Below are 72,089 nucleotides of genomic sequence, written 5' to 3' on the forward strand. Positions count from 1 at the left end.
GTTTCAGTTTATGCTATGCCAAAGGGATTTTGATTATGAATATTTTCAAACTTTCGCTCTGATATTTTTGATAACATGTTCTGAAGCTGTATTTTAAAAACATTATTCTGATTCTGCATTCTGAAAGAAAATATTTTTGTTCTGTATTCTGAACTCTGTAAATGTTCATGTTTACACACTAGTATATATCATCTGCTTACTGAATTGTTGATAACTCACCCCTTATCTCCATATATTTTTCAGATGATTTTGAATAGTCCAGCTAAAGATCAGAATTATGGAGCATCGATGAGATGATTATTTAAGCATAGTGGTTTACTCATAGAAGATTTCTAAGAAATGACGGATTTTTATTGAGAGATTCTGTAGTATTCTGATGACTTTATATTTTAGAGTTTATAAATACATTGATGAATTGTGAGTTTTAAGTTATAGGGAGTAACTCTTCGATCCCTGCGGGACCGGGGCGTTACAAGAAACAATCTTGGGATCATTGTTTGGAGACGGCTACTGATCGATCCAACACTTGCAGTCGCGCATGCACTTGAACTCGAGCTAGCAGTTTGCATGGTGTGTCTATTTCTTGAGGAAACGCTTGAACCAATGGGCGGACAGTTTAGGATGTCTTTTCAACCCATCCTTGTAGTCTATATAGTAAATGCCAAATCTAAGAGTGTAACCTGAAGTCCATTCAAAATTGTCTAACAATGACCACGCAAAGTATCCCTTGACATTAACGCCATCCCTATTAAACCAAAGTCAGCATCATTTATAAGTTGGTAAACTAATCAACTATTAATATTGGAATTCATAGAGCTCAAAAAAGAACAAAAAAGGCTAAAATTCTATAAAGAAACGTTTAAGCACTAATTACTTGATAGCTGCATCAAGATATGCAAGATGGCGGTAGTGATAGTCAATTCTATGGCTGTCCCGGAGGGCTTCCTCGAGCGATAAAGAGGCATTATTAAACTCATCAATCCCTGTGATATTATATATAATATATAGCAGGGTGGATCATTTATGTTGATGGTATCATGATGATCTTAGTTATGGGCTGATATTAATTGAAAACTAATAATAAGCTTGGAATTTTAATTAATTACCATTCTCGGTGATGTAAATGAGTGGATTATGGTATTTTGTCTTTGTGTAGAGCAAAAGATCTTGTATTCCACTCGGATAGACATATAGCCAGTCAGAAGCAGCCTGCAATTAAATTATGTGTATAATTCAATGAAAATGGAGTTCTTTGTGCATGTACAGATAAGCTGATAATCGACTACTTATTATATATATATAATATAATTAATTGTCACGCACCCTTGGACCAATAGGAATCCCATTTCGCTCGGCTGCCACAGCAAAATTAAAAGTCATGACTATGATCGTCGATCCAGTTATATATATTATTATTGCTAGAATATTAATAATTGGGAAATTAATTATAATCATAATCTCGTCGAGTGTCCATGAATGCGTAGTATTTTGTACTTACTTGAGAGATTAACACGTATATCTATCAAGTAGCTTGAAATTCCAGCATTCGGGACGTCAGGTACTGCATGGGCTGCATAATTAGTGGTATAATAGTTTATTCCAATGAAATCAAACGATTCACCGCCATGGATTGCTCTTTTGAGAAATTGGGTAATCGGTTCCCAACCAGAGATCGCATGATATGTGGATAGTCGCCATTTGTTAATGGGTCCATGAACCTGCAATTTCCATCCAAAGCATAATTTATTAAATAATATTTGATTGTAAGAAAAATGTTCTTTAGATCTTTAATCTTTTTTTTTTTTTTTTTCATTCTCAATCACATCCGCTAACTAATACGATATATTTTAAGAGGTTTGTTCATTTAAGTCATGCGATTGGCATATAAGATTTCTTCAAATATTCCAACTCAATATGGTTTGATTGATTTATATGATAATTTAAGATGAATAGTTGCTCAAAACTAATTATAGATACGGGAGTTGAACGATAATATATATGTTCTACGAGGGAAAAAAAAAACTATAAATTAAAGAAATCAAGCAGTACTACTACTACTATATATACTTACCATCCAAACATGAAATCAAGTGCTCGCAGTGCAGAGTGACGATCATACGTCGAATTGGAGTATGGAACTAGCCAGTTTGAGACGAGCGTTATTCCTATGGTACCTTCCTGTATTGCCTGCGCATACTCAGTTTGAGAGTTCTGCATTTTACTTGTACTAAAGATACAATGTATTTTTTTTTTCCAAGTAAAGTTTTATATGTATGGACAATATTTGATATCCAATATGTATCTGTACTTGAGAGATACCCATGTATACGTTATAGATTAATCATTCGTGTGTGGAACCTGATATTTTTGCTTGTACACTTTAACTGCGGCTGCATGTGCAAGAAGCTGGTGGTGTGTCACAATATATGGCTCGGTCGCAGAATTTCCACCTGTACAGTTTAGATTTTGCCAATCCGAACATCGATCCGGCGCTAAAAGACCAAGTGCATATCCACCGACGCTGTAACCCAGTGGCTCATTCAGTGTAATCCAGTGCTTCACCCGGTCACCAAATTCCTTGAAGCAAAGTTCAGCATAGTCCCCAAAATCATCCCTTTGTATAATTATCAAAAAAATAAGAAGTTCTAATTAGTTAGACCATCACCTGTTTAAACATATATTAAATAATAAAATCTATATATATCTACCCATGAGTTTAAACTTTTAAGACAAGTACTTGTGTTTTTACATAATATCAAAGTAAAGGTCCAGAGTTCAAACCTAACCCTATGCTATAAATTATTACAGAATTAGTACTTACACAATCTGAGAACTTAAGAAACCACCATACTCATCTTCTAAGGCTTGGGGTAGATTCCAATGGAAGAGTGTCACAAATGGCTTTAGACCTGCATGCATTCAGTTATGGTAAACGACGTACAGAGTGAATTTTGAGCACTACATAAGATTATTTATTTGATTTTTTAACTTGGCCGGGTTCATAAGAATCTGATGATAAATGATATATATAAGATGGAACTCCAAGAGTACTAGATCATGACCTTTTTCCAGCAGCTCATTGATGAGGTTATTGTAGTAGTTAATTCCTTCTCTGTTCACACCCCCACATAATTTCCCATCTGCCACTCATGAAGAAATTAAGAATAGACCAAAAAAGAAAAAGAACAGAAGTATGATATTTCCAAACCTAGCTTGTAGTTAAAATACTTGAATATTGTCCAGTTTTTACGTCAATCTAGTTCTTCTTTCCCTTATTTTCTGAAATTTTATGGCAGAAATTAAGTACAAATTAATTGAGGCAAATAATCATAAGAATCATACTTGGCAAAAGTCGGGACCATGAGATTGAGAATCTGTATGCATCTAAACCCATATCCTTCATAATCCCAACATCTTCCTGCATGCGTCACAAAACTCAGATCGAAGGTATTACAAAATTTATACGATGAAGATCATTTTCCCTTGAAGTAATTAACCTCTCGCTAGTTTTGCTCAATAACACTAAAATTCAACTTGCTGCATGTACTGGACTTAAAGAGTATTTATATTAGATATTAATTATATAGTGAGTAATAATGGTATAATAAATGATCTTTAATCGTTTCTTATATTAATGGAAGTACCATACCTTGTAGTGATGATATTGATCAACAGCTACATCTCCACTACTGTGATCGGTTATCTTATCTGCAATTTCATGGTCGAATATTTTGTAAAATAGAATGTCATAAAGTGGGGTGTTTGCTCTAACAATTGAGGCCAAAGGACGTCAATTAATTAATTAACTAATTAAATACGTAGCCAACTTAATTGCCGGCTAGAGCATAGAGAGATTTGTGTCTAGTCGGAAGGTTTTGGATCAAAGATTTAGTTACTGATGAAAGAAAACGAGCAATAATAAGGGTCTTGTACACTACTTCAACACAACTAGCATTAAAAATATGATAAGTACTGTTAATTAGGTTTACAAAGACATCTACGTAACAAATTAATAAGGGTATATGTAATATATTACATCTACTCACAACAAGAAAAATAAGTATTTGTGATGAAATATTTACAACGATAATCACGAATAGTTTTCTTGTAGTGCATACTGTGTAATCATTTTTGCAATATGATGTACCATATTGCATACTGTGTAATCATACTGTGTCATCAGTTTGTGATTTTATTTGAGCAATAGAGATCAGACCTGGATATCTATGGGTGAAAGTGTCCCATGTTGATGGTCCTTTACCACCTTCTTTTGCTGCACCTTCGTACTGACATTAATTATAAGAATGTATACATTAATTATATTCGTCCAGATTTTACATCCCGTAACTTCTTGTTTCTATAACAACTTTACAATATTATCCCATGACATTAGAGGAACGAAAATATAGGAAAAAAGGTACAAAAATCTGGGGATACTTACCTGATAAGACGCTGACGCCGTGCCAAAAATGAATCCTCTCGGAAAAGTGCTCCGGTTTAGCGAAGCTGTGTCATAGGTAGGTGGAATAGCAATGCTACTACCACTACTTGTCAATGGGAAAAGAATAACTAAGAGACCTAAAAGGAGATTTCCCATAAGTACTGCTTCAATCTGATTATCCTCGATCGACGGTGGTACTACTGTTAACTGCGCTTTATATATATATAGAACTTAGTCAAATATGCATCGATCATAACATCACTTCCAATGAATTTACGACGTTCTAAATGAAACTTTTGTTCGGTACTTATGCCTCTACATCTGTATTTTATGTTAGATGCTTTAATCCTAACTAAATACAGAGAATGTCAAGAAGAAAAGGCAAATGATCTACCTACCCCATAAGAGTATATTGTTACGTCGCCATCACATCTAAACATGCAATAAATCAGTCGCGGATTGGCTCGCTCGACAGGGTGCAAGCGAGAGAGATACAAAATGGAGAAACACTATAGACTTACCTTCTATGCTGCGAGATTTAATTAGAATAGATAAATGGGGCATTGCATCAATTCGGTGTAGATCACATGTTGCAAGGAATTAATTCAAGGGTGGTTTTCTGCGGGTTAGTGCAGAACGTTTGTAGGGTTGCGTTGTATGCAGTGCTGCTCTGTTTTTTTTTTTTTTGCGCTGCTTGTTAGGCTTGTTTTAGAGGTCTTATTATATAGGCTTGTTAGTATTATTCTAAGTTTGTTTAGTTTGTTTATTTGTTTGAGGTTCGTTGGGCTATATTTGGGAGGTTTTTGATAAATCTTCCAAGAATCTTGATTTTAATCACCGTATTCTTCTGCTATATGTGAGAGGTTTTTAATAGATTTGGGACAGGACTGCTATATGCGTGGCTACCGACCCTTCTAAAAAAAAAAAAAGAGTGTGTGTGAGAGAGAGAGTACGCTTTACATTATATGTGGGTGAAAATATAATTTCTCCGGCCATATGTGTTGTAAATCTACACACGCAATATCGGTCCATCGGAATATATAGTTACGTATTTTTAATGGTGAAAACAAGAACGTGATTAAGTACAAGAGACATGAATCTGGGTTTATGTTGATAATTATACAAAAAAAAAGTTATAATAAGATGAAGCCTTTCTTCCTGGCTTAATCTTTGGGAGCCATTTGTCAGCATGCATGCCGATAATTCCTTAAAAAGGTCGTAACTAATTCGGTAAAAAATTTATTTAAACTCTTAATTATAACAATATATGTTTAATGTGAGATGAAAATATCTAGATTTAGCTGATGGTCTTTAATTGCAGCTGAGTAGCCAAAAGTTGTCTGTTGGAATGACACCCAGAACGCTGAGGTTGCCTAAGCCTGGTGAGAATGAGATGTTTTTAGCTGTCCATGGCTCACCCCATACAGTGGTCTTTCCAAGGGCACGCGAAGATTGTTGCTATAAAGGGTCTCTTCACAAACAATTTTAAAGAGTCAGTGCTAAATGCCCCCATTGCCCCGCTCTTTTGTGTGTATATATATTTAAAAATTTTACGCACAAGAATTTCTACAAAAATAAATTTATAAATTGACATGATTTTATATGATATGTTAGATTGTTTTTATTATAAATTTACAAAAATTAATATGTTATATTGTAAAATAGATCTAATGTATCATATAAAATTATGTCAATTTATAAGTTTATTTTTATTGAATTTTTTTATGAATATAACAAATTTTTTTGTTAAATTTTTTTGTGAGTATAATAATTTTTTTATTTATTTTTTATTTTTTATGAAATGACTTGATATTGTCGCATCATTTAGATTCTATTGGCCAAAGGTCTATAGTTTGATCGACGTCACAAATTCTCAATTTTCAAAATAGAGGTATTGGTGTCAAATCCGTGTCCAAATGTAATAAAAAAAAATAGACTTTGGTATTAATAACACGTGGTACTACCAGACCTAGAAGGGGCATAAAAAGGTTTGATTTGGACGGTAAACGAGATGAAATTATTTATAAATATTAATAAAATAATTTATATGTTTAATATGTTTGAATTAATAAGTTTTACAGAAGTTTAGAAAATGAGATAGAAAGAATGAATAAAAATATTATAAATTTAAAATATTTATAAATATGTTTTACAGAAGTTTTGGTTGTCGGATCCTGATCACAGGTCAGTCCGCTTGTGTATGTCCACCACGCAATGCCGGCCTTAAATATTAAGTTAGTTTGATATAGTACTTTAAACTCTGATTAAGAAATAGTCTTTAATATTTGAGTATTAGGGACGACTGCTATTTTGTAGGCCGGTATTTTGTAGTTACCCTATATATATTCGCTTTTCTTAATCCCGGGCCCTAGGCTTCTTCTCGCCCCAGCCCTGGGCTTCTTCTCTCCCTGGCCCAAGGCCTGATCTTATTCTTCACGCAGCACGTGTGTCGACTTTGCTAATAAACTTCTTCGGCTTTGGGCATAAACTCGGCCCAGCTCGAAGGAGATATGAGCATCTCATGGAGCCTAGCCCGACAAGGGATTTTACATCTTCCCAAATGTTGCTACGAGTTTGATCTGGTAGGAGGTAGGGATCCTTTTCCGTTACTTGGTTTTGATGGAATATATTTAAATGAAAGAAGATAAAACCTTATTGACAAAATAAGATGAAATGTTACAAATAAAAGAATAAGTATTTTCGACCTTTTACTTGAGGACTTGTTATGTATATTGCATGGTAACCATTCGAATAAAGAAAAGCAAGAACGTTTTGAGGTCTAAACTCATCATATCACATGTCAAATGCCTAGGCATTAACAAAATTTGAACCATTCAATAAGCAAAGTAGTTAGGATTTTTAGAAACTCCACATGCATGGTCGAGATCAGAAGTCAATGTAAAAGTCCAAAAGTATTTTGATCATTTAGTTGTAGAGCAATTTATTATTCTGAAAGCGCTGTTTCCGCGAGTACAGAAAGGAAATTACATTATTCAAGAAGTACAATATAATTCATAGAGAAGAAATGCTCAATTTATCAATCTGAGACCACCCAATTTGATAGGCAATTCATAATACGAAAATCTTCATTTCTGTTTCTTGAGGAAATTCTTGAACCAATGTGCTGAAAGTTTAGGATATCTTTTCAATCCATTGTCATAGTCGATAAAGTAGATGCCAAATCGAACTATCACTACAAGAAAAATAAATTTTTGTGACCAATTTATTGTAACCAAAAGATTATTCGCAACCAATTTTAATTACAAATAGTCATTTGACTATTCAATAGCTGCTACTACATGATCATACTTTTCGGGTAAACTAATCAGAATCTTTTGAACAATTCTTTGATCAATCACCTCTTCACCATGGGCACACATCTGATTAACTAATTCAATTAATCTGGAATCATATTCTTTTACTGCTTCAGATTCCTTCATTTTTAAAATTTCAAACTCCCTTCTAAAGCGAAGTTTGATAAGTTTTACCTTAGTATTTCCTTGAAATTCTGCCTGCAGAATCTCCCATGCTGCCTTTGAAGTTTCAGCCCTCATCAATCTTGGAAAGATTGATTCAGACACAGCCTGTTGTAGGATGAACAATGCCTTTGCATCTTTGGTAGTTTCTTGCTTGGATTGAGTTGAATCCGAAACTCCTACTTCTGGAACTGTCACCCCCCTTTCCACTACATCCCACAAATCTTGAGAGATGAAAAAAGTCTTCATTTTGATGCTCCAATAATCATAGTTTTCACCACTGAAAATAGGAACAGATGTTGATGCTCCAAAGGTAGCCATTTTCGATCCTCAGATGAACCTGGTTAGCTCTGATACCAATTGCTGGTTTTAAACAATGGAATCAAAACAAAGGAAAAACAAAAAAATTACTTGAGAAACCTCAACCCTTTTTGTCCACGGATTGATACTATGGTTCTGCTATTCATCTTCCATTGATCATGCTTTTATAAGCTAGCTTACATAGAGACTCTTAGAATTCATTTAAAACAGAAATACAACTTCCAACACAGACTAATAATAAAAAAGCTTAATATAGTAAATTACAAATATGAAGAGTTTCTAGGAAATAAACATCACAATAACTGATCTTCAATACAAACTCCTTAAAGCAAAGCTCTGCGAAGTCCTTGAAGTCGTCCCTGAAAATTACGTACGTACACATGCACGGATATATTAGTGTCCCATTTCTATATATGGAATGCTGCTAATATGGCCGTGAATTAGTCATCACTTACACAATGCGATGACTTAAGAAACCGCCATACTCATGTTCTAAGGCCATGGGAGTTTCCCAGTGGAAAATTGTCACATAGGGCGTAAGACCTTCATTTCAATAATTTTAAGTACCATTAATACATTATCATCAGTGAATTATTAGTATATGATATGTTATTGTGGACGTCCATGACCTTTGGCTAGGAGTTCATTGATGACCTTGTTGTAGTGGTCGATTCCTTTCTGGTTCACACCATCGCTAGTAATCTTTCCGGCTGAAAATAGGACACAAATGAATGGTTGACTTATGATTAGATATATATCGAAAGCTTTAAAATAAATATACAGTTAATGCATATAGTGATCAGAAAATTGCAACAGATCATTGATCATGCAGAAAAGCATGTAATTAATTACTTGGTATTAGTCTGTGGGCCATGCGATTGAGAATCTCTATGCATCTGCATTCATATCCTTCAGAAGCCCAAAGTCCTCCTAAATTTACAAGAAAGCACAAAATACCAGAATTAAGTTTTTTAGCAAAAAAATGTTAGAAAAAAAAAAAACTTTTTTTCTTTTACAATTTTTTTTAGATAAAATTTCTTTAAAATAATTATTTTTATTTTAAGTATTTTGAAATTTGAGTTTTATAATTTAAGTTTTTTTAAGGACTTGACAATACCACCTTATCATAATAGAACAAAAATGGAATGAAAATGCTACCTCATCAATATTTAATTATTTTTTCTTATGTGATATACACACACACATGCATACACCTTTTACTCCTCTTATTATCCAGTAATTAGACGGGGAAAAAAGGATATGCGTACCTTGTAGCGATGATATTGATCATCAGCAACATCTCCATTACTGCCATCTGCTATCTTCTCTGCAATTTCATACAAATCTTATCTGTTAATACATTTGCCTAACAACAAAAGTTTGTTCGAATATTTTTTTATGAGTAGAGGGTACGTAATATATGGGAACGCAAATTCATATTGGCCTTGATAAAATAAAAAAGGAAGGTTGTTAGTATATCTCTTCAGAGATTAAATGTCAATTCCTTCTTTCTTTCGGAAATAGAACGTTTTAAATTATTTTTCATCTTCATGTCATCTGAAACAATTAATACGTACGTAATGTGTGTGTGCATGTGTGTGTGTCATGTGTGTGTATATATATATATATATATGTAGAGAGAGAGAGAGAGAGAGAGAGAGAGAGAGAGAGAGAGAGAGAGACCTGGGTATTTGTGGCTGTAATAATCCCACATACTTAGTCCTTTGCCATCTTCAAACGCTGCACCTTCATACTGGAATTCAAACACATGATATTGAGGCGTGCACGTAAATGCATGAATTATTCTTGAGATCTCAGGGAACTTGAACGTACAAAAACTCAAAATATATATTCTATAAACATGTACCTAGAAAACCTGGGCTTACCTGATAGGCAGCTGATGCTAAACCAAAAGTGAAACCTTTGGGAAAGCTGGTCCTGTTGAGTGAAGAAATGCCGTACCTGGGAGTAATAGCATTAGCATTACTGGTGTTGGCGAAAGAGCCAACAAGAACAAGAAGGCCTATAAGTATGTAACCAGCTTTCATCGCCATAACTGGTTTTGATGTGGTTGTGAGTGTTGCTAACTCGGCTTTTTATAGAGGTGCTAACAGAGACAAGCCATGCAATTGGGCTATTAATTTCTCCGGTTATTTTTTTCTTTAGATCTTGTATTATCTATTTGTATATACAGTACTGAACAAGTTGGGAAGTAAGTAGATGATTAATACAGGAATTGTTTTTTAGTCCCTATTTAGCATTTGCATCGTTAATATATATTGACATCTGCATAGCATTGAACTGTGAGCCCATCAGCTAATTTTGTCTCGGTTTTAGTTTTTTTATGTTAAGTAAGGGTATTCATCCGGATTTCGGACCGGGTATCCGAGTATACCCGGCCCGGAACCCGGATTCCAAATCAGGGCCGGATTCCGGCCCGCATATACCTGGTTATTACCCGGGCCAAAATCCGGATGAATCCGGGTTATTACAACCCGGTAATCCGGGTTTCGTGCTGTATACGGATTTTTTTTTTTTTTTTTTAACATTCAGAAAGCCTATATTATTGATTTTTTTTCCCCAGAAAAAGATAATGCTGATAAGCATACTTTTTTTTGTATCTAAAAGCCTATATACTATTACAATTTTTTCAAGAAAAAATGTTGAAAAACTAATTACATTTTTAACTAAATGCATCTAAAAAAGGAAATTTAATATTTATCATGTAAAATGCATGCAACACATAATGCAATTCACTGCATATTACATTATTCAATATTTGTAAATTACATTACAAAACACAAAATTACAATATATAAAAATTACAGGAACATCGAAAATAGCATCAACTTCATCTGTGTTGAGTGAAGGACTGAAATCTCCTTTCCTAGCAACGCCTACCACAGGGAGAACCTTGAGTAGGTGCTGCATTCATGATCAAGGGACATCACAAAATATGATATTCAGCTATAATTTAAAACAAGATATCAAATGGATTAACTACTCTTTAACATTATTTATGTTTTCGTAAGCATTTATATACATTTTCTTTCTGAGGCTCCTCAGACAAGCCGCTTCATTAATTATTGTCATAATCCGGACATATCAGATCAGGTTTGCCATATAAGTTATAGCATTACCTAGAACACCAACGGATCCTTCCCAAACTGAGATTCCCAGTGACAAATTTTTCTGATTACCCTCAATACCAACAAGCTCTTACAACGTTTTGAGTTCAAATAGGCAGTTCGTTTCAATTCGGGGGGTACTGAACCTCAACAAGAGTAAATAGGGACATAGAAGAGCCATTGACTATAGGAAATACCAAGTTGTATATTTGCACCAAACAATAACATTCACGTGTGGAGAGGAAAATGCACAGCAGATTTTGAGATAACTAAAGTGGTGATCGATCCATTGGCAGACACCCTTGTTCTAGTCTTTAATATGTTTAAGCTTGGAATGTAGTACAACTTGCCTCTTGCAGTACTGTATTATTGTCTTTGATTTTTTTTAAAGAGCAGCAGATCTAAACAGATTTGTTATTTATTTTTCCTTCATGTACATGGAAACAGACCCAATCTTCAAGAGCTTAGAAAAATGTTTATTTATTTTTCCTTTGTTCAACTAAACAGATCTAACCCATAAAAATACTCCTCAAACATTCAAACGTTCTCATCAAAATAAACCCAAAATCAACAAACAGAGAACAAAACATACAGAGATAAGAAAACACACCCACGGATGAAGTCGACGGCACGAGGAACTAACCCATAAAAATACTCCTCAAACATTCAAACATTTTCATCAAAACAAACTCAAAATCAACAAAAAGAGAACCAAAACGTAAAAAAAAAAAAAAAAACCCGTGTTTAAGTAAAGAGAGCAGATCTAGAAAAATAACGGCATATACTCTAATACCCACATAAGATTTGTCCAAAGGCACTACTCATAGATCGAGAGAAGAGAGAGAGAGAGTTACCGAAGTGAGAGAGAGAATAGAGAGTTACCGAAGTGAGAGAGAGAGCAGAGATACTTACCGAAGTGAGAGAGAGAAGAGAGACTTACCGATCGGAAGTTCGGCCAGCGGCGACAGCGAGAGAGAGGGAGACGGCGGCAAAACATGAAGGAGAAGGCTAGGGTTTCAAACTATCATGGTTTGAGGGGGAGAGAGGGGAGAAGTGAGAAATGAGAAATGAGTATCGATGATTCGATACGACGGGTTCGGGGGGGTTTAGTTAGGCGCTGTTTTTTTTTTTATTATAACCGGGTATCGGGTTTAAAATCCGGTACCCGGATGTAATACCGTAACCGGCCCGGGTTGGGCCGGTTAGGAGTGATGCGGGTTCCGGCCCGGATACAATCCGGGCCGAAACCCGTAACCAGAACCCAGTTATCCGGGTTCCGGACCGGGCCGGATAAAAATCCGGCCCGGATGAACAGTCTTAATGTTAAGCTCTATTTCGTAGAACTGTAAGAACACTCCACTCTATTCAACACACACAGCCGTATGATAAAGTCTAAGGAAGACGATGAACAGAAATATTATAAATCTACTGGATTATTCGAGATAACCCAAACCTCCTTAAAGACCACAATAACTTGCAGAATATTCTCGATACTTTTTCTTTCCTTTCTAAAGATGTTTGTAAAACACGGTAAATGGCTTAAATCCTCCTTACCGTATAAGGAGATAAATCTTCATTATATAACGAAATATGTACAGAAGTAAACTCCTATGTAATAGGAAAGAATCAAATAAATAACAATCATATCCCTACAGCTATACAAGCGGATCTTATGCTGACAGAAAAGGAAGGTAGCACGTAACGGGTATGATGCTAACAGAAAAGTAAAGCAGCAGCACGTATCATGGAGAACAGCAGCACATATCATGGAGAACGTAACGGATATGATGCTAACGGAAAAGTAAAGCAGCAGCACGTATCAAGGAACGTATCAAGGAGAATTTGACTATGCTTTATCACCCCCCTGCAAGGTGAGCGTGGTAGAAGGGATAACGCTGAGCTTGCTTCTAAAGAGAACAAATTGCAGCTTGGTAACTCCTTTGGTCAAAGAATCAGCAAGCTGTAGATGTGAAGGAACAAAATCAATTTTCAAAGTGCCATTATCAACAAGTTCACGAACAAAATGGTAGTCAATCGCAATATGTTTGGATCAAGGACGAGTAACCGGATTGATTGCCATAAAAATTGCACTTTGATTGTCGCAGAGAATTTTAGGTGGTGCTAAGAGTGTAACACGAAGGTCCCGAAGCAATTGAATAATCCATGAAATATCAGCAGTAGCAACAGCTAAGGAGCGATATTTTGCTTCTGCACTTGAACGAGCAACAGTGCTTTGTTTCTTAGAGGACCAAGAGATTAAATTAACACCAAGAAAAATAGCATAGCCAGTAGTGGAACGACGTGTATCAGGACATCCAGCCCAGTCTGCATCAGAATAGCCAAGAAGATTACGAGTGGACTGTTTATGAAGTTGAAGACCATGATGAACAGTGCCTTTAACATAGCGCAAAATACGCTTGAGAGCACGAAAATGATCCTCGGTGGGAGCATGCATGAACTGGCAAATGGAATTGACGCTGAAGGAAAAATCAGGCCTGGTGATAGTAAGGTATTGTAGAGCACCGGCAAGAGAACGAAACAGAGTAGGATCGGAGAATGGCGTCCCTTCGGCTGACAGATGCTGGCCAACAACAAAAGGTGTAGAAATAGGCTTGGCATCAATCATTGAAGCACGTTGCAAGAGATCAAGAGCATACTTCGTTTGACTGAGAAAAAGGCCCTTCTCATTAGCTTGAACTTCAACTCCAAGAAAATAATGAAGATCACCCAAATCCTTCATGGAGAACTCGTTGGAAAGCCGAGTAATAAAATTGTGAACCAGAGAAGGAGTACTTCCAGTGATGATCATGTCATCAACATAAAGAAGTAAGTAAACAGTGCCAAGTGAGGAGTGATAGACAAACAACGAAGAATCAGCCTGACTAGAGTGAAAGCCAAGTTTGAGCAAAAAGGAGCTAAATCGATGAAACCAAGCTCGAGGAGCTTGTTTCAAGCCATAAAGAGCACGCTTCAGGCGACAAACATGCTGAGGAAACTGTGGATCAGTGTAGCCAGGTGGTTGTTCCATGTACACCTCTTCGTTGAGAAAGCCATGAAGAAAGGCGTTTTAACATCGAGCTGATGCAATTGCCATCCAGAAGTAACAGCCAAGGATAAAATGATTCTAACTGTAGCAGGAAGCACCACAGGGCTGAAGGTGTCACCAAAATCAAGACTGTGAACCTGAGAAAATCCTTGAGCCACAAGACGTGCCTTATGATGCTCAATAGACCCATCAGAGTGAAGCTTTGTTTTGAAAATCCAGCGACAGCCAACCACATTATGACGCTGAGGACGAGGTACAAGAACCCACGTATCATTTTTCTTCAGTGCATGAATTTCATCATCCATAGCCGAGAGCCATTCCGGATGTTTTGCAGCAGACTTGAAGCCCCGTGGCTCTTTGAGAGCAAGAAGAGCCTGAAAAATCTGAGAAGAAGATGAGATATTCATAGCATGATACAACTGTGGTTTGAATATACCAGCTTTGCCTCTAGTAATCATTGGATGGCTGGAAGTGGTCACTCGAGGAGAGGACAAAACAGGAGAAAGAATGGTAGAATCTGGAACGACGGAATCCAAGAAAGGTTCCTCATCAAGAGGAACCTGCAAACCAGGAGAAGAAGGTGATGACAGATGTGGAATATCACTACAAGGTAGACATGATGAGTTCGAAAAAGATGATGAAGGCAAAGAATCTGAAGAACCAACGTTAGTAGAACTAGAAACACATTCCTGACACTTAGAAAAATGAATATAGTCACTGTTAGATGGCAGATTTTGCACAGAATCACCATTATAAGGAAAGATATGTTCATGAAACTGCACATGTCGAGAAACATAGACACGATGTGTCTTACGGTCTAAGCACCGAAATCCTTTATGAAGGGTACTGTATCCTAAAAAAATACAAGGAGCAGATTTTGGAGACAATTTATTAGGTGAGTAATCTCTTAAATAAGGAAAGCAAAGACACCCAAAAGTACGAAGCATAGAGTAATCGGGTTGCTTACCAAACAGGAGCTCATAAGGTGTTTTTCCAGCAAGAGACGGTGACGGGAGTCGGTTAATGAGAAAGACGGCAGTAGAGAAAGCCTCAACCCATAAGGAGAGCGGCACATGAGCATGAAACATAAGAGTAAGACCCGTTTCTGTGACATGATGATGCTTATGTTCGGCAATGCTGTTTTGACAAGGAGTGTAAGGACATGCCAGACGAAGATCAATGCCACAAGAATGCAGATGAGAGCGGAATTTATTATTGGTAAATTCCGTTCCACCATCACACTGAAATGATTTGATTTTTGCGGAAAATTGTGTCTCAATAAAACGTTGTAAAAGAATGAAAGTATTAAAAAAATCATATTTGTGTTTTAAAGGGAATATCCAACTGAATCTAGTACAATCATCAATGAAAACAACATAGTATCTATATCCAGTAAAAGAAGAAACTGGTGATGGACCCCATAGGTCACAGTGTAAACGATCAAAAGGCATGGCACAACGTTCATCATTTAAAGAAAAAGGTAAACGGTGGCTTTTGCCGAGTCTACAACCAACACAAAATTCAGAATCATTGTTCACCAATTTATTACTACAAGAAATAGATCCTAATTTAGAAAGAGAAGCAACAGTACGATAATGTGGATGACCAAGACGAGCATGCCATAAACGAAAAGATGCTCGTGGTGAAGAAGTAGTGGACATGAAGGCATGATGACGACGATCCAACACGTAAAGACCATTTTCACATCTTCCGACTCCCAGTACCACTCTTGTGACCCGATCCTGTATGGTAAAACCAGAGGAAGAGAAGGTAACACAACAATTATTGTCTTTAGTAAGTTGACTAACAGAAATAAGATTTTTCTTAATTCCAGGAACAACTAAGACATTAGATAAAAGAAGAGGACTAGACGGAACAAGAGAAGAAATGGAACCAGTGTGAGAGATTGTTAAAGACTGACCATTGCCAACCATGACACGTTCATTACCAGAATAGGCAGCCGGTTGATCCACACCCTCGGTGTCACTAGTCATATGAGACGTTGCACCAGAATCAGGAAACCAGTCAGCGTCATTAAAATCTTGAATCGAGCAGGCAGACAATACCTCAGCAAGGTTAGCCGATTGCTTCTTCTTGAGCTTCAGAAAATTCCAGCAACGTTTGGCCAAATGACCCTCTTTGTCGCACAACTGACAGTGAACGGAGGAGTTGGATGATGACTTCAAGTTGGGAAACGGTGTAGGAGAGGCTGAAGACCGATGCTTCACTTTCTTATGACCAACCACTTTGGAAGTCTGCTGCATAAAATAAGCAGAGTTGGAAGATGAATGGGAAACTGACCTTTCAAAGATTTCATGACTCAAAGCTTTTGGAACAATCTCTGTAAAGGATGGTAGAGGAAGCTGTGACATCATGGTGGTAGAAAAGATCTTGTAGTCGGGTCCTAATGCGCGTAGGTACCAGTGGACTTTATCTGTGTCGTCAATGGGACGACCAATAGCAGTCAATTGATCGCAAAGACCTTTGAAGGAGCGAGAAAAATCAGCAATGGACTGAGAGCCACGTTGCATCAGCTGGAGTTCATCCTTGAGTTGCAGCTCTCGAGACTTTGAACGGTGCGAAAATGAGACTTCAAGCGCATGCCAGGCCTCGTGGGAGTGACAGAAACCCAGTACCTCACTCATAGATTCCTCTATAAGAGAGGAATAGAGTAAACTGAGTAGAGTCTGATCGGTATGCAGCCAAGATGTATATGCAGGATTGGACGTTGGGGTGCCATCAGCAGCAGTAATCATGGGAGAAGGAGCCATGATGCTACCGTCCAAAAAATCAAAAAGTTCTTGACTAGATAATAGAGGAACAAACTGATTTCTCCACAATAGATAATTGGAGGAGGTCAGTTTAATGGTGAGCATATGCACCATTGTGTTGAGCGGAAGAGTAGGAGGTGAAGAAGACGAAGCAGCCATGGTCAGAATCGAAGAAAAGACAACCTTGAAACTGATACCATAAAGATGTTTGTAAAACACGGTAAATAGCTGAAATCCTCCTTACCGTATAAAGAGATAAATCTTCATTATATATACGAAATATGTACAGAAGTAAACTCCTATGTAATAGGAAAGAATCAAATAAATAACAATCATATCCCTACAGCTATACAAGCGGATCTTATGCTGACAGAAAAGGAAGGTAGCACGTAACGGGTATGATGCTAACAGAAAAGTAAAGCAGCAGCACATATCATGGAGAACGTAACGGATATGATGCTAACGGAAAAGTAAAGCAGCAGCACGTATCAAGGAACGTATCAAGGAGAATTTGACTCTGCTTTATCACTTTCCACATTCCTCATATACGCACGTCCCTCTGCATTTCCTAACAAACTCTAGGAATTAACTAACGTGCCCTATAGCAACAAAATTGCAGTTCCTAACAAACTTTAGGAATTAACTAACGTGCCCTATAACAACAAAATGTAAAGATGACAATAATTAAAACGCCCCGTCTAATACAGGCCTCAACAACAGTAAACTCTATATAAAAATGACATGACAAATAAAGTACTGCAAAGCTACACTCAAAGAGTTAAACGGCAAGATGCTCCTTCATAAAACAATGCGTTCCTCTCTGGTTAAACGTTGCGCTTCTTCTAGAGCCTCCATGACGTCGTCTCGAGTTCCCAGCTTCTAAGACTCCTTCACTTCAGTTCACATCTCAGTTCCTTCGATCTTCATCAGTTCCCTCTTCATTCCCAATTCTTCCCTAGGGTTCCTGACAATTCCTCTTCTCTTCACGATATTTTTGCTGAAGCTTCCATAACACTTCCCAAGTGTTGTCCTCCTCATGGGCACCGACCCATTTGATTAAAACCTCAATCAAGGCTCGATCTCCATGCTTCTTCATACGTCTTTCTGTTATGGCTTTTGGCTTGGGTTGAATTTCTCCTTGATGGTTGACGAGGGGAAGGGTGGCCAAGGGTTGAATTTGATTTCCAACCTTTCGTTTGAGGCATGAAACGTGGAAGGTTGGGTGAATCTTTGAAGTCGACGACAACCGTAGACGATAAGCTACCTGGCCGAATTTTTGCTCCACCTGGAATGGCCCATAGTAACGAGGGGAGAGCTTGAGGTTCCGTCGTGTAGCAATAGAGCTCTGGCGGTAGGGTTGTAACCTCAGGTACACCCAATCTCCCACCTCAAAGGTTCTTTCTGATCTGTGTTTGTCTGCATGAATTTTCATTCGAACCTTGGATAATTCTAAGTTTTCTTTCAGAATCTGTATGATTTGTTGTCTGGTGCGTAGAGTCTGATCCACTGGGTTGTTCGGTGAGGTTCCAGGAATGTATGTCAATAACTGTGGGGGTGGATAGCCATATAAGGCATCAAAAGGGGTTAGTTTAGTGGCTGTGTGATACGTAGTATTGTACCACCATTTCGAAAGGGGTAACCACTAAGCCCAACTCTGTGGTTTCATCCCGGCATAACACCTCAAATATGCTTCCACGCATTTATTTAGGGCCTCCGTTTGACCATCAATCTGCGGATGATATGTCGAACTGTGATTGAGACTCGTTCCTTGTAATGAGAAAAATGCCATCCAAAAAGTACTAACAAAAACCGGATCACGTTCAGTAACTATAGTCTGAGGAAGTCCATGCAGTTTAAAAACATGGTTCATAAAAAGACTTGCTACCCCAAAAGCTGTGTAGGGGTGTGAGAGAGGGATGAAATGACCGTACTTAGTAAACCTGTCAACCACCACAAGTATCACATTCTGACCTTGGGACTTGGGCAAGCCCTCTATGAAATCCGTAGAGATGTCTGTCCAAGCTTGTTGAGGCACGGGCAAGGGCTGTAGCAGTCCTATTGGTTGGGTTGTTTCGTACTTCACCTTTTGACACATGTCCCACTCTCGGACCAATTTCTTTACATCCTTTTTCATTCCCCTCCAATAGAAATCCCTCTTAGCACGCTGATACGTTTTCAAATACCCTGAATGTCCACTGTAAGGATGATCATGAATATAGTGCAGTACCTTAATCTTGAAAGAGAGTTGGGCACAATGACAATTCTTCTCTTCCTCAGCAGCAACCCTTGCTGCATTTGGTAGTCTGTTACGGCTGCACAGTCCTCCTGTAACTTCTTACATATTTCTTGCACCTCGGGTGAATGTACATAGCTATCCTTCAGTTCCACAACCCAATCACTATTAGGAAAAGAAATCATGGCTAGGGATCCTTCCACTAACTCACTTGCTTCCTCCCTCCTGGACAAGGCATCGACCACAGTGTTTTCCTTTCCCTTTTTGTACATAATCACAAAATCGTATCCCATCAGCTTACTAACCCATTTCTGTTGAGCCACAGTCCCAACTCTCTGTTCCAGTAGGTGTTTCAAAGTCTGCTGGTCTGTTTTAACTACAAATGACTAGCCTAAAATGTAAGGCCTCCATTTCCTTACCGCTGTAACTAAGGCTAATAGTTCATTCTCATATGTGGACAAGAGAAGGGCTTTACCCTTGATTGCCTTACTCAAATATGCAAGAGGCTATCCCGATTGCATTAGAACTGCCCCAATTCCCCTCCCACTTGCATTGCACGCTATAGTGAAGGTTTTAGAAAAATATGGCAGTTTAAGGATTGGGGGACTAGTCACTGCTGCCTTCAATTCCTTAAAAGCCCTCAAGGCTGCATCCGACCACACAAACGCATTCTTTTTTAATAAATCTGTAAGTGGGGCAACAATGATCCCGTAGTTCTTGATGAATTTATGGTAATAATCGGTGAGGCCCAAGAAACCCCTTAAAGACTTCACACTTGTTGGAGCAGGCCATTCTAACATTACTTCCACCTTGTTAGGATCGGACATCACCCCCTTAGCATTTATAACATGCCCTAAATAGTCCACTTCCGACACTCCAAACTCACATTTAGAAAGTTTAGCGAACAACTGATTTCCTCTTAAAATTTCCAGCACCTTTTCCACATGCCCCAAATGCTCATTCCACCCCTTACTATAGACTAGTATGTCATCGAAGAAAAATAGTACAAACTTTCTCAAATAAGGACGAAAGATATGGTTCATCAATCCTTGAAAGGTTGATTGAGCATTCGTCAAACCAAACGGCATAACCAAGGACTCATAGTGCCCTTCATGAGTTCGAAATGCCATTTTAGACACATCCTCCAGGGCTACTCTTATTTGGTGATAACCGGACCTTAAGTCCAATTTAGAGAAAACTACCAACCCAAACAACTCATCCAATAACTCATCAATTACTGGAATTGGAAACTTGTCCTTAATCGTTTCTTGAGGCCCTATAGTCGACGCACATGCGCCAACTCCCATCCACCTTTTGGACCAATAGTACGGGTGAAAAAAAGGGACTGTTACTAGGTCTCACTACCCCTGTTTCCAACAACTCAGTCACGATTTTCTCAATCTCAGCCTTTTGATAATGTGGGTAACAGTAGGGTCTAGCTGTCACAGGCTGAGTTCCCTCCTTAAGTGTAATTTTATGGTCATGTTCCCTTGATGGGGGTAGTCCCTTAGGGACCTCAAAGACCTCTTGAAAAGTGGTCAAGATTTTGTGGATATCCTCCCCCCAATGGTAGTGTTTTTTGCCCTTTTTCACCTCCACTATGTGCAAAAACAGCCATCTCCCTCTCTTGACTGAATTCAGCATGGCCTTATTATTGCCATCAAGTGTGAGCTTTCCCAACCCAATTCCATCTAACTGAATACCCCTTCCCTTATAAATAAATTTCATAGTGAGATTTGAAAAATCCTACATGATAGGTTCCAATACTTCCAGCCATTCAATGCCCAATACCACGTCACAACCTCCCAAGGATAATACATTAAAAGAGGGACTGAAATTAGTACCTTGGACCCGTGTGGTAATCTCCTTGCAATGACCTTCACTTGTGATAACTTGCCCATTAGCTACCTTCGCAGTCACCCTTTGAGAGGTATCCATCACTATTCTAGCCTTTTGTACCAGCGACGGGTCAATGAAGTTGTGTGTAGTTCCCGAATCGACCAAAATCACCACCTGCACCTTTCCAATCAACCCCATTACTCGCATAGTCTTCCGACTTGGTGTGCCCGTAATTGCATTCAAAGAAATCTCAGGTCCACAGTCACAACCTAAGTTGATACGGTCCCTTCTATTTCCAAGGTTTCGGCCACCTCAGTTTCTGTCCCCATATTTGCACCCTCCTCAACAGTTTGGATTAAGTAAATCCTTAGAGATTTACATACATGGTTCGGGTTCCACTTCTCCTCACAATGATAACATAAACCCTTTTTTCGTGTTTCATCCATAGACAATGAAGATACTGCTCTTTGAAAGGTTTTCTGCCCCTTATTACTACCTTCAACTCCAAGAGTGTTCTCGGTAGGGCCATGACCAGGTAGTACTAATCCCCTCTCCATGTTCAACTTAATGGGTTTCCGAGTACTACTTATGTATTCCTCTTGAATCCGAGCTAACCCAAAGGCAACACCTAAATTAAGAGGATTAAACATACATAGGGGTAGTCTGATTTCGTCTTTCAGCCCGCTAAGAAAACAACTTAGCTTATGACGATCAGAGAGTCCACGTAACCTGTTGGATAGAGCCTCAAACTGTGCTTTGTAGCTAGCCACTAATGAAGTTTGCTTAAGACGAGTTAGAGTTTCCATAGGATCGTTGTAAGTTGTTGGGCTGAAACGTAACAGCAAGGCCCGAGTCATCGTGTCCCAACTATTAAACAGGGCCGTGTCAAGAGCGTCTTGGTACCACACCAAGGCTTCCCCCTCCATGTGATAGGAAGCAATTAATAAGCACTGAGCTTGGTTTGTTTGATGATATTCAAAGTATTGGTTTGCTTTAAATATCCACTCAGTTGGATTTTCCCATTTGAAAAGAGGAAAATCTAGTTTGATTCCTCGTGGAAAACCCCCCTTATTTTGGTTTTGCTCAGCATCATTTGTGTTGTGCAGGTCTCTGGCGCCAGTGTTGTTTTGATGTGCTACCAATGTGCGTACCATATCCATCAATTGATCCATTCTAGTATCTGCAGTCAGCTGGTTCCCACGCACTTCACACAGCCCATCCCCCAAAATATCAATCTGGCGTTGAAGACCTTCATTGTTGTTCTGTTTGGAATGTGTTGCTTCAGCCATGGTTTCTGTTCTGTTTGGTTGAATGTGAGTCTGGAATGGTCAGGATTTCATGGGTTGATGTATTTTTGGGTTCTTGTTGGTTTTGTGATTTTGTGATTGCAGAATATTTGGAATGGTAGGATTGGTGCTTGTGATACCAATTGTTAAGCTCTATTTGGTAGAACTGTAAGAACACTCCACTCTATTCAACACACACAGGCGTATGATAAAGTCTAAGGAAGACGATGAACAGAAATATTATAAATCTACTAGGTTATTCGAGGTAACCCAAACCTCCTTACAGACCACAATAACTTGTAGAATAATCTCGATACTTTTTCTTTCCTTTACGCATTCCTCATATACGCACATCCCTCTGCATTTCCTAACAAACTCTAGGAATTAACTAACGTGCCCTATAGCAACAGAATGTAAAGATGACAGTAATTAAAACGCCCCGTCTAATACAGGCCTCAACAACAGTAAACTCTATATAAAAACGACATGACAAATAAAGTACTGCAAAACTACACTCAAAGAGTTAAACGGCAAGATGCTCCTTCATAAAACGGTGCGTTCCTCCCTGGTTAAACGCATCGCTTCTTCCAGAGCCTCCACGACGTCGTTTCGAGTTCCCAACTTCTAAGACCCCTTCACTTCAGTTCACATCTCAGTTCCTTCAATCTTCATCAATTCCCTCTTCATTCCCAATTCTTCTTTAGGGTTCCTAACATTTTACTTATTTGAAATAAGGCCGGTAGATCACTAATTTATTTGTAAATTATTTAGAAGTTTGAAAGATTAAAAATTAGAGAAATGGTAGTTGCAGTCATGAATGTGTAAACGCTATGCAATCATTTTGAAAAAAATGAACAAATACATGACCCACATGAAAATAAAATTAATTTTTTAATAGTAAATCTTATGTTTTTTAAATTGACTTTATAAAATTTATACACTTCACAATTATATATAATATTAAATGGAATGCATCAACATGTGTGTAATATTCAAAATAACTCTCTCGATCTCGAGGGAAGTGATCACATCATCACGAATTTATGCAATTAATTGCCTGTACAAAGTCCGGACGAAGCCTAATCCTTACGAAAATGATTAAGCTTCAGTGTTTGAAAATATATATATTATTTATATATATATATATATATATTATACAATACCTAGATCTGGAGACAATACATGCAGATTAGATATTGCCCATATGCTTATTAATCTAGCTAGCTAGTAGAAATATGTAATTGGTTTGTTTTTACTGGATTGCACTTTTAAACTTCATTGTTAACTCTAGTTTCCTTATTTTCTTTATGGACTATATTTAAGTACATTTTATTATAAATTTCAACTCTAAATTTTCTTTAGAAATTCGGGTTTGGGATTTTGGTTGTAACGTCTACATGCTCTTTTTATTATACATAAGGTATTTATTTGCGGTGAAATTAAGCGCCGGGAAAGACCTTGTTTCTTGTAGTGTCATTGGCCATAAATGAGAGTTCTCATTTATCAATAAAATTAGAGTATCATACTCTTTTTTAAAAAAATAAAAATAAAAATTCTAACTAGTAGAAACGGAGAAATCTTGATGGTTAAATTATAATCAAGAACAAGAAAAGGATAATGAGACAAAACTTGATGGTGAAATTAGGGTTGGTTTTATCTCTATTTTATACATATAATACTTGTTACAAAGATATTTATGTACGGAAAAGTGTATAACAGATGTTTGTTTAGCTTGTAACTTGAGTCATAGATATAATTTCTCTCATAAAACGAAATGATATCTATTTTCTATAAAAAAAAAATTATATATATATATGGCGAGAATTCTGATTGAAAAGTAAATCGGGCAACAAAAGTATTCCAATTTGTGGAAAATCATGTCAGGCCAGTCATCAGGTCGGTTGAATAGTATTAAATAAACAATGTAAGTATTTTCATTTTTTCCAGTATTCGATCTAGTTCGTCCTATGATAAGACCGAATGACTGTAAAAGTTTATAATTTGATTAATTATTCTAAATTTTAAAAAATAAAGTTACGGCTATTAAACAAATTTTGTCAACTATTTAATAAAATATTTTTGACTTTTACTTCTCATGACTTGACGTTTAAATTCATAAAATATTATTATATTATACATATGTAATTGTGAAAATAGTTATAAGTACCGTACGTACTTTCACTTCTCTTGTTAAGGTATGTGTAATTAATGGTTAATCTCCTTTGGATCGATGCCATTCATATTTATTGTATTAATTACATATAACTAATTATTTACCAACCCAAAGGAAAAAGAAAAAACTATTAAAGGGACGTACAATTTTGTTGAACCTCCCGTCTGCATTCCGCCTTTGATAAAACATTTAAAATAAAATCATGTCTGTCTATCCCAAAATATGAGGTAGAAGATGAGGTAGCCATCGCTTTTGTATGTCTCAAAATAATCTGATGTTTGTGTGTTGAGGTGACTTTTATTCTCTTTCCTCTGTTATAAAAATGGCTCTAAATGGAGTCTAATGGGTCAACTCCATTTATATATATAAATATATTTATTTATATATATATTTATATATACACATTAGGTGAAAGAAAAGTACAATGCACGTTTGTTTAGTTTATATATATATATATATTTTTTGTTAAGAACTAATTTTTTATTAATAAGGACATAATAATTTTGGTTAATTAAATAACAATATAATGTTTATGTAATTTATAAATAATTACACGTTGTGATATATTATAAAAGAAGAGTATTAATAGAAATTATAACATAATCCTATAAATAAACATCGCAAGCTAAATAGATTATTGCATATCAAAATATCTATCCCTACAACATCAAAAGTGGTCTTAATTTATAGTTGAATAAATAAATTATTTGATTATGATTAATAATCAACCTAATTGTTTGTTTAATTAAGGAACCATTAAGGATTAATGAAAATTATGGAATAAAATGTACTAACCTGTTTTGAATAAAATGGCATCGGGGAGGTAGTGGAGATAACCGACATGTTTTGGATCCCAATACTTCATCAAATAGAGAAGATGAGCTCAACAGATACGAAATGAACTCCATAATCGAGTCGACCTCAACCGCCTGCACATCCCAGATATATAACCACATTTCACAAATTACTCTATGATAATTCATTTTTTATTTAAAATACTTAATCACCGTTAATTATTTTAAAGCTATGATCTAACTTACTTTGGTTGAAGTCATGCCCTCCTTCAATTCAAATGTTACACCAACTACGATTATTTACAAAGGGAGAATCTTTACTAAGCCAAAATCATGGCAAGCAATTGCAATCCACCATACATTATCCTTAGCACTACAATCAGCATTGTACTCAAGCAATGTATTGACAGTCAAGCAATCTTCAGCTCGAAATGAGTACCAAACAGCAAGATGTAATGGTGTCATTCCATTCTGCATTAATAAGACAACGCAATATAGAGTTTACCATCAGAAATCCAAATCCCACTTTTAATTTGAACTCTTCAAAAAATGGATCATAAGGTAATAAGAAAAAGCACATTTGCTTTGGCTTCAATAATAGCACCATGACCAAGAAGCAACTATGCAGCATCATTGCACCCATTCTTTGCTGCTATGTGCAAAGGAGTTTCTCCATACTGCGAAGCACAGCAATTTGACACTCAGGAATCAACAACAAGATCATTAAGTCGTGAGCATAGGCTTAATAAATCCCAAGCATCATTGTAATGTATGCACTTTTTCCAAAAAACCCAATTACATTACTACTTACCATGCTCTTGGCTTCCAACTCAACCTTATATGTCCCTTGCCGATCAAGAAGAAATTTGACTATCTCGGCCCTGCTATAACCAGCAGAAACGTGAAGTGGCGTCTGTGCCATCCGAAATCAAGCAAACAAAAGGAATGCATTAAATAGAAGAATAAACAACTTCATCTAAGATGCAGGCTCTGGAGTGCATCAACGAACACAATGAAAAGCGGACTTGATTTCTTCAACTCTTTAAAATAGAAGCAGATATACATAAGCAAAAGAAAAATCCAATAACAAAGATAAACGCTTATGCATTTTAATCTGTTTTACTAAAAGCATTATTACCTACAATACATTGTTTCCACTCCAACATTTGCTGAAGTTACTACTCATTTGAAGGTCGTTGTGTGTGACCGAGTTCCTCCACGACGGAGTACCACTACAAGAAATTTGGCATTTTCCAGCGCTCAAAATCGTCACAAATACTTATCAGAATCGCTGCATTTGATTATTTTCGGCGATTTATAAATCACTACAGGTTCGCCGAAATCCTAAAGCCATTTTTGATCAATTGTGGCGATAGGCAAAAATCGTCACAAAAAACTACTATTTCCGGCGATTTTAGTCTGCTGCAAATGTTTAAAAAATCAACAGAAATGGCCTTTCGGTTGACCTTTAAAATCTACTATTTCCGGCGATATATATCGTCACAAAAACTTCATAAATCGACGAAAATAACTTACTATTTGTCGACTTTATTTCGCCGCAAATATATTTCTGTTATGAAAAAATTATTTGCGGCGAGAAAAACTCGCCGGAAAAGATGTTTCAGAAAATAAAATAAAAAAATACACAAAACAGTATAGAGAAAATATTATACACATCCAAGTTTTGCAGGCTTAATAATTTTACCTTACACTATGGATTGCCCTAATATTCTTTTTACATACTTAAAAAAAATCCAAAGATCTATAGTAACTATACTAAGACTATACTAAGAACTGCACCAAAACTAATCCCAAACTTGTTGAAAGGGAAAAAACAGAGTTGAGCAAGATCATTGAACTTAACAACAAAGTACTTTAAAAAAACACATTTACAGGGAGCAGTACCATTGAAGAGTATCACAAGAATGCCAAATAAAATTTTCCAATTAACAACAAATTTAATGTAACTTACTTAACTAGCTTTTTGTAGATTTTATTTTCTTGTCTTGCCAACAATCACATTGCAATAAATCAGTAGATTTAATTCTCTATTCTCTTAACATTTCAACCTCTTATTTTTCATTTTCTATTCCTTTATTTCATCCCTCCATCTCAACCTCAAGAGGTGACATGAGAAGTACCAAGTGAACTTAAATTTCAACCAAAACTAGCTCTAAGCAACCAAAAACTTAATCCACAAAAAAACAGTATGCACATCCAAATTGTATGTTCTTGCTCAAAAAAGATATTGCACAAGTGGGAAGCACAAACCTAAAAACAATACTGATTGTAGATCAAGATATGAACTAAATCTACTGAGGATATATCCTACTTGGAGATAAGGGACCCTGCAAATCTATAGTCTTGTTGACAAGACCTGCATGCACCTCTTTCACTTTGAATCATGCAGAAAAATGCACGAATACATTGTAGTTGTACAAATTGATATTCGCTGGAAGTATTAAGCCTTTTTTTTATGAATAAACATGGTAGTAGCAGCTGGCCAAGGTTAGTACTATATCAAAAGTGATTACAGTGGCATCCTATCTACTATAATACTTGGTATGAGGTTAGACTAGCCTATGACAGGGATTTCCACTAATAGTAAACTCACATTACACATCCAGCTGAGATATAATGTCTAAGGAACCTGGTGACAGAAAGGCGCGCCCCCATTTCCATCAGAGAAGGTACCATGTGTTTTGCGTTGCTCAAAAGAGCACAACTTTTTCCAAGCATACTATGGGCAGCAGCCATGCCAGCCTGCCAAGAAGATACACTATAAGATGCATTCAACCAACCATATAGTTCTTGGAAAGAAAAATACTGCATAGAAAGCTACAGGTTTGGCCACAATCATTCCCAAAGGCTTGGGTGTTCTATGTAGGAAGTACATCCTAGAAGAGGAACAATCTTTGGTCACCTTGTTACATCATATATCATTATAACTCAGAAATTATTGACCACTAGTCGCTACCTTTAATCCATCCTCATGGAAACCATAACCTGACAAAATGCAGAACAAAAACGAAAACAAATTTATAGGCCTGATTTCTTGTAGTGAGGGGAAAAACAAAAACAAAAAAAAAAAAAAACCAACCTCAGCCAGGTCTGAAGAAGATGACTCCAGTTGAAGAGATGAGCTGTCACCATAAACAGAAAAATTGTCCTTTCAAACAATTGTCATGGATACTGGCACAAATTTATATATAACTTTTGCACAACTAGCGATCCAATTCAAAGTTAATTTACAGACCTAATATTAATTTTTCATATACAGCAGTTTAGAACAAAAAAAAAAAATCCCCTAGCATTTGTGGAAGAATGCATTCCTACACTCATCCAGGTTGGCACAAATTTTATAAATAACTTTTGCAAAGTAGCAGTCAAATTCAAAATTAATTCACAAAAACCTAACATAAATTATAATAGACAGCAGTTTAGACATGAATATTCCCTGTGCATTTGTGGAAGAATGCATTCCTCCACCCATCTAGTTTAATCAAACTCCAATGTTAAGTGATGCAAATAAAAGAGAAGATTTTCTAAGGATTTTCTTGGTAAGTTATAACCAATCAGCAGTCATTAATGTCAAATAATTTAAATTAATAACAGTATAGTAATTAAACAAAGTAAACTATTGATCCAAAGTTACAAATTCAGTACCCCTTCATCCATTACCAACTGGGATCAACTGGGATCAGATGTTCATTCCTTTCTTCACCATAAACGTAGTCATTGTAACAAGCAGTTAGTAACTTTCCACTAGGTGAACATACTAAGCCTAGGTTCAGTTCTGAATTGTTGATATCATAGTCTTTAGATCCATCAATTTATAGATAACTGCAGACTAAAAAGGAGTTGCCATATGCTTAAAGACGCATTCCCGCTCATAAATGAACTTACTTCTGAGAGCCAGCAGCCCGGTATTTGTGAACTGGTAATGCATTTATATCTTCATCACTCATCGAAGGAGTTGTGGAAGTATTATCAGAGTCCCGTGCTCTGAGAGTATCATAATCTGAACCAAAATGAACAGAACTTTTCATCCACAGAAAAAATCACATATTGAAATTCAACCTAAACTGGAACACAAACATAGCCTTGCTATGTGCATGTGGACCATCAATTTCCAAGAGGTGACCCCGTTATAAAAATCTAACAAATACATTTCAACAAAAATGAAAATACCTAGGTCATCAAACTCGTGGTCAAGAAGTGCAAGCTGGAGTCTTAGTCCTTGTAATCGTCCTCATATATGTTACCTATAATTCTTTTTCATAAGTAGATAGGGAGAGTGCCCTACCTTTGAGTGCTTGACTGAAAAAAGATATGGGCTGGCCACCTTGCATGAGTACAGCCCCAACCCCTTTGCCCGAAACATCACACTCTATCACGAATGCTTTGCTGAAATCTGGAAGGGCCAGCACTGGTGGGCTGCTTACAGCCTGTTTTAGCCTAAAAAATGCCTCATCTGCAGCATCCCCCCATTTAAAATTATCTTTCTTTAATAAAGCTGTCAATGGGGCAGCCAACACTCCATAATTTTTTATAAACCTTCTATATTACCCTGTCAACCCGAGAAAGCCCCTCAAAGACTTAATAGATTTGGGTTGGCCATTCTACCATGGCCCTTAGTTTTTCAGGGTCAATTCTAACTCTCTGGGCCGAGATTAAATGACCCAAATATCCCACCTCCAAGCATGCAAAACAACATTTAGACTCTTTAGCAAATAATTGGTACTTCCTTAGAGTTTCTAAGGTTAATTGTAAGTGTTGTAGATGCTTCTCCTCATCCTTACTATAGATTAGAATGTCGTCAAAAAACACCAGCACAAACCTCCTTAAAAAAGGTCTAAATACTTCATTCATCAGATTCTGAAAAGTGGATGGGGCGTTGGTCAACCCAAATGGCATAACCAAAAATTCGTAATGGCCTTCGTGGGTTCGGAAGGCTGTATTGTGTACATCATCGGGTTTCACCCTGATCTGATGGTAACCAGATCTCAAATCTAGCTTGGAAAACACCTTAGACCCACTTAATTCATCCAACAACTCCTCCACCACAGGAATGGGAAATACCTCTTGGACCAGAAAATTGGTACTACCATGCAGCAAAAGTGGTTAAGTAAGATGCTTGGGTATGACTTTGTAGTGGAATTCAAGAGGGGAATAGAGAATAGGGTGGCTGATGCTCTTTCTCGACAAATGGAAGAAGATGAAGTTTCTGTGGCCCTGTTGTCCGTGCCAAGCTTAGAGTGGTTGGAAGATATTCGACAAGGCTATATTCGAGGGCATTGGAGTTGCTATCTAAGTGTAAGGAGGGTCAGGCACCTCAACATTATTCTATGAGGAAAGGAGTGTTGTATTATAAAGGGAGGATTTATGTGGCTAAAGATATCTCACTTAAGAATAAACTCCTGGAATTTTTGCATGGAAGCTCATGGGGGGGTCGCTCTGGAATGGATAAAACCATTCACAGGGTAAAAAGGGAGTTCTACTGGCCTAAGATGAAGAATGAATTAAGGGCATTCATCAAAGGATGCCAAACATGTCAGCAGCAGAAGACAGATCATAATTTCCCTAATGGTCTACTATAGCCTCTTCCCATCTCATTACAACCGTGGACTTACATCACCATGTACTTCATCGAAGGGTTGCCTAATTCCAGTGGTTTCAGTACTCTATGGGTGGTGGTTGATCGCCTAACAAATACAGTCACTTTGTACCCTTGGGTCATCCCTACATGGCTAAGTCAGCGGCTTAGCTATTTGTGAAGCATATACTCAAACTGCATGGGTTACCATAGTCAATAGTGTCTAATCGAGACAACACTTTCACGAGTACTTTCTGGAGGGAATTATTTAAGGTGCAAGGGGTTAAATTAGAATTTAGCATAGCTTATCACGTGCAGACTGATGGGTAATCCAAAGCTGTGAACAAAAGCTTAGAGACCTATTTGAGGTGTTTTGTGGGTGATCGACCAAAGGATTGGGTCAAGTGGGTACCCTTGGCAGAATGGTGGTACAACACCACTCAACACACCTCTACCAAGCTCACTCCATTTGAAGCCTTATACGGGTATAAACACCCGAAGTTAACTTCATACATTCCAAGAACCACGCAAGCAGAGGAGGTTGAAACAGAGTTGAAAGACAGAAATCTCATCATCCAACTTCTTCGTTACAATTTAAGCAAGGCTCAAGAGAGAATGATGAAATACGCAAACTTGAAGAGGAAAGATCGAAACTTTACTGTGGGCGACTCGGTATTTTTGAGATTACAACCTTACCGACAGGTTTCAGTAGCCCAACGCCATGATTTGAAGCTTGCTCCTCGTTTTTATGGGCCGTTTCAAGTGGAGGCTAGAGTGGGCAAAATCGCATACAAGCTGAAACTGCCCGACACATCCCACATTCACCCAGTATTCCACATTTCTCAGCTTAAGAAAAGAGTTGGGGAGTAAACCTTGGTATCAACCATCTTACCTCTAGTGAATCAGCGTGGAATTCTTCAACCCGAACCGGTGGAGATCTTGAATCGACGTATTCGACCCTTAAACAATCAGCCAGTGGTGGAAATTTTAGTAAAATGGCAAGGGCAAGGCAAAGATGATGCTACTTGGGAAAATTAGTACAAGTTGAAGGAATCATTTCCACACCTTGCGGGCAAGGTATTTTAAGGGGGAAAATCTGTTATACGGCAGCTCAAAGGCGTGGATGACTACCAGGGAGTCCTAAGCTGCATTTGGGCGACGGCTTGAAGAGGGAGACAAAGGATACGATACATGAAGAGAAGTAAAAGAGGGTTACTTTCGGATGGGCCTTTGGGCCAGGTACACTTCAGTTAGTATTTCCATTAAACAAGAGTTATGATTAATTGTTCAAGAGTAAGCCTTGGCCCATAGTAGTTATTGTGAGCCCATTTATAAGGGACTGTTATTTGTCATTTGCATTACTATGCTACTAGGTAGCTTTATCCTTATCTCAAGTTAGTTACAGATTTACAACATATAGCGTCTATGTATGGAGGTGTCTCCACTTATCAAACAAATCAATACAAACAGAATACATTTCCTTTCATTCTCTAGAGGCTCCCACCCTCGAAGTGAGCTATTTCCTTTATCTCAATTTGGGCTTATAACAGTTTCGGAAAGTGTAAGATGGGTGTTATGGTTAGCAGTGGAGTGGAGGAAAGGAGGCGCGATAAGGCTTTGGAGCGACGCTGAAAGAGGGATTTGAAAACTCGGAGGGAGATTTTGGGGGTTGGCATAAGCCATTAACGAGGCATATCGGGAACTCTATGATGGAGTACGATGAATACGATGAGGCTCTTGGTGCTGGAAGCATTATTTTCCTTTCTTGATGGCCCAGACGGATATAACGGAAAGTTAACTAAAAATCATTAGATTTACTGTAGCTCCATTAAAACAAGAAATTTCCGTTTCATAACCTCTTTATATATATAAAGAGATATAGGGTGAGAATAAGGACTTCCTCAAGTGCTCACTAAATTGCCAAGCCAATTATGGGCTCACATTATGACTATGCTAGTCTACACATAAAAATACAACAAACTCCCACTTGGACAGCAAAGTCATTCACACATAAATTGAATATGAATTTGCATTCAAAGATCACAATCTGGATCAAGTACATTTGCAAGCAACAAGTTATGAGTACACCGATAGGATGCACAACACAAAATAAGTACCTACAATCACGATATCCAGACAAATAACATGAAAGTACAACACACATATCAACACAAAGGTAATTGCCGGATTCACAAATGAAGCCCAACGAGACTACTTCATAGTGTCTCACTTCCAAACACAAAATATCTCATAATTAACATAATATATATATTTATATATATGTATGCACAATGAAATGTAGTAACCAAGTGCTAACAATAAGTACAAAGATACATCTCCTACTAACTTAATAGAATAGAAGACTCTAACAACCACATATGAGGCACATGCTCTCGAAACACTCTTGGAGCCAAACTCTTAGTCAGTCGATCAGCCAACATAAGATTCGTGGGCATGTACTGCACATAAATATTAGATTCCGCTACTTTCTCCCAAACAAAAAAATATTTTATATCAAGATGCTTGGATCGCAAAGAGCTTCTAGTGTTCCGAGAGAAAGAAATGGCTACAGAGTTATCACAAAATATTGTCATTGGCTTCTCAATAGTATTCACAATAACCAACCCTGAGATAAAATCATGTAACCATATAGTTTGACATGTAGCCAGATAACAAACCACATACTCTGCCTCCATAGTTAAAGAGATAACAAGTGTCTCTTTGACAGTTTTCCACAAAATCGCTCATTCTACTATCATAAAAATATATCCTGGAGTAGATCTCCTGTCATCTGAGCATCCTGCATAATTAGTATCGGAATATCCAACAATATCAAGAATATCGGATCGCCAATATGTTAGCATATAATCTTTAGTGCCTTGCAAATACCTCAATACTTTCTTTGTAACTTTCCAGTGACTCAAACCAAGATTGCTCAGGTATCAACCAAAAACACCCACAACATAAGCAATATCTGGTCTTGTACATACTTGAGGATACATCAAACTACCAACAACCGATGCATACGGAATTGCTTGCATCTGAATCCTCTCATCATCATTCTGGGGACATTGAGACTTAGTAAGTGTATCACCTTTCACAATAGGTGATTTTCCAAAAGAACACGATTGCATACTAAACCTACGCAAAACACGATCAATGTAAGTTTTTTGAGATAATCCAAAAATACCATTAGCTCTATCACGGAAAATCTGTATACCTAATACATATGATGCCTCACCAAGATCCTTCATATCAAAATGAGAAGACAACATACACTTAGTCTCAAGCAAAAGCTCAATGTCATTAGTTGCGAGTAATATACCATCCATGCAAAGCACAAGAAAGATTTATTGCTCCCAATAACTTTCAGGTACATGCATTGATTAACTATATTTTCTTTAAAATCACAAGAGGTACTAATCTCATCAAACTTCAAATTACATTGCCTTTACGCCTGTTTAAGCCAATAAATTGACTTATTTGGCTTGCACGCCATATGTTTCTTATTATTCACTTGAAAGCCATCTAGTTGCTTCATATATACTTTTTCAGACAAATGCCATTAAGAAAAGTTGTTTTGACATCCATTTGATGTAACTCTAAGTCAAAATGAGGTACAAGTGTCATGATTATCCGAAATGAGTCATTGGTAGACATTGGTGAGAATGTGTCATTATAGCCAATGCCCTATCTTTGGCTAAAGCCTTTTAACAACGAGTTTAGATTTGTACTTCTCTACTTGGCCACTAGAATCATGTTTGGTTTTGAAGACTCATTTGCAACCTATTGGTTTGCGACAATTCAGTAACTCAACCAAATCTCATACATCATTCTGACACATGGATCTCATCTCATTGTTCATAGCCTCTACCCAATGTGAAGACTGGGGATTATCAATGGCCTCCTGGAAAGAAGCCGGATCAATCTAACACCAAACTTATACTCTTGCAAATAGATCATATAGTCATAAGAGATTGCAGGTCTACGTGACCTATGTGATCTCCTCAAATGAACATCATTAGTTGTCCCTTCAACTATAGTAGGTCCATTGTCAATAACGGGTTCTTGAGTAATGGCAACATGGTGCTCTACAGGCGAATGTAAAATTATAGATGGTGAGATAATAGGTATCAAGATAATGACACGCTTCACCTTGAATGCAATCTCTCATGGAATTGAATGTTCACAATTAATATCCGATTCAATGATTCTAGTTGCACGAGAAGGACAATAGAACCTGGAGCTTTTTGAGCCAATACAATAGCCCACAAAATACCCAATATATATATATATATATATATATTTATATATTTAAATAAATCCCTACCATATCTAACAATTTATCATGATTGGTCCCACGATAGGCGGAAACATAACCAATTAAATCATCGGCTTTTTCACACGAAGATATATATACACACATGTTCATATAAGCAATTGTTATATAGAGGCTCAACATAACATTTTATTTGTTAACACTTGGGCCATTGTGAGACAAGTTTGTCGAAGCTGAAAAGGCTGAAAAGAAGGTCCAGAATTGCCGGTGTGCCCGTTCATGATATGCAGACAATATTTTTGTCTTGATTAAAAAAATTAAAAGCATCCTTTGCAGCCTTTCAGAATATGGCAGCTTTGTATTTTTTAAAACAATATATAAATGTGAAAAAATTCTTTTCATAAGTCATTATTCACTACCCCACACCCTATAAAAATACCTCCACACCCTATGAAAAAAAAAACTATAGATATGGGGTGTGAAAGTGAATAGTTACTGATGCGTAGAATTCTTATTTAATGTGGCAGGTTTTTAGCTTTACAGAAGTAATAAAAGGCTAATAGGAGCCTTTGAAGTTTCCCTAAAATATAATATATGCACCAACATTTAAAAGAAGAAAAGCTAAATGAGACTTTCACATGAACGGCTTGTCCATAAAGTGATTCTAGAAAACAATATATATATATGTGTATATATATATACATATAAACTTTTACTTGCAAAGAGTAAAAGACAACTTCTAACATACTCAAAAGTAAAAGAAGAAAAAATAACCAAAAGAAAGGAGGAGCAAGCTATGTCTGTTCACTTGCCCCATGACAACCATGCAGTGTCGCCCATACCACTCCTTAACGTTGTTTGTGGTTGCGTCTCACTCCAACCACAACCCAACACAGACGTTTGTCTTAAGCGTCACCAGATGTCAAAGTATTTGGTTCTAGGCCACCCCAACTCACAAAATCATTTTTTTTTTACCTTCAACATACTAGCTTCGACTGGAGTTTCTCCATGAATAAGGTAAAGGAGAACACAGACATTGGTGTTTGACCTCCATCTCCCCTCCCGCTATTTTTCTCTTTTGTAAATGACAAGACTCCTTTCCGAAATTTGGTTACTAAAATAAATTTGTACACAACTTCTCGGCTCAACAACAAAATGAATGCACACAATCTCCTAGTTTCAACAACCAATAGAGAAAAAGAAGAAGGTAATGGTAGAGTTCACACAACCATGAAAATGTGACAGGAAGCTTTGATACCAATTTATGAAACATTTAAAATAAGACCATGTTTGTCTATTATCATAGCATCCTTAAACTGAATAGAAGAAAATATACATCCTCCATGGTTAGTAGATGAGCTAGCCATCACTTTTGTGTTTCCTAAAATAATCTGATGTTTGTATGTTGAGGAGACTTAGGCCTCGTTTGTTTTAATAGATGAGATGATATGAGATTAAATGGGTTTAGATTAAAGTTAAAAGTTGAATAAAATATTGTTAGAATATATTTTTTAAATATTATTTTTATTTTGAGATTTTAAAAAAATGAATTGTTTATTTTATTTTGTGTAGAAATTTTAAAAAGTTGTAATGATTAGATAATATAAGATAAGATGGATTGTGAGGAGTTTTGAAAATAAACAAGACCTTACTCTCTTCTCTCTATGACACAAATGGGCGCTCTAAATGGAGTCTAATGAGCCAACTCCATTTATATATATATGGGATGAGAGTAAGGGCTTCTTCAAGTGCTCACTAAATAGCCCAGCCCATTATGGGCTCACATTATGACTATCCTAGTGCACACATAAAAATACAACAACTTTTCCTTTTAATTTGAAACAAACTTTCTATACAAATCCTTGGTACGTACGTAGCATTACCCTTACGAAATATTTAAGATGTAAACTTTGATATTATTTAAAAGCATGTACGTATAATAGAGAAGAAACAATCTTGGGATCATTGTTTGGAGACGGCTAATGATCCAACGTTTGCAGGCGCGCATGCACTTGAACTCGAGCTAGCAGTTTGCATGGTATGTCTATTTCTTGAGGAAACGCTTGAACCAATGGGCGGACAGTTTAGGATGTCTTTTCAACCCATCCTTGTAGTCTATATAGTAAATGCCAAATCTAAGAGTGTAACCTGAAGTCCATTCAAAATTGTCTAACAATGACCACGCAAAGTATCCCTTGACATTAACGCCATCCCTATTAAACCAAAGTCAGCATCATTTATAAGTTGGTCAACTATTAATATTGGAATTCATAGAGCTCAAAAAAGAACAAAAAAAGCTAAAATTCTATAAAGAAACGTTTAAGCACTAATTACTTGATAGCTGCATCAAGATATGCAAGATGGCGGTAGTGATAGTCAATTCTATGGCTGTCCCGGAGGGCTTCCTCGAGCGATAAAGAGGCATTATTAAACTCATCAATCCCTGTGATATTATATATAATATATAGCAGGGTGGATCATTTATGTTGATGGTATCATGATGATCTTAGTTATGGGCTGATATTAATTGAAAACTAATAATAAGCTTGGAATTTTAATTAATTACCATTCTCGGTGATGTAAATGAGTGGATTATGGTATTTTGTCTTTGTGTAGAGCAAAAGATCTTGTATTCCACTCGGATAGACATATAGCCAGTCAGAAGCAGCCTGCAATTAAATTATGTGTATAATTCAATGAAAATGGAGTTCTTTGTGCATGTACAGATAAGCTGATAATCGACTACTTATTATATATATATAATATAATTAATTGTCACGCACCCTTGGACCAATAGGAATCCCATTTCGCTCGGCTGCCACAGCAAAATTAAAAGTCATGACTATGATCGTCGATCCAGTTATATATGTTATTATTGCTAGAATATTAATAATTGGAAAATTAATTATAATCATAATCTCGTCGAGTGTCCATGAATGCGTAGTATTTTGTACTTACTTGAGAGATTAACACGTATATCTATCAAGTAGCTTGAAATTCCAGCATTCGGGACGTCAGGTACTGCATGGGCTGCATAATTAGTGGTATAATAGTTTATTCCAATGAAATCAAACGACCCCTTCACCGCCATGGATTGCTCTTTCGAGAAATTGGGTAATCGGTTCCCAACCAGAGATCGCATGATATGTGGATAGTCACCATTTGTTAATGGGTCCATGAACCTGCAATATCCATCCAAAGCATAATTTATTAAATAATATTTGATTGTAAGAAAAATGTTCTTTAGATCTTTAATCTTTTTTTTTTTTTTTTTTTCATTCTCAATCACATCCGCTAACTAATACGATATATTTTAAGAGGTTTGTTCATTTAAGTCATGCGATTGGCATATAAAATTTCTTCAAATATTCCAACTCAATATGGTTTGATTGATTTATATGATAAATTAAGATGAATAGTTGCTCAAAACTAATTATAGATACGGGAGTTGAACGATAATATATATGTTCTACGAGGGGAAAAAAAAGAAACTATAAATTAAAGAAATCAAGCAGTACTTACCATCCAAACATGAAATCAAGTGCTCGCAGTGCAGAGTGACGATCATACGTCGAATTGGAGTATGGAACTAGCCAGTTTGAGACGAGCGTTATTCCTATGGTACCTTCCTGTATTGCCTGCGCATACTCAGTTTGAGAGTTCTGCATTTTACTTGTACTAAAGATACAATGTATTTTTTTTTTCCAAGTAAAGTTTTATATGTATGGACAATATTTGATATCCAATATGCATCTGTACTTGAGAGATACCCATGTATACGTTATAGAATAATCATTCTTGTGTGGAACCTGATATTTTTGCTTGTACACTTTAACTGCGGCTGCATGTGCAAGAAGCTGGTGGTGTGTCACAATATATGGCTCGGTCGCAGAATTTCCACCTGTACAGTTTAGATTTTGCCAATCCGAACATCGATCCGGCGCTAAAACACCAAGTGCATATCCACCGACGCTGTAACTCAGTGGCTCATTCAGTGTAATCCAGTGCTTCACCCGGTCACCAAATTCCTTGAAGCAAAGTTCAGCATAGTCCCCAAAATCATCCCTTTGTATAATTATCAAAAAAATAAGAAGTTCTAATTAGTTAGACCATCACCTGTTAAAACATATATTAAATAATAAAATCTATATATATCTACCCATCAGTTTAAACTTTTAAGATAAGTACTTGTGTTTTTACATAGTATTAAAGGAAAGGTCATGAGTTCAAACCTAACCCTTCACTATAAATTATTACAGAATTAGTACTTACACAATCTGAGGACTTAAGAAACCACCATACTCATCTTCTAAGGCTTGGGGTAGATCCCAATGGAAGAGTGTCACAAATGGCTTTAGACCTGCATGCATTCAGTTATGGTAAACGACGTACAGAGTGAATTTTGAGCACTACATAAGATTATTTATTTGATTTTTTAACTTGGCCGGGTTCATAAGAATCTGATGATAAATGATATATATAAGATGGAACTCCAAGAGTACTAGATCATGACCTTTTTCCAGCAGCTCATTGATGAGGTTATTGTAGTAGTTAATTCCTTCTCTGTTCACACCCCCACATAATTTCCCATCTGCCACTCATGAAGAAATTAAGAATAGACCAAAAAAGAAAAAGAACAGAAGTATGATATTTCCAAACCTAGCTGGTAGTTAAAATACTTGAATATTGTCCAGTTTTTACGTCAATCTAGTTCTTCTTTCCCTTATTTTCTGAAATTTTATGGCAGAAAGTACAAATTAATTGAGGCAAATAATCATAAGAATCATACTTGGCAAAAGTCGGGACCATGAGATTGAGAATCTGTATGCATCTAAACCCATATCCTTCATAATCCCAACATCTTCCTGCATGCGTCACAAAACTCAGATCGAAGGTATTACAAAATTTATACGATGAAGATCATTTTCCCTTGAAGTAATTAACCTCTCGCTAGTTTTGCTCAATAACACTAAAATTCAACTTGCTGCATGTAATGGACTTAAAGAGTATTTATATTAGATATTAATTATATAGTGAGTAATAATGGTATAATAAATGATCTTTAATTTTTTCTTATATTAATGGAACTACCATACCTTGTAGTGATGATATTGATCAACAGCTACATCTCCATTACTGTGATCGGTTATCTTATCTGCAATTTCATGGTCGAATATTTTGTAAAATAGAATGTCATAAAGTGGGGTGTTTGCTCTAACAATTGAGGCCAAAGGACGTCAATTAATTAATTAACTAATTAAATACGTAGCCAACTTAATTGCCGGCTAGAGCATAGAGAGATTTGTGTCTAGTCGGAAGGTTTTGGATCAAAGATTTAGTTACTGATGAAAGAAAACGAGCAATAATAAGGGTCTTGTACACTACTTCAACACAACTAGCATTAAAAATATGAGAAGTACTGTTAATTAGGTTTACAAAGAGATCTACTTAACAAATTAATAAGGGTATATGTAATATATTACATCTACTCACGACAAGAAAAATAAACATTTGTGACGAAATATTTACAACGATAATCATGAGTAGTTTTCTTGTAGTGCATACAGTGTAATCATTTTTGCAATATGATGTACCATATATCAATTTGTGATTTTATTTTTATGAGATTTGATTGTGCAACAAACATTTCTCTTAAGGTACTGGGGCATACACTTGTGAGCTTTACTCAAGTTTTATATCGTATAATAGTATCATGTATACACAAACAGGTAGTATAACATGTAGATGTATAGATGCAAAACCATTAAGTTGTGTACCAAAAGAACATATTAAACAGAAATTAACTTATAACGACAATATTGTTTGGTAATTACTGATCAATTTCATTTTATTTGAGCAATAGAGATCAGACCTGGATATCTATGGGTGAAAGTGTCCCATGTTGATGGTCCTTTACCACCTTCTTTTGCTGCACCTTCGTACTGACATTAATTATAAGAATGTATACATTAATTATATTCGTCCAGATTTTACATCCCGTAACTTCTTGTTTCTATAACAACTTTACAATATTATCCCATGACATTAGAGGAACGAAAATATAGGAAAGAAGGTACAAAAATCTGGGGATACTTACCTGATAAGACGCTGACGCCGTGCCAAAAATGAATCCTCTCGGAAAAGTGCTCCGGTTTAGCGAAGCTGTGTCATAGGTAGGTGGAATAGCAATGCTACTACCACTACTTGTCAATGGGAAAAGAATAACTAAGAGACCTAAAAGGAGATTTCCCATAAGTACTGCTTCAATCTGATTATCCTCGATCGACGGTGGTACTACTGTTAACTGCGCTTTATATATATATATAGATCTTAGTCAAATATGCATCGATCATAACATCACTTCCAATGAATTTACGACGCTCTAAATGAAACTTTTGTTCGGTACTTATGCCTCTATATCTGTATTTTATGTTAGATGCTTTAATCCTAACTAAATACAGAGAATGTCAAGAAGAAAAGGCAAATGATCTACCTACCCCATAATAGTATATTGTTATGTCGCCATCACATCTAAACATGCAATAAATCAGTCTTGATATTATGTATGAATTGATAAAAAATATGGATTATAAGTATTCTCATGTTTTCAAGGAAGGGAATGCTGTCATGGATTGGCTCGCTCGACGGGGTGCAAGCGAGAGAGATGCGAAATGGAGAAACACTATAGACTTACCTTCCATGCTGCGAGGTTTAATTAGAATAGATAAATGGGGCCTTGCATCAAATCGGTGTAGATCGCATGCTGCAAGGAATTAATTCAAAGGTGGTTTTTTGCGAATTAGTGCAGAACGTTTGAAGGGCTGCGTTGTATGCAGCGCTGCTCTGTTTTTTTTTGTGCATTGCTTGTTAGGCTTGTTTTAGAGGTCTTATTATATAGGCTTGTTAGTATTATTCTAAGTTTGTGGATGAAAGTATAATTTATCCGGCCATATGTGTTGTAAATCAACACACGCAGTATCGGTCCATCGGAATATATAGTTACGTATTTTTAATGGTGAAAACAAGAACGTGATTAAGTATAAGAGACATGAATCTGGATTTATGTTGATAATTATATAAATAAAAAATTATAATAAGATGAAGCCTTTCTTCCTGGCTTAATCTTTGGGAGCCATTTGTCGGCATGCATGCCGCTTATTCCTTAAAAAGGTCGTAACTAATTCGGTAAATGACATGTTTTGGTTGTCGGATCCTGATCACAGGTCAGTCAGCTTGTGTATGTCCGCCACGCAATGCCGGCCTTAAATATTAACTTAGTTTGATATATATATATAATTATAATCTAATTCGATCGGACAATTAAAGATCTAGAATCTCTAGATATATTCGAGAAATACGTTTTAGATAGAGAATTTCTCACATGAATAGTCTAATCGTGTCCACTCAAACAATTTTGCGTGAACATGCAAATTGCAAACTCCTGAGGCTGTATTATTAATAAAGACCATGAACTTTCCCAAAGAGTAGTCGATGATGGAATGACCAATCAAATTAAGGACTAGTTTGAAAAAAGATTTCATCTCAAAATTCTCATCAATTCATCTCATTTCCAAACATCACTTAAATATTAATACTTTTAAATTAATTATTATAACATTTTCGAACTAATCATTACAATTTTCTCATACTTCCAAACAAAAAATAAAAAACAATTCAATTTTTTCAAATTTTTAAACAAAAATAAAATTAAAAAACTATATTCTAACAATATTTTAACTTTATAATATTTTTTATTCAACTTTTTCTCCCATTTTGCAAAAAAATTACTACCATTTACAAAATTTTATCTCACTACTATTCACAAACTATCTTATTATAATTCACAAAATTTTCATATTATCTCACTCCCCAAGGTGTATATAAACCTTAGAATATCACATCATGTGATAAATGTTAACACAACAAAATTTCAAACAATAAAAATCCCATAAGAGAATCTTATATATTGAATAGAGAGCTGATATGTGCAGTATAATTAGGGTGTGCAAGTCTCGCGTACTCTATTTAAGAAAAGTGATCAAGTAAATTTGGGATCCACAAGAAAAAAATTATGTTTTTAATGGTACTTGATCCCATTTTTTCTAAAAAATAATACGGGAGGGCTTGTATATTGTTGGACTGTATCTAGAATTACTTATTGATATATGACCAAATTGTTTTCTTAACAAACACAAGATCATTGAACCATAAAAAATATAGGAAAATATATAAAAACCTTAGATTAATTAAACTAATTCAAGTCTTTTAGGATGGAAGCTCCTTTATTAAATTTATGAGCCTATAATCCACGCAATGCGCAATGCGCAAACCGTTATTTATACTAAATTTTATAAATCTAAATAGTTGATTATATATAATCACTACTACAACTATTAAAAAAATGTATATAAAATATATATAAAATGGAAAATGCCTATATAAAAGAGTTCACTTTACCAATAAATATTTCATGAAGAATGCCTATATAAAATGTATATGGAGAATGCGTGATTGCGCACATTTTTTCCTTACCGGCATACGTTGCACCGAAACCATCAGAGATTTGACACATTAAAGTTGATTTTTTCTTTAATATAGATTTTATTTAGACAAAATGGAAGAGTGTCAAACAATCCAATCTAGAACTTATGTTGGAAAGGAAATTAAAAAGGCACGCAATTTGAAGAGAAAAATATTACCACCCAATGAAGACGATCCAGATGGGAAGTTTGAGAGAATCTAAGATCTGAGAAGAGTCATAAGAAGAAGAAAGAAATTACTAATTACTCACAGAACTTCGGATTGAAGTTTCTGTCACGAACCCAAGGTGAAATCCCATATTCGATATTTTCTTTAGAGAGCGAGAGAGTGCGAGAGAGGGTCTCGTGGAGGGTCGCTCGGTGCGATGCATGGGGGCCAAGTGACACAGAATGCCAAGGTCGTGTTGCGACGCCATGCGCTTCAAATGGCAGATCGTCGTGCCTCATAATCCCTTGTCCTCCATTCTTCTGCTTTCCATCAAAACCTCGTCGAGAGTTCTTCGATTTCTTTTACCCAGGTTCGACCATCTCTCTTTGTTCTGTTTCCTCTATTTTATTTCCGGCGATCATCTCCGCTGTGAAATCTGGGTTTTCGATTCTAATTGCGTTGGCCGTTGGTTGAAAAAGAAGAATTTTCTTTACCGTTAAAGATTCAGATTTTCTTTCAACACTTACCATTGTTGATGGTTTTTTTATGATATCGTTTATGTATGGAGAAAATTGATTTCAGAAGGTAACAATAAAGGCTTTTGTGTTTCTTGTTTTCCTTTAATTGTTTCTTATTTTTTGTTAATGAAGAAAAGTGCTTTCAGAAGGTATCAGTAATTCTTTTTTGCTTCTTGCTTATCCATCCTAATGCTATGGAGAAAGCGACGGTTTCATAGTTGTTTGGGTTTATATTATGCTGTTGGGTTGCATCTTTTGATGGTTTGTTTCAGAATCTTTCATTTTTTAAAGGATGTGATCTTCTTGGTGTTAGTTTTTTCTTGACCGTGGTGTTGGAATCTTATATAGTGGATGTATCGGATGGAAACACAAAGGAAAAGACTCGTTTGTTTGTGGATAGCGTCGTGAAGTTGAATCTGCAGAAGCTTGCATCCGTCGCCGAAGCGATGGCCCATGAAAACGACAGTAACTCTGAGGCCTTTTCACCTTTAAGAAAAATAACACAGATTTCATGAAACCCACAAACACACCGAAAAAAATTGGGCATTCGAGTGGGATTGGCGTGATGATGTATTTGTGTGCAGTGTGGTGCGCATGGAGACTCAGTAAGGAAATGGAAATGAAAAATCACGAAGAAGACAAAGGCATATGATATAGTTGCTTGCACTACCACAGGAAGAGAATCAAAAGAGACCTTATCTTCAGGCATAAGTGGTTTTGAAGCTTTTCCAATCTGCGCCTGAGAATGTGTTTGTGAGACCGCAAAATTATCTTTTTCTGGGATTGTCTGGGGGGAACTGTACTCTGTTTTGTCTGGGAAAAAAAAACCACTTGGTCACTTCTCTATTTTGACTGGGGCATAGCATTCGCCATTTCACATAACCCCTTTGGACTCAGCGCTTGGTCACTTATCTTTTCACTAGGTGCAAGTCTCTCTCACCCCTTAATTTCCTTATTTTATGATATGAATGCTAAGTCAGCAATTGAAAACTTAATTTTTATATAATTAAATAGATATGTACATTAATCCCTCAAATCTAAACTACAATTCTCAATTCAATGACTCGAATTTGCCACTTGAGGACTTGTTATCATGTATGATAACCATTCAAATAAAGAAAAACAAGAAATTCTTTCAGGTCTAAACTCAGCATATCACATATTGTGAAACGCATGCCAAGGCATTAAAAAAATTTGAACCATTCAATAAGCTAAGTAGTTAGGATTTTAAGAAACTCCATATGCATGGTTGGGGTCGGAAGTTAATGTAAAATCCCAAAAGTATTTCGATCATTCAGTAGTAAATTTCAAAATACTTAAAATATAACACCCCGTATTTTAGTGTATTTTAATGAATGAATTATTTTTATTGATTCAGAATTTATTCTCTTGTTTTAAAATTATTGGATTTTTAATTAGACTATTTTTATGATTTTTAGTTTACGAAAATTATTTTTTGAAGTGCTTTCTTTAAATTAATTATTGTTATGTGTTTAAATTTCTTCTCAAATTAAATTAACTTATTGTTGGGTTTAATTATTTATTTTCAATTTAATCACTGGATTATTTTATTTCACTTGCAGTTTTAATGTGAGGATTAGACCTCATTTTTTTTCCCTCTATTTTTATTTTCCTTTTCTTTTTCTTTTCTTCTTTTCTTTTTTTTTTCTTTGCTTTTCTTTTCTCCTCCTGGTCTTCCTCCCCGCGCGCGAGTTCTTCTCTCTCTCTCTCTCTCTCTTTCTCTCTCTCTCGCCGTGCAGTCGTTCCTCACCCAGCCCGCTGCCGTCACGCCGCCGTGCGCGACACCGCCCGGCCGACTAGCTCCCCCACCGGCCGGAGACCTCACCCCTCCAATCTCAGCCTCCCTTGTGCCGCCGTTAGCCACCACGAACCCATTGAAGCCGCGGCGTTCCATGCACCACTGCTCCGCCGTCGCACCACCTCCGGCCACCATCTTCCTACCACTTCATCCCCGACCTCTTAGAAACCCAATGGACCCAACCCCGGCTCCGATCCGTCACCGGTGAAGCACAACCAAGCCCATCTCTGATTTCGGTATTTTGGCCTAAAAACACCCCTTGCGCCGCCACCCACGGCAAACCACCACCACCATTGGCTTCACCGACCTTTCTAGGCCCTACCCTATCAATCTCGGGTCTTCGTTTGCACCCGTTGGAAAGTGGGTATCTGTGACCCACGGCAACAGTGTATTTTTGCACTGTTCCGCAGCTGTTTTTCCACTTCTTGCTCCTCCGTGATCCTCCATAATTTATTATATAGCATTGTAAGTATTTTTCAAAGAATTCTCGTGAATTTAATGTATTTTTGCACTAGCACATTACACTGTATTTAATTGCTGATTGGTTTTGCCGGACTGAGTCTGAGGAGTAAGCGGGGTTCCTATGCTGGATTTGCATAAAAAGAAATGAACTGAAGTTGGTTTGTAAAAATGTGCATGTTGTTTTAAAAAGAAAAAGTGAAAAACAATCTCAGTATATGTTTGGCATTCCCTCATGAGATACGAATGAAAGAGAAAATAAATGTTTGACATGAAATGTGTAGACATGAGCAATATTTGACATGTTTCTGAAATATACAAAAGAGCGAATATGATATCATTGAAATTTTTATGCATGTGATATGAAATGATTTGGATCTGTTTTTGATCAAATAGAAATGATATGAATATGTTTCGCACGTGTTGTGATATGATATGGATATGATAAAACTTTGGCATACTTATCTGTTCTGAATATGGTTCTGAAATGATGATACTGTTCACGTGATATGGTTGGTACCACCATGATATGATATGAGTGCACCCACTTTGGAAACAAAGTGGTCTTTTTTAGGACTGTTCATCCGGGCCGGGTTTTTTCCCGGCCCGGTCCGGTACCGGGTTCCAGTTCCGGGTTTCGGCCCGGATCAAACTCGGGCCGAAACCCGGGTTTGAAAACCCGGACCAACCCGGTCCGGATACGGGTTTGAAACCCGGGTACCGGGTTTTAACCCGGTACCCGGATCTTTATTTTTTTTATAAAGTCCAAAACGACGCCGTTTTGATACCGGCTCATCTTCTTCGTCTCTCTCCTGCTCGCTCTCTCGTTACGCTGCGAAAACCCTAAGCCCCTTGAGCCCGTGACCCCGTGAGCCGTGACCCCGTGACCGTCCGCCGCTCGTCCTCGCCGCATCTCGGTCGCTGCATCTCGATCACCGTCGACCTTTCCCTCTCTCTCTCGGTCGCTGCATCTCGGTCCCGCTTGTTTGGGTACTCTCTCTCTCACTCTCTCTCTCTCTCTCTGTAACTATGATTCTGTGCTTAAGGAATGGATGGGGTAATCACTTGGTTGAGTAGAGTACTGGGTTTGGTTTTAATTGTTAGGGGAATATCCAACTTGATTTTATTTGTTGGGTTTGGTTGTTCTAACTTGTGTAACTATGATTATGTTGCATTGTTTATATAGTTGTTAATAGCTTGTGAACAACCGAAGCTATATTTTTGGATGTGTATTTGGATGTAAGCAAATCTCCTATACCAAGTATAGGAACGTGGAGGTGCCCACAATGCGTGGGGTTGTTTTGGAGGGTTGAAGATAGAACAGATACTATAAATGTCCATTAATTTTCAATACATTGCAACTGAATCCTCTTTGGGTTTACATGTCTGCATACTATCGTGTGGGTTAAAGTTGCACTTTTAAACTAAAACCGATGAAGCATGCGTTACTAATTATAAAGACTTCCCCCCAAATGGCACTAAGCCTATGACTTGGAAACACCACCTAAGTCTAGTATTATTTTTATCTTTCAATCATGCAAACATGTTGGAACTTTTTGTTTGCTGTTTTGTTTAAAATATGTATTTCCTGAAATAATAGGGGTACCCCAATAGCTCCATCATGTCTTATTATAGCTAAGCTCGTTTATCAAAATGGCTTTGGCTAAAAAGTAAGATCCGGTTCCGAGCATGTTGGCTTTGGCAACAAGAAAAATTTCCCCATTTTCAACTACATAGATATCAACTGTCATGCATGCTTTTGTTCATAATAGAGCTAAAGATAAGAAGGCAGCTGGCTGCTTTATTTGATTTGTTAGAACAGATTCAAAGGCACATCTAAAAGCAGGCACAAAAAAAATAAAGATCCCTCACCACATATTCAACCATTAGCACAAAGAACTTCCCCAATCATAACGAAAAGCATCTCAAGGTTACTTCTTCAAAATAAAAGCTGGCTGCTCTTCTAAAAGCAGGCACAAAAAAAATAAAGATCCATCACCACATGTTTTCTAAAAGCTGGCTGCTCTTCTGCCTCCCATTGCATCATTCATCATAATCTTCAACTCCTCAACACTACAGCCATGGACAAGGCCAGTACTTTAATTGCTTAAATAACGAAATAAAGAAATAATCCAATAAATTCTGCAAATTGCTTAAATTGCTTTAATTGCTTTATGTTTCTTCAACCGAAATTGCTTAAATTCTGCAAATTGATTATTAGTGTTTGATTATTTATTATATTGTGTTTGGTGGTTTTTATTACTCAATAACAGATGGAAGAAGATTCTGTGAGTTGTAATGTCGGTACAACCCAAGGGGTTGGTGGTGACTCCTCGTCTATTCCAGTGGATGTAGAGGAGCATGGGAGTATTCCAACCCTTTCATCCACATATACACAACAACCTACCCATTCCATCCCACCTTTACCCAAGCAATCAAAAAAAACACCTAGTAACCAATCGGTGGTTTGGGAACACTTTACTAAAGTGCAACCTCTTGACCATAATAACCCAAAAGCTCAGTGTAATTATTGCACTAAGCTATACAGTTGCCACTACAAGAATGGCACTTCATCTATGTTACACCACCTCCAGAATGCATGTAAAACTTCCCCTCTTAGATTTAAAGGAGTTGGAAAAAGTCAGTCATCTGGTGTTAAGAGGGATGGAGAGGGAAGAGTGTGTAGCCCACAAAGTCTAGTGAAGTATGATGCAGAAAAACTTAGGATTTCAACTGCTAAGTTTTTTATTAGGTGTGAATTACCTTTTAGGCTTGTGGAGAACGAAGGGTTTGTCGAGTATGTGGCTGATTTAGAGTCTCGATTTACTTTGCCATCCCGAATCACTTTAAAAAGGGATTGTATTAAGCTGTATAACGAAGAGAAGATACAGCTAAAAAAATTGTTGGATGGTCAAAGAATCTCTCTAACCACCGATACCTGGACATCGGTGCAAAATATGAACTACATGTGTATTACTGCACATTTTATTGATTGCAACTGGAAATTGCACAAAAAAATATTAAAGTTTTGTCAAATTCCCAACCATAGGGGCGAAACTATTGGGAGGATGTTAGACTTGGGGTTGCATGATTGGGAGATTAATAAGATCTTGACTATCACAGTTGATAACGCCTCTTCTAATGATGTTGCTGTTGATTATATGAGGAGGAGAATAAAGGATAGTGATTGTACCATATTGGGTGGTGAGTTTCTTCACATGCGGTGTGCTGCCCATATATTGAATTTGATTGTTATGGACGGCTTGAGAGAAGTTTATGAGTTTGTAACAAGAATTAGAGATGCCGTTAGATATGTGAAGTCTTCACCGTCGAGGTTTGCCAAGTTCAAGGCTTGTGCGGTAAAGGAAAATATTAGTGGGAGGATGATTTGCTTGGATGTTCCTACTAGATGGAACTCCACATATTTGATGTTGAGTACCGCTGAAAAACACAAACAAGCCTTTGAACACTATTATATGTGTGTGGATAGTGAATTCGTGAACCCCACTGTTGATGATTGGAGAAAAGCACATATTTTTGTAGAGTTGCTGAAAGTATTTTATGATGTTACATTGAACATTTCTGGTTCTTTGTATGTGACGGCTAATGTATACTTCCAAGAACTCTGCACAATTGAAGATACATTAAATGATATGTGCAATAGTCATGATATTATCACTAGCACCATGGGCATAAATATGAAAAGTAAGTATGAAAAATATTGGGGTAGCACAGATAGATTCAACTTGATGATATATGTTGCTTTTGTGCTTGATCCACGATATAAAATGATAGCACTGAAGTTTTGGTTGAATCAGTGCAAAGGGGATGAGTTGGCGGATAGGATAGAGGCTAAGGTTAAACTCTTGTTAAGGCGCTTGATTGAGCAGTATAACAAATTTCGTGTGGATAGTGGGGGGAGTTCTAATGTGGTTCAAGGGAGGCCAAGCACTACTTCTACTTCTACTACTATGTCGACTAAATTTGATATCAGGTTAGAGAAATTTCTTTTGGAGCAAGGGTTTATGGAGTTTAGATCAGAACTAGATCGGTATTTGTCGGAGGGGTGTGCACAGAAATCACCCAGTTTTGATATTTTGGATTGGTGGAGAGTTAATGCCACCAATTATCCTGTCCTTGCTGAGGTAGCACGTGATGTGTTATCCACTTTCATTTCCACTGTTGCCTCGGAGTCCGCATTTAGTACTGGAGGACGCATCTTGGATCCTTTTAGGAGCTCATTGTCTCCAGAGACCGTCGAAGCCCTCATTTGCACTCAAAATTGGTTAAGGACCAAACCTGTCGACATCCAGGAGTTGGAAGAATACGTACAGTCGATGGATCTTGAAGGTAAGTTTGAAACTTGAAATATTTTTTTAATATCTATTTATCTCGATTTATTATCTATCTAACTCATTGTTAATATTTTTTTAGATGATTCTGTAGCTTCATCTTCAACAGAGGCTGCAGTGAGTCTCTCTTCTCATTCATGTTAAAAAAATTCAAGAGTAAGTGTTTTCTTCTTGCATAATCTTACTTTCTTAAATGATTTAAGATGTATTTTGAAACCACTTCTTCTTGGGTGTTGTTGTGGGTTTGGGCTTGGAGGGGCTTGTCATGATAATTTGATGAATTTAATGAAAAGAGGAATTCTCCATTCAGATTTGTGGTGAGTATAATGAAGTTTTCTTGGGTACAACAAAAACAGTCACTGGTGAGTATAATGAAGTTTTCTTGGGTAATCGAACCCCTGTATCAGGTGTCAGGGTCAGCAATAACAACAAAGAGACCCCTGGCCGAACCCCTACCCTTGCTCTGGGCACCTCTTGTAGGTTGTTATCATACCATTTAGGTACTTGCACGGAAAGCTCTCATTTTGGTTTGTATCTTTGCAGGAAATGGAGAAATAGATGCATGGGATGAAATCAGTCAGGCTTTAAATGCAAAGAAGGCTCAGCTCTCTCAGGAGGGTGGTTGGAGTAAGGAAGAGACTTCGGGCAAAATGGACAATGAGAAATGCTGCTGGCATTAGGACACACACATATGCTGTTTCCTGTCAATGAGATTCAGCAATTTTGGTAGAAAGTAAAAGAATATCGTGATTAGTTTTATGTATTTATGGGCTATGGATGGCTAAGGGCTTTGATATAAAAGTGTTCAGTTTTACCGTTAGTCGGAGAGAACTTTGTGGAAACTTCTTTTGCAATGGTCTCCACCTTTCTCAGAGTTAGCCCAGTCCTTGTTTACTTTTAGTTCTATTATTTCTGATTTTTATGTATTAGAGTTTAATTAAAGTAATGTATGTGTTTTTATTTTACATGTATTTGTTTAAAAAAAAAAAAAATCCGGGTTCAACCCGGAATCCGGAATCCGGGTTTCGAAAAACCCGGATTTATCCGGGTTCCGGCCCGGGTCTAACCCAGATAAACCCGGTCCGGGTTCCGGCCCGGGTTTGAAACCCGGGTCCCGGGCCGGGTATACCCGGGTTCCCGGGTTGGAACCCGGATGAACAGGCTTAGTCTTTTTACGTGTTCTTTCCTGTGTGCACACTCGGGGCTCCGAGATTGAAAAAGGGGAAGTTCACCACATGATACTGCCTGGTTTGGCCACCGGGGATAGCACAACCCTACCACGGGGGTTAAACATGGTATATGATATGATATGATATGATAAGATGAATATGTTCAGTTATGTTATGCCAAAGCGTTTTTGAATATGAAATGGATCCTCAAATATGAATTGTTGACTTGAGTATGAAATGTTTGAAAATTCGCTCTAATTTTCTGATAACACGTTTTCTGAGATCTGCATATAAAAATAAAATGTTTTGTTTCTGCATATTGAACTTTCTGAAAAGGGCTCATGTTTACATGCTAGTATATGTTCTCTGGTTACTGAGTTGTTGATAACTCACCCCTTATCTCCACAATATTTTTCAGATGATTTGAATGTTTCAGTTGAGGATCAAGGATATGGAGCATGGGTGAGAAGAGTTAAGAATGATGGTTTAAGCATAGAAGGTTTATTTGGGTATTGATGGTTTTCATTCAGTAAACTTGTTGTGTTCTGATGTTGTGATTTGTCGGGAGATTAACGTTTATATTAAGACTTTGTCTTGTCTTAGAATCGTTATTCTTGAGTAAGTGATGTAAATATATGAGTATTTTGTGCGATAGAGAAAAATTAGAGTATGTACTATGTGGAAAAAAAAATAATTTTTAAGTGACATGAGTTAACTCTCCGGACCCTCGAGTACGGGGCATTACAGTTGGTATCAGAGCCAGGTTTGAGATTCTGCAGACTATAACATGAGGTTTTGGATATCTGTTAGTTTAAGGAGTAATTTCATACTTGGGGTATAGAAATTTGAGGACTACAAGCTAGATGATTATGGAGAAATTCCAGGTTTGAGATTCTGCAAACTATAGTGTGTGAAATTTTGGAGTATAGATAGATTTTAAGAAATCATTTTTTATTTATTTATTTGAGTTGTTTGTGAAGAGGAATGACGGATCGATGAGAATGTGTATTAATTACAGAGAACTTAATCGGGTGACCATAAAGAATAAGTACCCGCTACCCCGTATAGAGGATTTGTTTGATCAGCTCCAGGGTGCTCAAGTATTTTCAAAGATTGATCTTCAATCGGGTTACCATCAATTGAAGATCAGGGCAAAAGACGTAGCTAAGACAGCTTTTAGGACCCGATATGGCCATTATGGGTTTTTGGTCATGCCTTTTGACCTGACTAACGCCCCAACAATATTCATGGATTTGATGAACAAGGTGTTCCATGAATTTTTGGATAAGATTGTAGTGGTTTTATTGATATACTGGTATATTCCAAAAGCAAGACTGAGCATAAGGAACATTTGAAGCTGATACTTTGGACACTCAGACATAAAAAGTTGTTTGCTAAATTGAAGAAGTGTGAATTTTGGCTTGATTCAATCGCATTTCTGGGGCATGTACTTTTGAAAGATGACATATGAGGTTTGGCATACTATAATAAGATGTTTGATGATATTTAAGGTTTTAAAATTTTGAATGCACTAGGACATGATTTTAAAGATATTTGGTTTGAGCTTTTGCATACTCATGTTGGATGCCGTACGAAATCTGAGGTTTTGAATATCTATGGGTTAGGAAGTTAACTCAGATTGGAGGTATGGAAATTTGAAGATTATAAGAGATGATTTTAATTGTTTTTAAAGTTTTAGAATCCGGCAACATTTTGGAATATATTCTAAGATGTTTGAGGTCTTAGATGGTGTGGGTTTTAAAAAGAAGATTTTGAAGAGAACTAAGGCTTTAGATTTTAATAAATGACTTTCTTTACACTTGGAGTTTTAGATCAGGTTGATCAGCTTTTAATTTCGACTTCCAAGCGTAGAAGCTGTCAAAGTAATACAAGGGTAAATCCCAAGATCGAATTCACAGGGACAATCAGAATTTAGCAAATATTTCATTTTCGCAAGACCACATATTACCGTTTGGAGTGACACGAATATTTAAAATAATAAGCAAAGAGAAATAAATTCCTAAACTTAACCACCAACAATATTTACACCTAAATGTGGGTATTTACTAGGGAGTGTAGAATGAATTATGAGTGAAATGGTCGGGACGTTAACTTAAACCTGTAAGAAACAATTAAACAAACACTTGGGATGCAATTTTTCACCCACCAATTTGGTGATGGATTTACTTCTCTTTTCATTTTCTCTCAACCATTCTCTCATTCCTAGAAATCATAGTCGGATAATATAGCAATGAACCACAATTTTATTTTAATAAAACTACTTGACAAATTATATAACAATCATAGAAAGTGAAAGAAAAACGTTAAAGTCATATTACTTGTTCAAGTATCAATTGTGCCTTTACGTCTACAATTGATCTAAACCAAGAACAAAGAACTCTAATATTTTCTAGATGCACATTGAGATATAATCCATTAAGTTAATCATCAAAAGCACTAAATATTGAAGTAAATCCAATCCCAAATAGTCACGGGTTACTCATTGAATCCCAAGCTAAAAATCTAGCCTATCATCTCTAGATTAACAAAATGCTCAATAAAATTAAAATCTAACATCATCATATACTGTTTCAAATGAAAATTACTGAATAAAAATATACTCATCATATACTGTTTCAAATGAAAATTACTGAATAAAAATATACTGTATCCCACAAATGTGCTGAAATCCAAAACCCAAAAACATACAAATTTGCGGAAATTAAAATGAATTGGAAAAATAAAAATAAATTGAAGAGGCAGACGAACACTGTGCGAAAATAAAACCGAAAGAAAGAACTGTGCGGAAATAAAACCGAAAGAAGGAACTGTGCGGCAGAAAAAAAACTTGCGGAAAAAACTATATAAAAAAAACTGCCGGCGCACGAAATAAATCTTTCGTTTTATACTCTCTCCTTGCGCACGCCTCAGCACGTGTTTCATCTCCCTGCAGTGCCGTTTCGTTCCAGGCCAGTACATGCTTCCGCGTTTCATGCATTTCTGCTTGCGTTTCGTGCCTTCGTTCCTTGCCTCTTACGTTTTGCCCTTGCTGCTCAATTCATCTCCCTGCAACATAAATAAGACATAAGTACAATTTTGGAGTATTAATTTTTTTTGGTGTGAACTAACTGCAATACAACTTCTTTCAAGTGCAAAATATCAAAATTTCATATTGAATCAAGAATTAGAAATTACTACATAATTAAATGCTCATTCACATTTTGGTTAAACAAATCACTCACTTTAGCAATTTAATCATGTAGTTTTTGACATTTTATCACACCCCCCAACTAGCTTTTTGCTAGTTTCTAGCAAACAATGCGACAAAAAATATTGTAGGTTCCAAGAATGAGCTACTAAACTCAAAAATCTCTACAAAAGATCAATCATATTGAAATCATGGGCATTAGAATATAGTCAAGTCAAGTTTTAGCTCAACACAAAAGCTTATAAAATTCTCAAGAGCTCAAACAAGGGAAATGTACTTAAGCTGGAGATCTTTGAGTGCACCAAGTGTGTGAACAGATTTTCATTTGTTGGTTTCAAGATCTCTCACAATAGTTTCAACCTAGCAACTTTTTTCAAGAAAGACCAAAAGGTCTTCACTCCAATTCAAAACCATTACGTTGGCGGCTTTCACGCTATCACACTTTGAAAGACCCATTTTTTTTTTTTAACAGATCCCGGTGATAGGCAGCCTTTTCCAATGTACATGCACCATTTTTTTTTTTTTTTTTTTCAAGATCTCTAGCTTGTCCCTTTTCTAATGTACTTTTGCAACCCTTTTTTTTTTTTTTTCATCACACTTTTCCTAAGCCATTAAGATATGGTTCATTGAAGTTCTTGCTAGTTGCTTAGAAGAAACCACTGATTGTCGTCAAACAAACCACAAAAAGTATCTTTTTGTGTCAATTAAGGTCATCAATCAATAGCTTTGAAGTAACTTTCCCAAGTTTGAGTTGCTAAGACATATCATAAGGTCAAGTGTCAAACTTAAAACTAACCAATGAGAAAAATTGCAACTATCTGATCTTAAGTAGAGAAGTGTGAAAATAGCAGTTTGGTAGCAACAAAAAATCAGACCCCACAATAATTAATCCTGAGAGACTAATGGTAGAAGGCTCTCCTTACCCCCCAACTAAAAATGAGCAGTGTCTTCAATACAAATCATGAATGCAATAAAGCATGAAAGAAAATAGGGCCAAAGGGAAATACCTGAGATGGCTGAAAGGATTGTGAACGTAAAAATGAAACCATAAAGGAATAAATAGTGCTGAACCTGAAAAGATATACTAAAGAAAAAGAAAAAGAAAGAAAGAACAAAACATAGAACTGAAACAAATAAAAGCAGAAAAATAAAAGGAAAAGAAAGAGAAAAAGAAAAAAAAAAAAAAATTAAAACAAAACAACAATGAGTTAAGAACCATGAGAATAAATGGGATCTTCCAAAGGAATAGAAGCATCCTCATGGGAAAGTTTTGGCAAAAAATGTTTAAGTCGTTGGCCATTAACTTTGAAAGTGTTTCCATTTTGAGGATTAGTAATCTCAACAGCTCCGTATGGAAACACAGTCTTAACTACATAAGGCCCACTCCACCTCGATCTTAATTTGCCTGGAAATAGATGGAGGCGGGAATTGTAAAGTAAGACTTGCTCATTGGGCTCAAAACTCTTTCTTTGGATGTGCTTGTCATGTAATACCTTCATACGTTCCTTTGACAATTTAGAATTGTCATATGCATCTCGCCTAAACTCATCCAATTCTGAAATCTGAAATTTTCTCACAGAGTCAGCATGGTCAATAGAAAAATTAAATTGTTTAACAGCCCAATATGCCTTATGTTCAAGCTCAACTGGAAGGTGACATGCCTTTCCATAGACCAAGCGATAAGGAGACATGTTAAGAGAGGTTTTAAAGGCTGTCCTATAAGCCCAAAGCGCATCAGTAAGCCTTAAAGACCAATCTTTTCTGTTGGGGTTGACTGTTTTTTCTAAGATGTGCTTAAGTTCCCTATTAGCTAATTCAGCTTGCCCATTCGTTTGCGGGTGATATGGAGTGGAAACTTTATGGTGTATACCATATTTTTTCATGAGGGCAGCAAATGGTTTGTTGCAAAAATGAGTTCCATTATCACTAATGATAGCTTTAGGCATGCCAAATCTAGCAAAAATGTTTTCTTTCAAAAACTTAAGCACAATCTTATGGTCATTTGTTTTACATGGAATGGCTTCAACCCATTTAGAAACATAATCAACAGCCACGAGGATATACAAATAACCAAAAGAAGATGGAAATGGTCCCATAAAATCAATCCCCCAACAATCAAAAATCTCAATGACCAAAATGGGTTGTAAAGGCATCATATTTCTCTTAGTGACTGTGCCTAGTTTTTGACTTGGCTCACAAGTTTTGCAAAAATTATACGCATCCTTAAACATATGTGGCCAATAAAACCCACTTTGTAAAATTTTTGCAACAGTTTTATTTGCAGAAAAATGCCTCCCACAAGCCTCATTATGACAAAAAAAAAGAACAGCTTGTATCTCATGATTAGGCACACATTTCCTTATGATTTGGTCAGAACAATATTTAAACAAGTAAGGATCGTCATAAAAGAATGACTTTACCTCATGCTTGAATTTCCGCATGTCTTGAGCACTCCAATGGGGTGGAGTTTGTCCTGTCACCAAAAAATTAACTATGTCAGCAAACCAAGGCAAATTTTCAACTGACATTAATTGTTCATCAGGAAAAGAGTCAAGGATAGGGTTAGTGTGATCGTTTTCAGCAAATGTAAGCCGAGACAAGTGGTCGGCAACTACGTTTTCAGCACCCTTCTTGTCTTTGATGATAAGGTCAAATTCTTGGAGAAGAAGAATCCATCGGATTAAACGTGGTTTAGCATCCTTCTTTGACAATAAGTACTTTAACGCTGCATAGTCAGTGAAAACAACCACAGGAGAACCAAGGATATAAGTTCTAAACTTGTTTAATGCAAAAACTACAGCAAGCAATTCCTTTTCTGTGGTAGAATAATTTCTTTGGGCTCCATTTAAAGTTTTACTTGCATAAGAAATGACATGTGGGAACTTATTTATACGCTGTCCAAGAACAGCTCCTATGGCTACATCACTAGCATCACACATTATCTCAAAAGGAATAGACCAAACAGGGGGCTGCATGATAGGAGCTGTGGTGAGCAAAATTTTCAGCTTATCAAAAGCATCTTGACAAGAAGAGGTCCATTCAAAAGCAATATCATGCATAAGTAACTCACACAAAGGCTTAGAGATAGAACTAAAATTTTGAATGAATCTCCTATAAAACCCAGCATGCCCAAGAAATGATCTTATTTCTTTTACTGTTTTGGGTATAGGAAGCTTGGAAATAAGTTCAATTTAGCTTTATCAACTTCAATACCTCGTGATGAGACTATGTGACCCAGAACTATGCCTTGTTGAACCATGAAATGACACTTTTCCCAATTGAGAAGCAAATGCTTCTCTTCACACCTGGCTAAAACAGCTTGTAAATTAGTCAAACATGCATCAAAAGAACTGCCAAACACTGAAAAATCATCCATGAATATTTCTAAACAATTTTCAATCATGTCACTGAAAATACTAAGCATACATCTTTGAAAAGTAGCAGGTGCATTACATAGTCCAAAAGGCATTCTTCTAAATGCAAAAGTGCCAAACGGGCAAGTAAAAGTTGTTTTCTCTTGATCTTCGGGTGCTATTTCTATTTGGTAAAAACCAGAATATCCATCAAGAAAGCAATAGAAATCATGACCCGCAACTTTTTCTAGCACTTGATCAAGAAATGGCAAAGGGAAATGATCTTTCCTAGTGGCGGCATTCAACTTCCTATAATCTATACACATTCGCCAACCAGTAGAAATCCTAGTAGGAATCAGTTCATCTTTCTCATTTTTCACAATGGTAAGCCTAGATTTTTTTGGAATTACATGAATGGGACTTACCCACTTGCTGTCCGCAATAGGGTAGATGATTCCCACGTCAAGTAATTTTAAAATCTCTGTTTTTACCACCTCTTTCATGGTAGGATTTAATCTCCTTTGCATCTCCCTAGAAACTTTAGCATTTTCCTCTAAGTAAATCCTATGAGTGCACACAAGAGGATTTATACATTTTATATCTGCTATTGTCCACCCAATGGCACCTTTGTGTTGCTTTAAGACTTCCATCAATTTGCCTTCTTGATCATGAGAGAGTTGGGCTGAAATCACCACTGGAAAGGTGCTGTCCGGTCCCAGAAATGCATATTTCAAGTCACTTGGCAATGGTTTCAGCTCTAGTGTGGGGATTTCATTTGCTGAAGGCTTCAAACTTGCTGTCAACGGTGGGAGTTGCTCAATCTTTGGCCTCCATTTAGTCTCCAATTTATTTTCTGCATTAAAAACATGAGAAACATCAATGGGGGTGTCATCAGTGAGAAGTTCACAAAAATTTTCTAACTCAAACAGCAGGTTAGTGGGTTGTATGCCAAATAAGTCTCCTCCTCAAGGATGCTTTCCAACAGATTCACTTCTTGTACATCTTCCAAGTCTTGAGGTTGCCTACAAATATTGAAAATATTTAGTTCAAGAGTCATGTTCCCAAAACTCAGCTTTAAAACACCACTCCTACAATTTATTAATGCATTTGAAGTAGCAAGAAAAGGTCTCCCAAGAATCACAGGTGCTTGAAAAGAAGATTTTGGTGTCAAGTGAACATCCAACACAACAAAATCAACGGGATAAAAGAATTTATCCACTTGAACCAAAACATCCTCAACAACTCCTCTTGGCATTTTAATAGACCTATCTGCTAGTTGTAAAATTATAGGAGTTGGTTTTAATTCACCCAAACCAAGTTGCTCATAAACATTATAAGGCAGCAAATTCACACTTGAACCTAGATCTAACAATGCTTGACCAATTTTTGAACTTCCTATAACACAAGCAATTGTTGGTGAACCGGGATCTTTATATTTTGGTGGGGTATTACTCTGAATTATGGCACTGACCTGCTCAGTAAGAAAGGCTTTCTTTTGCACATTTAATTTTCTTTTAACTGTACACAAATCTTTTAGAAACTTAGCATATGCAGGAATTTGTTGAATAGCATCCAACAAAGGGATATTAATCCTAACATGCTTGAATATTTCTAAAATTTCAGATTGGTGTTTGTCTTTGTGCAGAGAAACCAATCTTTGAGGAAAAGGAGCAGGTACAGGACATGAAATATTTTCAGTTTCAGTTTCATTTTGTTCAAACTCACCATTTTCAGCCTCATTTAGTACAAGTTTAGAGACCTTACCAGCCTTGTCTGAACCTTGAGCTGGAATGTTCACCACCTTTCCATTTCTCAAAGTAGTGACCGCCTTCACTTGCCTCACATTTGAGCTCTCAACCGCTCCTTGTGGTGGTTGACTTTGTGGATTTGGTTGAGGTTGTGCAGGAAGTTTTCCTTTCTCTTGAGAGCTCCAAGCCATAGTCATCTTTGTAAGTGTGCTCCGAATGTCATTTATCGCTTGAGAGTTTTGATTGTTGATTGTTGCTTGACCTTGCATAAACTGCTGCAAGGTGTTTGACAATTGATGCATCGTCTCCTCAAGACCCTTCTTTTGCATTGGAGGTGCTTGAATTGCGAGTTGAGAGGGTCCTGGAGCCAAGGCTGCTGGAGCTAATTGCTGGTCATTCCTCCACCCAAAATTTGGGTGGTTTCTCCATCCTGGATTATAAGAATTAGAATAAGGACCAGAATATGGTTTTTGTATCATATTTACAGCATTAGATTGGTCCAACAATACCTCTTTGAATGCGGGGATCGTGGGACACTCATTAGTTGCATGCCCATGATCCTCACATATGCCACACTTCTCTAAATTTTTATGGACAACATGCACTTCATTTACCTTTTTCAATTCCATAGCTTCCATTTTTCTAGACAACAAGGTTAACTTAGCACGCAAATCATCATCTTCTTTTAAAGTGTATTTTCCATGACCAGACTCAATTTGCCTAGACCTATCATGCACATCAGCTGTGTCCCAAGATTGAGCATTTTCAGCAAGGTAATCAAAATATTCAAATGCTTCCTCAGGCTCTTTGTCAAAAAATTCTCCATTACACATGGTTTGTACAAATTGGCGCATTTTAGGTGTCAAACTTTCATAAAAAAACTTATCAAACGCCAATTTTCATAACCATGATGAGGACAAGCATTTAAAAGATCCTTGAACCTTTCCCAACTTTGATAAAAAGTTTCAGAATCTTTTTGGGCAAAGTTCATGATTTGTCTTTTAAGTGCATTTGTCCTATGTATTGGAAAAAATTTCTTCAAAAATTCAGTTTGCATTTCCTGCCATGTGCCTATAGATCTAGGTCTTAATGCATTTAACCATGTTTTAGCCTTATCTTTCAAGGAAAATGGAAACAACTTTAGTCTAATAACCTCCTCAGTGCATGTTGGGTCCATGAATGTAGAACAAACCTCTTCAAATTCTTTGATATGAAGGTATGGATTCTCGGAATCCATGCCATGAAAATGTGGAATTAATGGAATCATTCCAGGTTTGAAATTAAAGACATTTGCATTCAAAGGTAGGATTATGCATGAGGGGGTACTAGTTCTGACGGGTTGTAAATAATCTCTAAGTGTCCTATTCTGATTCACTACTTCCCGATCATGATTCTCATTTTCAGCCATGGTACTATTAGTGTTAGAAGATGACTCAAAAGAAAGTGACGCTGAGGTAAAATATGCTTGTGATTCTGTCCTAACCAACCGAGAAGTTTGGTCCCTAGTCCAACCAGTCATACAAACAAGAACAGAAAATAAAAGAATATGCAAGACAAACAACAACAAAACAAAGAAAAAAAATAAAATAAAAATAAAATTAAGAAAAAAATAAATTAAGAAAAATGTCACCCAAGTTGTGAAGAGGTTCACAATGCTACAAACGTCTTCTCAACAATATGAGAATGCTTTGCTAAACACCAGTTGTCCCTGGCAACGGCGCCAAAAACTTGATCAGCTTTTAATTTCGACTTCCAAGCGTAGAAGCTGTCAAAGTAATACAAGGGTAAATCTCAAGATCGAATTCACAGGGACAATGAGAATTTAGCAAACATTTCATTTTCGCAAGACCACATATTACCGTTTGGAGTGACACGAATATTTAAAATAATAAGCAAAGAGAAATAAATTCCTAAACTTAACCACCAACAATATTTACACCTAAATGTGGGTATTTACTAGGGAGTGTAGAATGAATTATGAGTGAAATGGTCGGGACGTTAACTTAAACCTGTAAGAAACAATTAAACAAACACTTGGGATGCAATTTTTCACCCACCAATTTGGTGATGGATTTACTTCTCTTTTCATTTTCTCTCAACCATTCTCTCATTCCTAGAAATCATAGTCGGATAATATAGCAATGAACCACAATTTTATTTTAATAAAACTACTTGACAAATTATATAACAATCATAGAAAGTGAAAGAAAAACGTTAAAGTCATGTTACTTGTTCAAGTATCAATTGTGCCTTTACGTCTACAATTGATCTAAACCAAGAACAAAGAACTCTAATATTTTCTAGATGCACATTGAGATATAATCCATTAAGTTAATCATCAAAAGCACTAAATATTGAAGTAAATCCAATCCCAAATAGTCACGGGTTACTCATTGAATCCCAAGCTAAAAATCTAGCCTATCATCTCTAGATTAACAAAATGCTCAATAAAATTAAAATCTAACATCATCATATACTGTTTCAAATGAAAATTACTGAATAAAAATATACTGTATCCCACAAATATGCTGAAATCCAAAACCCAAAAACATACAAATTTGCGGAAATTAAAATGAACTGGAAAAATAAAAATAAATTGAAGAGGCAGACGAACACTGTGCGAAAATAAAACCGAAAGAAAGAACTGTGCGAAAATAAAACCGAAAGAAGGAACTGTGCGGAAATAAAACCGAAAGAAGGAACTGTGCGGCAGAAAAAAAAACTTGCAGAAAAAACTATATAAAAAAAACTGCCGGCGCACGAAATAAATCTTTCGTTTTATACTCTCTCCTTGCGCACGCCTCAGCACGCGTTTCATCTCCCTGCAGTGCTGTTTCGTTCCAGGCCAGTACATGCTTCCGCGTTTCATGCATTTCTGCTTGCGTTTCGTGCCTTCGTTCCTTGCCTCTTGCGTTTTGCCCTTGCTGCTCAATTCATCTCCCTGCAACATAAATAAGACATGAGTACAATTTTGGAGTATTAATTTTTTTTGGTGTGAACTAACTGCAATACAACTTCTTTCAAGTGCAAAATATCAAAATTTCATATTGAGTCAAGAATTAGAAATTACTACATAATTAAATGCTCATTCACATTTTGGTTAAACAAATCACTCACTTTAGCAATTTAATCATGTAGTTTTTGACATTTTATCACAGGTAGGCATACTTTGTTGACTATAGGTAAGGATCTTTTATAAGATGTAATGTTTATAGTTTTGAAGGTGCACATAAGTTCAATTGTATGATAAGTTTGAGGTTCTACAGACTATAACATATAAGGTTTTGGATATCGATTCGGTTTAGGAAGTAATTTCATATTTGATATATATATAGAAATTTGAGAACTAAGACATGATTAAAGGAATATTTCAGGTTTGAGGTTCTGCAGACTAAAAACATTTAAGTTTGGATATCTGTGGTTTAGGAAGAAACTTTAGATTTGAGGTGTAGATTTGTAAAGAATAAGAACTAATTTTGTAGATATTTAAGATTTTAAATTTTGCAGACTTTATGATTGAGTGTTGAGATCTTGAGGTTTAGTGAGTTTAGATCCAATAAACTTACTTTGTGGACTATAAGAGATAATCTTTATAAGATTTAAGGTTTAGATTCTTGCGGTTTAGATTCTAAAGATGTACGGGAGTTTAGACCGATGTCGGGTTTACAATATTTGATGGTAGGAAGGATTATATGAGTTGATTAAAGATATGGCTAAGAATGGGTAAGACCATATGTCCAGTAGGTACAGTACCAGAAAAGTTTAAGGGTTTAATTTGAAATTATTACTTTTATTTAAATTGAATTTATTTCATTTTATTTGATTTTATTTTATTTGAATTGAAATTATGTTATTTATTTTATATTATTTTGTTCAAAAAAATGGTTAAAGGTTAAGTTTTGGCAGGAAGATGGTATGACTGAGAATGTCATTGTTAGGTATCAATATTTAGTGTAGTAGGCTTGAACTTTTATCGACTTGGTTTACTTTTGAAATCTTGAGGCATGAAAGGAACGGCATGTCTGGGTGATCTCTTTGGGGCGTAGGATAATTGTGGTTTTAGATTTTGTGGAGATATGACACAAGGCTTTAGAATAGGAGATTGTAAGTTCAACAAACTTTAAGGATAGATTTACGAGAATTTCACTAAAGGATTAAAGTTTGCAGACTTTAAGAAATGATTTGTTATCTTTTAATATTTTAGATCTTGAAAGCTTCGGGAGTCGATTGTTTTATTATTGGATATAAGTTCATCGATCTTACAGATTTCGAAAAATGATTCTAATATAGTTTAAGGTTTTAGAATTACAGATTTGAAGGACTAATTTGTAATAAGATTTAAGTTTTTAATTCTGCAGGCTTAGTGTCCTAGCTTGATTTTTGGATATTGATTAGTCTGTGATCATTAAATAGGGTTGATCAGAGTTGAGTTATTGATATAAGAATTTTCAAGGAGAATATTTCTGTGGGTATTGAAGGTATTGATTTAGTTCGTGTATTTCCATGGGGATTGAAAATTTGGTTTGAATTGGGGAAAATAATTGTTATTAGTTTGAGGTTTTTGTGGCAGGTTTTGGGATTTGATCCATATCGGATTTAAGGATAATAATTGGTGTAGATTCAGGAATGAATTCTTGGTGAGTTTGAGGAAAGTGTGAAATAGTTCATGGTTTTGGAGATCAAGAATTTCCTACCAAATGTGGTGAGAGTTTTCTGGTTAGTAGGTGTTGAGCTACCTCGTACTCAATGGTGTTATGTTGTGATATAATTAAGGATTCAAACCTTGTGTTGATCTTAAGGGATTATTAGTGATTTGAAAATTTGAGATGATACTTGTAATTAGAGATTAAACTTTTGGTGATGCGGATTTAAGATATAATTCTTGTTGAATTTGAGGGAATAGGTCCGGATGATGAAAATGTTTATTGATGGTTAACTTTGGAAGTGGCTAATAGGTTACCAACTTGTAGAATACAATGAAGGTTGGTGAATTTTAACATAGGAGTCGATTGAGGTTAGCACAGTTCGTGTTACGAAAATAATAATAATCATTGGGTTTTTGCTGAGTGTTGTATTAATGTTGTTGGTGGAAATGGAGATTTTGGATTTCGTGGTCACCCTAGGAGTAATAGACGTGATGTGTCATTGGGAGACTAATGCGAGCATAATGGAATCGCCTATAGGAGTAGACTTGGGAGTGCATTACTCATGCTTGTTGAGAGTTGTTGATGGTATGGTCTTTTCGAGCGTGTTTTGAGTTATATCTTGTATCTTGCCTTTACGTTAATGTTTGACCTTACAAATTTCGAGGACGAAATTTTTTTAAGGGGGGGAGGATGTAACACCCCGTATTTTAGTGTATTTTAATGAATGAATTATTTTTATTGATTCAGAATTTATTCTCTTGTTTTAAAATTATTGGATTTTTAATTAGACTATTTTTATGATTTTTAGTTTACGAAAATTATTTTTTGAAGTGCTTTCTTTAAATTAATTATTGTTATGTGTTTAAATTTCTTCTCAAATTAAATTAACTTATTGTTGGGTTTAATTATTTATTTTCAATTTAATCACTGGATTATTTTATTTCACTTGCAGTTTTAAAATCGTTTCCGTTGGATCATTTTTATGACTCAAGATGTGAGGATTGGACCTCATTTCTTTTCCCTCTGTTTTTCTTTTCCTTTTCTTTTCCTTTTCTTCTTTTCTTTTTTTTTTCTTTGCTTTTCTTTTTCTCCTCCTAGTCTTCCTCCCCGCGCGCGAGTTCTTCTTCTCTCTCTCTCTCTCTCTCTCTCTCTCTCTCTCTCTCTCTCTCTCTCTCTCTCTCGCCGTGCAGTCGTTCCTCACCCAGCCCTCCGCCATCACGCCGCCGTGCGCGACACCGCCCGGCCCACTAGCTCCCCCACCGGCCAGAGACCTCACCCCTCCAATCTCAGCCTCCCTTGTGCCGCCGTTAGCCACCACGAACCCATTGAAGCCGCGGCGTTCCATGCACCACTGCGCCGCCGTCGCACCACCTCTGGCTACCATCTTCCTACCACTTCATCCCCGACCTCTTAGCAACCCAATGGACCCAACCCCGGCTCCGATCCGTCACCGGTGAAGCACAACCAAGCCCATCTCTGATTTCGGTATTTTGGCCTAAAAACACCCCTTGCGCCGCCACCCACGGCAAACCACCACCACCATTGGCTTCACCGACTTTTCTAGGCCCTACCCTATCAATCTCGGGTCTTCGTTTGCACCCGTTGGAAAGTGAGTATCTGTGACCCACGGCCACAGTGTATTTTTGCACTGTTCCGCAGCTGTTTTTCCACTTCTTGCACCTCCGTGATCCTCCATAATTTATTATATAGCATTGTAAGTATTTTTCAAAGAATTCTCGTGAATTTAATGTATTTTTTCACTAGCACATTACACTGTATTTAATTGCTGATTGGTTTTGCCGGACTGAGTCTGAGGAGTAAGCGGGATTGATTGGATTGGGTGATGGAGTTGTTAACATGATTGGTTTAGACTATGAGATTTGTTGGCAGTTTGGGTTTAAATATTGGTGTTTTGTGTATGACGTGGGTTGTGGCGGATATTGGTGATTTTAGGAAGTGATGATATATTTTGGGATTATGAAGGTTTTTAGTTTTGAGAAATTTAAAATAGGTTATTTAAGAAGCTTAGCTTAAATATCGAAATACATGATTGATTGGAAACTTACGAAAATTACGTGATTATCTTTATAGGTGACGATTTATAGTCGACTCGACATATTTGAGGAAAATTTTGGAAAAGTTAAGGCGTCCATGTAAGTGGGGTTCCTATGCTGGATTTGCATAAAAAGAAATGAACTGAGGTTGGTTTGTAAAAATGTGCATGTTGTTTTAAAAAGAAAAAGTGAAAAACAATCTCAGTATATGTTTGGCATTCCCTCATGAGATACGAATGAAAGAGAAAATAAATGTTTGACATGAAATGTGTAGACATGAGCAATATTTGACAGGTTTCTGAAATATACAAAAGAGCGAATATGATATCATTGAAATTTTTATGCATGTGATATGAAATGATTTGGATCTGTTTTTGATCAAATAGAAATGATATGAATATGTTTCGCACGTGTTGTGATATGATATGGATATGATAAAACTTTGGCATACTTATATGTTCTGAATATGGTTCTGAAATGATGATACTGTTCACGTGATATGGTTGGTACCACCATGATATGATATGAGTGCACCCACTTTGGAAACAAAGTGGTCTTTTTACGTGTTCTTTCCTGTGTGCACACTCGGGGCTCCGAGATTGAAAAAGGGGAAGTTCACCACATGATACTGCCTGGTTTGGCCACCGGGGATAGCACAACCCTACCACGGGGGTTAAACATGGTATATGATATGATATGATAAGATGAATATGTTCAGTTATGTTATGCCAAAGCGTTTTTGAATATGAAATGGATCCTCAAATATGAATTGTTGACTTGAGTATGAAATGTTTGAAAATTCGCTCTAATTTTCTGATAACACGTTTTCTGAGATCTGCATATAAAAATAAAATGTTTTGTTTCTGCATATTGAACTTTCTGAAAATGGCTCATGTTTACATGCTAGTATATGTTCTCTGGTTACTGAGTCGTTGATAACTCACCCCTTATCTCCACAATATTTTTCAGATGATTTGAATGTTTCAGTTGAGGATCAAGGATATGGAGCATGGGTGAGAAGAGTTAAGAATGATGGTTTAAGCATAGAAGGTTTATTTGGGTATTGATGGTTTTCATTCAGTAAACTTGTTGTGTTATGATGTTGTGATTTGTCGGGAGATTAACGTTTATATTAAGACTTTGTCTTGTCTTAGAATCATTATTCTGGAGTAAGTGATGTAAATATATGAGTATTTTGTGCGATAGAGAAAAATTAGAGTATGTACTATATGGAAAAAAAAATGATTTTTAAGTGACATGAGTTAACTCTCCGGACCCTCGAGTACGGGGCATTACATAAAATATGAAACTTTAAATCGAAAATAAAAGACGGAGACAGTACTCCCTAGAGCAATTTATTATTCTGCAAGTGTTTCCACCAGTACAGAAAGGAAATTACATTATTAAAAAAGGACAAAATTCATGGAAAAGAAATGCTCAATTTAACGATCTGAGACAACTCAGGTATCCCCAAGTATCTATGTTGTAACTACGGTTTTTCTCTACCATAAGTGAGTGCTTTTAATAAAAAATAAGAGAGAGAGAGGGAGAGAGGGAGAGTACGTGTATGTGTGCTGTATGAAGCACTAAGGCTTCGTTTGCTTCCTCAACTCATTTCAGCTCATCATTATAGCTTACTTTTTCATCACCTGTTCGATCTCTTGAATTATTTATTTATTTTTTGCTGCATTGTAAAGTTAGTCATGAGTATATATATATATACACACAAAAAAGCTACTCGCACCCGGTGTTTGGGAACCCAGCGTACACATCCATCCACGTGTAAAAATAAAACGGGACGTTTCATTTTTCGTTTGCTTTCGCACGACGCTAGTTGGTTGATTTCGTTTGAGAAACCAACCAACCCAAGGCTCCGACTTGGTGGTGGCGGTGGGAATAGGAGAAGAAAGCCCAGAAAGAAACTCATGGTGAAGGAAAAGTTGATGGACTTATGGTAGAAAAATATTTTCCCTGTCTGGCATGTTTACATTGTTGTTTCTACTTGTGTTAAATCTCACAAAAATGGTCAGTATGGTCTCTTCTCCTTTTTTACAATCTGATTGTATTTACTTTTCATGTGTAATCTTATGTTGTATGTTAGCAATGGCAGGAAAATCAATTAGTTATTTCCTTCCCTTTTCTGGTTGTAACCAAATTGTATAATGAAAAATCATAGCATCAATACTACGCAAATATGACAAGTTTCTTCCCAATTTATTTGTTTTTCTCTTTATTTACTTGTTCTCAGAGTGTTATATAGTTCTTAAAGATTGATCTTTTTTTGCCTCTGTTTCTGGTCTTGGAAAACAGAGCACTAGTACACAAGCTTTTTGTCTTGGTTCTTCTCCTTTTTCTAGGTGTTGAAAGTGTACGCTCCTCCTCTTTGTTAACATCCTTCCCCTTATTCTTCTTCTTCTCCTTCCTCTGCTTCTGTTTAACAATAAGAAAAATAGAATTTATCAAATGGCTACGAATTTTTTCTTCGATGAGAGTAACCTTTTGCTTTCTTTATAAGCTTATAATCAACAGTTTAAAAGACAACTCTCAAATGACGACATTCGCTCCATGTTGAAATCAATCTCACCCACACAAGTTGGACACGAAAAATTGCAATTTTTTTTAATAATGTATTTTTGTCCATCTTCTTTCATCCTACGTATTTTTCTAAATGATTTTTTTACTTTGTTTCAAGTTCCCATTGGATAGAATTCTAGATATTCTCTAATGTTACTATTTTCTTTCATGTTAAATCATACAAAAAAGCTACTCGAACCCAAGATTTTATTTTGGCATTGGGATGGGTTTGATTTCTTAAGTCAATATTTTTGGTGCTGGGTTTGACTTCCAACTAAGATTGATTTTGGCACTGGGGGATGGATTTGCAACTGAGACCCATTTTGGTGCGGGCATGTGGGTTTGATTTGTTCTAATTTGTTTTTCATTTTTTTTTTTAAATAATATCGCCTAATGCAACGTCAGCGATTCTGCAAAAGGTACCCCACGTTGGGTACATGTAGCAAATCTCATATATATATATATATATATATAATAGATCTGGAGACAATACATGCAAATAAGATATAAGATAGTAATGCCCAGATGCTTATTACTCTAGCTAGTAGAAATGCACTACAAGAAATCTGGCCTTTTTCAGCGCTCAAAATCGTCGCAAATACTCTTCAGAATCGCTGCATTTGATCATTTCCGGCGATTTAAAATCACTGCAGGTTCGCCAAAATCCTAAAGTCATTTTTGATCAATTTTGGCGATAGGCAAAAATCGACACAAAAAAATTACTATTTACGGCGATTTACGTCTGCCGGAAATGTTCAAAAAATCGACAGAAATGGCCTTCCGGTTTACCTTTAAAATCACTGAGAACTACTATTTCCGGCGATATGTATCGTCACAAAAACTTAATAAAATCGCCACAAATAACTTATTATTTTTCGCAGCGATTTAAAATTATCGCCGTTATGAAGTATTTTCCGGCGGATAAGTTTCCGGCGGATAAGTTTCGCCTTTATTTCTGGCGATTTTATGTCGCCGTAAATATATTTTGCTATGAAATCATTATTTGCGGCGAACTAAACTCGCCGGAAAAGATGTTTCACAAAATTAAAAAAAAAATGCACAAAACAGTATAGAGAAAATATTATACACAGCCAAGTTTTGCAGGCTTCACAATTTTACCTTACACTATGGATTGCCCTAATATTCTTTTTACATGCTCAAAAAAAATCCAAAGTCTATAGTAACTTAAATAAAGAACCTAAGATCTATAGTAACTATACTTGTTGAAAGGGAAAAAATAGAGAAACGAACTCAATATTCCAGATGAATATACGACATTCAAATTGATTATAATGACAAAAACAAAGAAACATGATAACCCAATTTAGTGCACATTAATTGAAAAAGGAAAAAAAGGACTTATTACCTAGCCTATGTTTCCATTGATGAAGATGTTACTACAATTGAGATCTTTGTGAATAATGCATGGCTCATGGGTATGTAGAAACTCCAATCCCTCAAGCACCTGCTTTGACCACTTCTTCAAGGCCTTAATGGAAACATGGCGATGCTTCTTCCTGTAATCCCTCAAGTTTCTGGATGTGCACACCTTAGTAATTGAGATCTTTTATTCGGCTGATTAAAAGACTAGAACAACCATGATATGGCCTTTATCTCATTCGATTAGTAGCAAAACTTACAAAAACAAAAAACTTAAAATGGGCAATGTTCCCTTGGTGTCACTATGAAAAAAACAACACTAACTAATTGTAAGTAGTACATTACTGAATCCTCTTGCATAAACTATAAAGTGAAGGAAAACTTTGACAATCTAACCTTTTCATTAACAGAAGCAGAAGTAGAAGATGCCCATCCATAGTCTGTTGACCAAGCCCATGCTTGTGGATCTCCATGTGCAACTCTGGTGCCTAAGAACAATAAACAATGGAATCAAATTAATAGCAACCATGATCATGGCAAAAATCAATTGACACTTTGGTTTATGAGTTAAAGACTAGATTATTTGAAGTAGAAAGGATATTAGTAGGAGCAACGCAATCTCACTCTCCACTGCACTTATGCATGGCCCAAAAAATAAAGAAGCACTAAATTCACTGCTAGATAATTAGTAGTACCGTACAAGCTCACAAAACTATATATAGTCCTTTTAATATTGCT

The 72,089-nt window shown here is 36.5% G+C and overlaps 1 protein-coding gene, 1 non-coding gene and 1 pseudogene across 2 annotated transcripts; 1 reads left to right on the top strand and 2 right to left on the bottom strand.

Annotated features, from left to right (window-relative positions):
* Window positions 1-576: 576 nt before the first annotated feature.
* Window positions 577-10,292, bottom strand: LOC108985997 (annotated as a pseudogene).
* Window positions 10,293-37,427: 27,135 nt separating this feature from the next.
* On the bottom strand, window positions 37,428-41,639 carry LOC109019947 (beta-glucosidase 13-like). The gene is made up of 13 exons (XM_035685308.1): window positions 41,481-41,639; window positions 41,256-41,325; window positions 40,480-40,538; window positions 40,173-40,248; window positions 39,897-39,974; window positions 39,656-39,743; window positions 39,193-39,448; window positions 38,906-39,021; window positions 38,342-38,565; window positions 38,167-38,198; window positions 37,950-38,052; window positions 37,718-37,826; window positions 37,428-37,596 (listed from the first exon to the last, which is right to left on the bottom strand). Exons 1-13 carry the CDS (start codon window positions 41,634-41,636, stop codon window positions 37,428-37,430), a joined length of 1,536 nt encoding a protein of 511 aa, XP_035541201.1. The 5' UTR covers window positions 41,637-41,639.
* A 19,960-nt stretch (window positions 41,640-61,599) lies between these two features.
* On the top strand, window positions 61,600-61,706 carry LOC118344614. The gene has a single exon (XR_004798394.1). It is a non-coding gene; the product is annotated as a small nucleolar RNA R71 (small nucleolar RNA).
* Window positions 61,707-72,089: the final 10,383 nt, after the last annotated feature.

Source organism: Juglans regia, chromosome 14 (genome assembly GCF_001411555.2).
Source record: "Juglans regia cultivar Chandler chromosome 14, Walnut 2.0, whole genome shotgun sequence".
In the NCBI taxonomy this organism is placed as follows: Eukaryota; Viridiplantae; Streptophyta; class Magnoliopsida; order Fagales; family Juglandaceae; genus Juglans; species Juglans regia.

What these genes read in the sequence shown, in the direction of transcription:
- LOC109019947 (XM_035685308.1), bottom strand. Translation starts at nt 41,636, where the DNA reads ATGGGAAATCTCCTTTTAGGTCTCTTAGTTATTCTTTTCCCATTGACA. An exon ending in ATGGTCCCGACTTTTGCCAA is followed by an intron (nt 39,975 to 40,172) that starts GTATGATTCTTA and finishes CATGAGTGGCAG; the next exon opens with ATGGGAAATTATGTGGGGGT. An exon ending in CATTTACATCACCGAGAATG is followed by an intron (nt 37,827 to 37,949) that starts GTAATTAATTAA and finishes ATAATATCACAG; the next exon opens with GGATTGATGAGTTTAATAAT.